The sequence below is a fragment of the Plasmodium coatneyi genome, chromosome 4 (assembly GCF_001680005.1).
Source record: "Plasmodium coatneyi strain Hackeri chromosome 4, complete sequence".
NCBI classification, from domain to species: Eukaryota; Apicomplexa; class Aconoidasida; order Haemosporida; family Plasmodiidae; genus Plasmodium; species Plasmodium coatneyi.
The window spans coordinates 677,430-748,349 of NC_033559.1; the positions used below are offsets into that span (position 1 = coordinate 677,430).

The 70,920-nt window shown below is 39.1% G+C and overlaps 15 protein-coding genes across 15 annotated transcripts; 8 read left to right on the forward strand and 7 right to left on the reverse strand.

Moving 5' to 3' along the window:
* Positions 1 to 1,231: 1,231 nt before the first annotated feature.
* On the forward strand, positions 1,232 to 1,876 carry PCOAH_00007470 (SICA antigen; the record flags this gene model as incomplete). Its single annotated transcript, XM_020057557.1, has 1 exon — positions 1,232 to 1,876. One exon carries the CDS (start codon positions 1,232 to 1,234, stop codon positions 1,874 to 1,876), a length of 645 nt encoding a protein of 214 aa, XP_019913274.1.
* Positions 1,877 to 2,599: 723 nt separating this feature from the next.
* On the reverse strand, positions 2,600 to 4,401 carry PCOAH_00007480 (KIR protein; the record flags this gene model as incomplete). The annotated part of the gene is made up of 3 exons (XM_020057558.1): positions 2,600 to 2,863; positions 3,411 to 4,268; positions 4,381 to 4,401. 3 exons carry the CDS (start codon positions 4,399 to 4,401, stop codon positions 2,600 to 2,602), a joined length of 1,143 nt encoding a protein of 380 aa, XP_019913010.1.
* Positions 4,402 to 9,592: 5,191 nt separating this feature from the next.
* PCOAH_00007490 (Uncharacterized protein) lies at positions 9,593 to 12,274 on the forward strand (the record flags this gene model as incomplete). The annotated part of the gene is made up of 4 exons (XM_020057559.1): positions 9,593 to 11,544; positions 11,703 to 11,847; positions 11,957 to 12,066; positions 12,205 to 12,274. The coding sequence occupies 4 exons, from the start codon at positions 9,593 to 9,595 to the stop codon at positions 12,272 to 12,274; spliced, it is 2,277 nt and encodes a 758-aa protein (XP_019913260.1).
* Positions 12,275 to 17,471: 5,197 nt separating this feature from the next.
* On the reverse strand, positions 17,472 to 21,311 carry PCOAH_00007500 (P-type ATPase; the record flags this gene model as incomplete). Its single annotated transcript, XM_020057560.1, has 1 exon — positions 17,472 to 21,311. The coding sequence occupies one exon, from the start codon at positions 21,309 to 21,311 to the stop codon at positions 17,472 to 17,474; it is 3,840 nt and encodes a 1,279-aa protein (XP_019913082.1).
* Positions 21,312 to 23,690: 2,379 nt separating this feature from the next.
* On the reverse strand, positions 23,691 to 24,937 carry PCOAH_00007510 (Glutathione peroxidase; the record flags this gene model as incomplete). Its single annotated transcript, XM_020057561.1, has 3 exons — positions 23,691 to 23,834; positions 24,078 to 24,248; positions 24,443 to 24,937. The coding sequence occupies 3 exons, from the start codon at positions 24,728 to 24,730 to the stop codon at positions 23,691 to 23,693; spliced, it is 603 nt and encodes a 200-aa protein (XP_019913334.1).
* An 816-nt stretch (positions 24,938 to 25,753) lies between these two features.
* On the forward strand, positions 25,754 to 27,238 carry PCOAH_00007520 (Uncharacterized protein; the record flags this gene model as incomplete). The annotated part of the gene is made up of 1 exon (XM_020057562.1): positions 25,754 to 27,238. The coding sequence occupies one exon, from the start codon at positions 25,754 to 25,756 to the stop codon at positions 27,236 to 27,238; it is 1,485 nt and encodes a 494-aa protein (XP_019913209.1).
* Positions 27,239 to 34,629: 7,391 nt separating this feature from the next.
* Positions 34,630 to 36,692, forward strand: PCOAH_00007530 (KIR-like protein; the record flags this gene model as incomplete). The annotated part of the gene is made up of 3 exons (XM_020057563.1): positions 34,630 to 35,292; positions 35,425 to 36,234; positions 36,402 to 36,692. Coding segments are annotated over 3 exons (1,764 nt in total), but the record flags the coding sequence as incomplete, so codon positions are not given.
* Positions 36,693 to 44,598: 7,906 nt separating this feature from the next.
* PCOAH_00007540 (CYIR protein) lies at positions 44,599 to 45,951 on the forward strand (the record flags this gene model as incomplete). Its single annotated transcript, XM_020057564.1, has 2 exons — positions 44,599 to 44,601; positions 45,049 to 45,951. The coding sequence occupies 2 exons, from the start codon at positions 44,599 to 44,601 to the stop codon at positions 45,949 to 45,951; spliced, it is 906 nt and encodes a 301-aa protein (XP_019913332.1).
* Positions 45,952 to 49,093: 3,142 nt separating this feature from the next.
* PCOAH_00007550 (Uncharacterized protein) lies at positions 49,094 to 51,172 on the forward strand (the record flags this gene model as incomplete). Its single annotated transcript, XM_020057565.1, has 1 exon — positions 49,094 to 51,172. One exon carries the CDS (start codon positions 49,094 to 49,096, stop codon positions 51,170 to 51,172), a length of 2,079 nt encoding a protein of 692 aa, XP_019913074.1.
* A 1,602-nt stretch (positions 51,173 to 52,774) lies between these two features.
* Positions 52,775 to 54,952, reverse strand: PCOAH_00007560 (DNAJ protein; the record flags this gene model as incomplete). Its single annotated transcript, XM_020057566.1, has 2 exons — positions 52,775 to 53,974; positions 54,492 to 54,952. The coding sequence occupies 2 exons, from the start codon at positions 54,555 to 54,557 to the stop codon at positions 52,775 to 52,777; spliced, it is 1,266 nt and encodes a 421-aa protein (XP_019913169.1).
* Positions 54,953 to 57,848: 2,896 nt separating this feature from the next.
* PCOAH_00007570 (41-2 protein antigen) lies at positions 57,849 to 58,403 on the forward strand (the record flags this gene model as incomplete). The annotated part of the gene is made up of 1 exon (XM_020057567.1): positions 57,849 to 58,403. The coding sequence occupies one exon, from the start codon at positions 57,849 to 57,851 to the stop codon at positions 58,401 to 58,403; it is 555 nt and encodes a 184-aa protein (XP_019913271.1).
* Positions 58,404 to 60,228: 1,825 nt separating this feature from the next.
* Positions 60,229 to 63,174, forward strand: PCOAH_00007580 (Acetyl CoA synthetase; the record flags this gene model as incomplete). Its single annotated transcript, XM_020057568.1, has 1 exon — positions 60,229 to 63,174. The coding sequence occupies one exon, from the start codon at positions 60,229 to 60,231 to the stop codon at positions 63,172 to 63,174; it is 2,946 nt and encodes a 981-aa protein (XP_019913123.1).
* Positions 63,175 to 63,678: 504 nt separating this feature from the next.
* Positions 63,679 to 65,394, reverse strand: PCOAH_00007590 (Uncharacterized protein; the record flags this gene model as incomplete). Its single annotated transcript, XM_020057569.1, has 1 exon — positions 63,679 to 65,394. One exon carries the CDS (start codon positions 65,392 to 65,394, stop codon positions 63,679 to 63,681), a length of 1,716 nt encoding a protein of 571 aa, XP_019913252.1.
* Positions 65,395 to 66,722: 1,328 nt separating this feature from the next.
* PCOAH_00007600 (Uncharacterized protein) lies at positions 66,723 to 67,520 on the reverse strand (the record flags this gene model as incomplete). Its single annotated transcript, XM_020057570.1, has 2 exons — positions 66,723 to 66,979; positions 67,235 to 67,520. 2 exons carry the CDS (start codon positions 67,518 to 67,520, stop codon positions 66,723 to 66,725), a joined length of 543 nt encoding a protein of 180 aa, XP_019913053.1.
* A 1,230-nt stretch (positions 67,521 to 68,750) lies between these two features.
* PCOAH_00007610 (Uncharacterized protein) lies at positions 68,751 to 70,730 on the reverse strand (the record flags this gene model as incomplete). Its single annotated transcript, XM_020057571.1, has 1 exon — positions 68,751 to 70,730. One exon carries the CDS (start codon positions 70,728 to 70,730, stop codon positions 68,751 to 68,753), a length of 1,980 nt encoding a protein of 659 aa, XP_019913307.1.
* Between the last annotated feature and the right edge of the window lie 190 nt (positions 70,731 to 70,920).

Below are 70,920 nucleotides of genomic sequence, written 5' to 3' on the forward strand. Positions count from 1 at the left end.
AAAAAAAAGGAGTGAATAAGGAAAAGAATGTATGAATGAATCAGTGCGGGGGTGTTTGTAGGATTTCGTACTTAAGATTAAAGTTGTAGGGTATAGGAACCGCAATAGGGCCTGCTACTTAGTTGCTTAAGGATGGGAAAGAAAGGAAACGAAAAGAAGAAAGGAAGAAAAAAAAAAAAAACGAGAAGGAAAAAGTGAGGGAGTGTAGGATTTCCTACTTAGGTTGTAAGGTTTCACAGTAAAGGTTAAGATTCCCGGTTATAAGGACAACAATATGGCCTGCTACTTAGCTGTTTCATGTTGTAAGGACAACAATGTGGTGGCCTCTTATTTAGCTGTTTCAGGGTGTAAGAACAGCAATATGGCCTCGTGTTTAGCTGTTTCAGGGTATAAGAACAAGAATGTGGCCTGGTATTAAGCTGTTTTAGGGATGAGTTATGCATCTAAGGTGTGTATACAAAAAAAAGAAAAAAAAAAAAAAAAAAGGAACGTGAACGTATCAGTGAGTGTGTGTGGCATTTCGCATTTAGGGTGTGAGAGTTCCGCACCTAGGATATAAGTTCCGGTTTTAGGGTGTGTGTACGATTTCGCATTTTAGGTTGTGTGTGTAGGATTTTTCATTTTAGGGGTGTATGTGCAGGATTTCGCATTTTAGGGTTGTGTGTGTAGGATTTCGCATTTTAGGGGTGTGTATGTGTAGGATTTCGCATTTTAGGGTGTGTGTGTAGGATTTCACATTTAAGGCTGTGTGTGTGTAGGATTTCACATTTAAGGCTGTGTGTGTGTGGGATTTCGCATTTTAGGGGTGTGTGTGTAGGATTTCGCATTTAAGGGGTTTATCTGTGTAGGATTTCCCATTTAGGGATATGTGTAGGATTTCGCATTTTAGGGGTGTGTATGTTGGATTTGGCATTTTAGTGTTTGAAGTAGTAATTACTGTTGGGTGTGAAGAAAAATTTTGGACCCCTATTAAGGAAAAATATTCTCCCTTTTTTTTTCTTTTTTTTTTGTTTAGTACTTTGGAATGCTTTGCAAGACAAGAAAACGTCACAGAAGAGCACATCAAGTACGTGGTCCCTCCTTAAAACAGCAGATTGTTGACCATGTGGACCAACCTGGTCCACGTGAATATACCTTAGTGAAGGAACGCAAACCTCCTTCAACGCCTATAAAAAGGAGGAAAAGACGGGGCGTTCGTCATCGTCCTGGTCGTCGTGGTGCACGTCGCCGCATGATTATTGATATTCATTTAGAAGTCTTAGACGAATATCAAAAGGGGGACACCAAACTGGTTCAGGAGGAATTCCTTGCCATTCTTGTTCAAGAATTTATGGGAAGCGTATTCATAAAAGAAGAGAAGGCTCCTAAGGAATGTGTTCCTAAGGAAGGAGTTCCTGAGGAACAGGTTCCAAGTTCAGATTCCGGGTTTAGGGAAAAAGACTCTGTTCCTGCGGAAAGTGTTCCTAAGGAACAACTTTCTGAAGTTGATGTTCCTAAGGAACAGGTTCCAAGTTTAGATTCCGGGTTTAGGGAGAAACACTTTTTTCCTAAGGAAAGTGTTCCAAAGGAAGTTGTTCGTAAGGAACAGGTTCCAAGTTCAGCTTCCGCATTTAGGGAGGAAGACTTTCTTCCTAAGGACGAAGTTCCTAAGGAACAGGTTCTAAGTTCGGATTCCGGGATTAGAGAGGAAGACTTTGTTCCTAAGGACGAAGTTCCTAAGGAACAGGTTCTAAGTTCGGATTCCGGGATTAGAGAGGAAGACTTTGTTCCTAAGGACGAAGTTCCTAAGGAACAGGTTCTAAGTTCAGATTCCTGGTTTAGGATTGATGTTCCTGAGGAACAGGTTCCATGTGCAGATTCCGGGTTTAGGGTTTAGGGTGTAAGTAAATATATTTTTTTTTTTTTTTTTCGTTTTGTGTATTAAATTGTTTACATGTTCATGTGTAATCACAGTATAAGTGGAAGTGAAAAAAAAAAATTTTCATCCGCACTTTATTTTGATTTGTTTCGTAAAATTTTTTTTTTATTGAAAGATCCAAAATGTTAAATTTTTTTGTGACAAATTTTTATATTTGTAATTTTTTTTTGTTTTTTAAAATTCATGAATATTTCTTTGAAAATATCAGCAACTTTTTCCTTTTTCCGCGCCCCTTTCTGGTAGTATTCTTTCCTTTTGATCTTATTCAAATACAGGAAAGGAAGCGAAAAGAAAAAATATGAAGAAAAGGAATAAAAAAAAAATAAAGAAAAAAAAAAAGAAGAAAAGGAAGAAAAGAAATTATAAACATAAAAATTTTTGTAACAAAATGAATAAGCATTTGAATCTTCAATAAAAAAGTTTGCAAACAGCTAACAATAAAATATTAAAAGTTTGCCAAGAGATCAAAATGAAGTGCAAAAAATTTTTTCTAATATAATTTGATTGCACATTAGAATGAATACATTAGTACAATGAAAAGAAAAAGGAAAGAAAAAGAAATAAAGGAAAACAGGAAAATGTCAAAATGTCATTTCGCTCCTTACGTTGTATAGACTGCGCAGTTATTTATATTCCTTCCGAAAGGGGGGGATAGACATTATATTCATTCAATATATTACATCACATGTTTTGATAACCTACCATTCCGTGACCCCGTGTATTATTTGTTCTTCCCTCTGTAGACTGTCTTGTAGACGGTCTTGTATATGTGGCAGTAGAGGAACGTACAGTGGAATTATCCATTAAACTTTCTGTTGCCGAACCCAATATGGAATCGTTCTCTGTTAGAGTATCAAGGTCATTCCCCACTGATCTTCTCTTTCTGGCGCTTCTTCTTCCTTCTCCATTAGAATGGTTACCAAACCAAAAAGACCATGGTTTATACTGAAGGGTTAAAAGGGGAAAGGGTTAAACGAGGTAGGGTATTAAGATGGAAGGGGTTAAAAGGAAAGAGTCTAAGGAGGAGAAAGGAAAGGATGGATCTAAGGGGGAGGAGGGAAGGAAGGTTGTTATGGGTGATAGTTTTGTTGTTGTTAGTGGTAGGTGGTTGATGGAAGGAAGGTTGTTAAGGGTGGAAGGAAGTTGGTCTTAGGGGTGGTAGGTGGAAGGAAGGTTGTTAGGGTGGTGGTAGGTGGAAGGAAGGTTGTTAGGGGTGGTAGGTGGAAGGAAGGTTGTTAGGGGTGGTAGGTGGAAGGAAGGTTGTTAGGGGTGGTAGGTGGAAGGAAGGTTGTTAGGGGTGGTATGTGGAAGGAAGGTTGTTAGGATGGTGGTAGGTAGGTTGTTAAGTGGTAGGGGTGGTTGGTGGAAGGAAGATTGTTAGGGGTGGTAGGTGGAAGGAAGGTTGTTAGGTTGTAGGGTGGAAAGAAAGGATGGAAGGAAAGAAGTGTCTAAGGAAGGAAGGAGGTCTGAAGGAAGTGTATATTAGTTATACTGTTAATAATTTAGTTCTTATTTTTTTATTGTTACTATTATTACATACTTTGTATAGGAGGAATGGTGCAACCGTTAGTCCGAGTGTGCCAAGGATGGAGGAGATGGAAGCAGTAGTTTTAGCTGCAGTTAAGTCTGCTTCTCTTATTGTGGAAGAATCGGATTTCTGTGGTGCAGGGGAACATGCCTTTTCCACTTCTTTTACTATAACTGTTGGTTCAGGTTTTGGTTCACACTTCAATTTTAATAGCTTAACCGTATCACAATATAGGTCGTACTTACTGTTGAATTCTTGACAATATTTATTATGTTCCGGTCCCTTCTCTGCTTCACAATCTTTCTCTACAGCAGTACATGCTTCATGAAATCCCTGTAGATAATCCCACCATTTTCCCGTACAACTGGTTTTACCTTTCTGCAACACCTTCGTTGCGGTTTCATAATCATAGGAAAGTTCGAATACTTTTTTCCTGTGATTGAAAATATTTTGGTCAATCTGTTCACAAAGAACTTCACATTTCTGATCCTTATACGCATCATTTATTAATGTACAGATAAATCTTACGATGCCCCTGATTTGGGCATTCATGGGACTCTTATATAATATATTTAATACCCAATTATACAGGAAAGTACAGGGTACATTATTGAGCGGATCTGTATGTCCTTCATACATTTCGTACACATAGCCCATTGCCTTTTCAATTTTATCTTTATAACTATTCATACTGTGATCTGAACCTAGAACGGTCTTTATACCTTGCGCGCAATCATTTTTGCATTTTTGTTTTTTCCCTTTTTCGTTTTCAAATTTCTCATAGTATTCCGTCCATGAGGGTAATTGCTTTAAAAGTTCCTCCTGCAAGTATGTAGTTGGCAAAAAAGTTGAATAGGTGTATGTGTAAGTTTTTTCTATATATATATGTATTTTCCTTCCTTTTCTTTCCCCCTTCTGAAATATTCCTCCTTACATCTACTGTGTCTGTTACCATGGTTCATATATATGTGCATCTATATGTGTGTATAATGTGAGTTTATATTAAACTTTTCTATATATTCGAAAAAAAGTAAGGAAGAAATATGAAGATTGTGCCAGCCTTATGCTTCTAAATACAAAATTTCTCTTATGTGAAAACCATACTACACTTTTGTTAATTCTCGAATAGTAGTAGTAGTAGTTATAGCACATTACACATACATTCATATGTGTACGTATACGTATCAGTATCACTGCATATATATATATGTACTTATATATATACCGATATATGTATATATATTTTATATATATATATGTATAATGCACATACACATATAAACAACTATATATGTTGGAATGACAAAGTACAGGCAACAAAGTGAAGTGAAAAAAGAAGTCAAAAAAAAAAAAAAAAAAAGAGGAGGAGGGAGGATGAAACATACACCTCCTTTTTTTTTTTTTTTACACACAACGTTCTTTTATTTATGTATTCACTGTACTACCATATTGTATGGTGTGTTGTTGTGCATAGTTCTTCAATGAACATGGTACCACTATTATTTACATACACCGGTTATTAACTATATATAAGAATGCAATTCTTCTCCCCTTTTATAATGAGCATTTCATCATGTGATATTAGTAAATATTTCTTTGTTATTAAGAAAAATCATTAAGAAAATTGTTAACGTAGATATATATTGTACACAGTTCATCCATATGTGCAGGCAGAGCATATTCTTTCCCCTTTCCCTTCTTCCCTCACCATATGTATACATATGCACATATATGTATTCATATGTAATAGGTAGAGTGTGTAAACTTATAGAAGTAAATAAAAATTACATAATAAAAGGAATTACGTGAGTTATTTATGTGAATAGGAAGGGAGATGTACACATACATTTCTATATAATAACACATTTTTTTACACCATACACCCATTTATTTTATTCATGACTTCTTAGTAGTAATAAAAGTTCCTTCTTCTTTTCTTTTCTTTTTTCTTTTTTTCTTTTCTTTTCTTCTTCCGTACTTAATTATGATATACAAACAGTTGATCCATATGGGGGAAGAAGATGTGCACATATTATGTATACTATTTGAGCTCCCCTTCTTCCTCTTCCGGGTGCACATTATATACTTTTTGCACATGTTAATGTGTTCCAACGCGTATGATGGACTTCTTTTTTTTTTTTTTAAGAACACTCAGTAATAATAAATTCTTTTTACTTTTTTTCTTCTTTCTCTTTTGACAAATACACCATGAACAACAACCATTTGTATGAATGAATATATGCACATTATGCACTATTTGAACTAACCTTCACTCCTCGTTCCCTTACCTTTGAATTCATGTTATACTTCTACATAGTAATGTATCCTCTGTTTTGTTTTGTTTTGTTTTGTTTTTTTCCTTTTTAACTTCACTATTCCCATACATTTATTCCTATATTTACCTTAATTAAATGTACATATAATTATCTTATATATATTTGTATAATGTATAATCATTGTTCCTTGAAAAGTTTTGAGCAGTGTGTGTGGTGTAAGGAAGAGTGAAAAATTTAATATTCCCAATTCATTTTCATAATTATAGAACGAACAGCATTCTCACATGTTTATTATGAATACATATATATATAGGAAGGAACAACACACATTTCTTATAACATAAATTCACATTATATATATATATATAACAGAAGAAAAATATACACATATAAATCATGTCAGCAGGGGTAAGGGAAGAACTTTAAGTTGTTCTTATGCCCGTTTAAAATGTTCACAAACACATTGTGTACGGCAAACTTCGATGTGCATATTATAATAAAATCATAGCTAACCACATAGGAACATGTACACTTACATATTTACCCTTTCTGCCTGCCAATAATTATTCACATTTATAGGACCCACTTTTAAAGCAATTACCCTCATGGACGGAATACTATGATAAATTCGAAAATGGGGGAGGGAGCACCACAGTAAACTGTACAACAGAAAATGGTTGCAGCACAGAAGCGGACAGTTATAAATTGGGAACGAGGAGTCTCGGGCAGTATCTGTATCCAACTCAAAAAGCATTGGCCTATATATATAAAGAATACAGGCAAAAAGAAGAAAAATCAACCCAAAATGTGGCACCAGCCGAATGTACCGCACGCCACTTCTTTTATTATTGGATAAGGGATGAATTATCTAAGAGTGCAGGGACACGTGGAGATTTCCAAGGTATGATAAGTACTATTTGCAGAGAAATAAGAAAACCCGGTAACTCAAGACAAGAGTGTGAAATTCCCTGTGAAAATCTTAAGAAAGAAAATTTCAACAGTCAGAAAATATTATTTAATTTCCTTCATGATCATTATATTATACGAATTCTGTTAGAGAATAGTGGGCGTGGGGGTATTGAGAAATGTAAAAAATACATAGAGAATGTCAAAAGAGCAAAGGAAGAAATTGAAACACGTTGTACGCACGAGGCCGAAAAAAGTAAGGATGAATTCTGTAAAAATTTTTGGAATGGTCATATAGTTGGCATTCAGGCGAAACTCTCAAAATTGCAATCTACATTAGAAACTGCACAAAATGAAATAAAGCAGGAAGCGAATCAAGCACAAGCAGCAACCTCTACAGCAGTGAACAAGGCAGTGGACGAAGCCGTTCGTTCTGCCACCACCACAGCAAGCATTTCTTCCATAATTGGCACGCTCGGATTTACTGTTGCTCCATTCCTCCTATATAAGGTATACATACAACTAAAATTATAATTAAAAGTGAAATAATATAAGTAATATTATTTCATCCCTTACAACCTTCCTTCCACCCTACATCCTAACAACCTTCCTTCCACCTACCACCACCCTAACAACTTTCCTTCCATTCTAACACCACCCTAACAACCCACCTACCACCCAACAACCCTTCCTTCCACCTAAGACCCCTAACAACCCACCTATCACCACCATAACAACCGACCTACCACCACCATAACAACCGACCTACCACCACCATAACAACCGACCTACCACCACCATAACAACCGACCTACCACCACCATAACAACCGACCTACCACCACCATAACAACCGACCTACCACCACCCTAACAACTTTCCCTTCCTTCGACTCATATCAGTCCTTCTTTCCACCCCTAACACAACCTTTCCTTCCCTTCAGTATAAACCATGGTCTTCTTGGTTTGGTAACAATTTTTCTGGAGGTGGAAGAAGAAGCACAAGAAGGAGAAGATCAGTTGGAGGTGATATTGACGGTTTAACAGAAACTTCTACTATAGGTCCAACAACAGAGGATGATTCAACAGTATATGTTGTAACATCTGCCAGAAAGGGAAGAACAAATACTCCAGGTCGCCAGAATATAGGTTATCAGAACATGTAAGACTTGGATGGGGAAGGGAATGAAAGGGGAATGTTTCTTCCCTGCGTGAACATAAATAAGTGCGATGTTCATACAATGTAAAGAAGCAAGGGGACCTTTTCTTTGTTTTTTCTTCCTTTCCTTTTTCTTTTTTTCTTTTATTTTCCTTCCTTTTATTTTTTTTTCTTTTCTTTCTTATTTTTCTTATTTCTTTTTTTTTCTTTTTTTTCTTTTTTTTTTTTTTCCTTCTTTTTTCTTCTTTTTAAATATATAAATAAGCATACGTTTTTGCAAACTGTGATTGCCCATTGCGGAACGCTTTTTTTAAGAACATCCGCCATCATGAAAACGAATAATTATGCTCCGAAATGTACACACATTGTGCAAAATTGATTGAGCATATAAATTTACACGCCCTTTTTGAGAGAAATATACACACTTGGGCGATACACCACAAGTGGAACAATTGCATGGCTGGGAAATTAGTACCCCTGGGGGAGGAAAAAGGGATTCCGTAAAGCGTTCACCTTTTACATCACTTGCACAAAAGTACGCAGAGCACTTTTACACGTTGCGTCCTTTTGCAAATAGGAAAAAATGCATTTTTCTTCTCTTCGTTCGAAACCAGCGAATAGTATGGCATAGCTATTGATTCGTTCCACCTTGTGTGTGGGGTTAATACTACATTCCCGAAGGAAAAAGAAAAAACTTAATATATAAGGACCACCGCCCCCGGCTTTTCCTTTCGTCCTTTTGCAATCCCCATTTTGTCTTCGCTTAAAAGGTGCAAATCATTTTGGAGCGTTCAAAATTTGCGCTTACGCAATAGGAAAAAAAAAAAAAAAAATTTCCGGAAAGGGTGTGCGGTATTCGCAATATGGCGATGTATTTTTCGAATTTTTTTTTCTTTATTCCCACCCCCCCTGCGCACATTCGAATTGACACATATAGGTAAGGCGCTTGTTTATACTTTTGGGTAATGAGCCATGTGGCTAAGGAAAAAAAAAAAGTGGCAATAAGTGGCACTGCAAAAAAGAATAGATTATATTGAATGAGAAGGAAGCCAATTTTGTATTATATGTGTGGAAGAGACCAATTCGAAGGAGATAGCACCATTCGTCTGTTTTTTTGGTTTTTCCTTTTATTGCATGGCACGTGAAGTATCCTTTTTGGCACTGCCACTACTGACACAGTCTAGATGCGTGCCAATCGGTTCACCGCATATTGTCCACTAGGAGAGGAGGCTTTGCATTTTCCCCACCAATCATTGGTTCGTTCCTTTTGGGAAATTCCCGCAACACGGGAGGTACCTTACTTCGGGTAGGTTAACACACTGCATGAGCTCATCCGCGCAAGGAAGATGAAAAAACTTACACACACATGAGGGGGGCACAATAAAAAAAAAAAACGCCTGAACAGTGTTCATATAAATATATTTCATTTTATTTTTTTCCCTGCAAAACGTACAGTATGCAGATCGGGGAACGACCACAGCTGCGTCGCGACAGAAGGTAAAACACTTGCATGCAGTGAGCAGTTCCCTCTCCAACGCGTTCTTCCGGAAGGTAAAAAAAATAGTCACCCAGACGTACGTATCTCAGGGGAGCCACAGGGGGCACGCTTCTTCAAGAGGGGAAAAAAGGCGCACAGGGAAATTTACAACAATTGGTGCATGTGTGAGGAAAAGAATAAATTGCACTTCCAGAAATACACGCGCACGAAAGGGCAAGATTCCAAATTGGAGGAGGAACCTGACATACCGCTTTGACTGCTTCATCCTGGAGACGAATTTTGGCACCCCCCTACACATAAGGTAGAGAAATGCTGGGAATACAGGAAGGACGGGCATTCTTCAATGCCGCAAGGAACCCCAACAGCAGACCAGAGAACAACATTCGCATTGAGGACAACCTACCCAGTCTGAACGAAGTGTACAATTATTTCCAGGACTTTCTCTCGAGGTATTCATCCAACACACTGAAAGAAGGAAACTTGAAGAGAACGCTTTTCGAAAATGTGAAAAATAATAATTTCACCCTCGATTTGAAATTGGATGATATATACAAACAACAGACGGTTTTTGAAAATAACGAAATAAGTGCAACTCCCATTTCGGAGAGGAAGATGAAAAAGCCCGAAAATTACTCTGCCATTTTGGCTAGAGCGCTTTCGGAAAGACCGCTAACATACTTGCCTACTGTTGAGCGAGTGTGCTACGAAGTGTGCGAAACGGCCAACATATTAAATGACGAAGATGAGCACTTAAATTATATTCAAATTAATTTGTTGAATACATTCATTAGGCCTACACCGATTAGAGGTCTCCTAGCAGCTACTCAGGAAAGGTTTGTGGTGGTCCCGGGAATTATTGTACAGGCAAGTAAGCCACAACATAAGATGAGGAAAATTACACTTCAGTGCAGATATTGTGATCATAAAATGTCTATTGATGTTCCGCTATGGAAAGATAAACCGCAGTTGCCACCCTATTGTAGATACTCCTCCACTATGAAGTCTTCCATGGGTGTTGCAAACCCGATGGATAATCAGTTAGGATGCAATGGAGTTTTAGAACCATATGTCATTCTGCCGAATGAGTGCACATTTGTTGACATACAATCTTTGAAGATGCAAGAATTACCAGAGGCAGTCCCAACAGGAGATATGCCAAGACATTTACAATTAAATGCAACAAGATATTTATGTGAAAAAATGATTCCTGGAGATCGAGTCTACGTTCATGGGGTTCTCACTTCATATAATCCAAACCCTAAACCTACAAGAGCAGATGGAACCAACTTTTCCTACCTACACGTTTTAGGCTTTCAAAAATATGACGACATGACAGGAAACGACTTAAACTTTGACGTAGAGGAAAGAAATGAATTAACTCTACTGGCAGCTGAACATGATATTCATGAAAAAATATTTAAGTCCATAGCACCAGAACTTTACGGAATGGACGAGGTAAAAAAAGCTTGTGCGTGTTTACTCTTTGGAGGTACTAGAAAACGAATTGGAGAGGAGACAAAAATTCGGGGAGACATCAACATGCTGATGCTTGGAGATCCCTCAGTTGCCAAGTCGCAAATTTTAAAATTCGTAAATCGATGTGCCCCTGTTTCTGTTTATACATCTGGAAAGGGTAGCAGTGCAGCAGGATTAACTGCAGCTGTTATGAGAGACAGTCAGGGGGTTTTCTCTCTAGAAGGTGGAGCCATGGTTCTGGCTGACGGAGGAGTTGTCTGTATTGATGAGTTTGATAAAATGAGAGATGATGATGTGGTGGCTATACACGAAGCTATGGAACAGCAAACCATATCCATTTCGAAAGCAGGAATTACTACCATGCTGAATAGTAGATGTTCTGTCATTGCTGCAGCCAATCCGTCCTTTGGGTCATATGATGATTCGCAAGACACCACAGATCAACACGACTTTAAGACCACCATTTTGTCCAGATTTGATATCATATTTTTATTACGTAATAAACAGGACATTGAAAAGGATACTCTCCTCTGCAACCATATTGTCGCCTTGCATGCATCAAAGCATAAGTCCCAAGAGGGGGAAATTCCTCTCTCAAAATTGACTAGATTTATTCAGTACGCCAAGAAGGAAATCGCCCCTTTGTTGTCCAAGGAGGCTAGGGACTCGTTGCGAAATTTCTACGTGCAAACAAGAGCGGAATACCGAGGCGACAGACGCTCCGTCACGAAGAAAATTCCCATCACCTTGCGTCAGCTCGAATCGCTCATTCGGTTGGCGGAGAGGTTAGACAGCATTCATGAGAGCATCCCCTGGATGCGTACTTCCCTGTGTGTTTGTTCATCCTCCATTTGCATCTTCCCCTTGATCAATGCGTGCCATATGTTGCGCGCTTCTGCTTTTTTGAGAGATGGTTCATCATAATGAACCCCCCGCCCTGCAGCTTTGCCAAAATGGAGCTTTCCCAGTTCGCCACGGAGAAGCACGTGCAGATGTCCATCGACCTCTTCTCAGCATCCACCGCCGAAACGGCGAAGCAATGCCTCATTTTCGAGACCATGTCCCCGTTGGAGCAGAAGGCCGTGAAGGTTTGCGCGAACGACCACATATGTGCCGTGCACATTTGAACGTATGCAATGTTACGAACCGTTCCCGATATCATGTGAAACAACTTTCCTTTTTCCGTACCCCTTTCAGCAAGCGGAGGATGCCATCCTGGGACGACTCGGAAAAGGGCAGAGGGCCTCACGGGTGAATTTATTCAGGGAGCTGCAGCTAAGAGGATTCGACCGATCGGCTTTATCCAAGTAATGAAAGCGGAATGGGGTTAAATGCCAAGCGATGGCATAGTCACACACATGCATATATACATATACATGTACGTACACATGAGCATCCCCCGCGGAGAAACTCCACCCCGTTACGTCCTTTTTTTAACTGCGCAGGGCCCTGGCTATCCTGATCAAGAAGGGGGAACTCCAGGAAAGAGGAGACCGTTCCGTCAGACGCTGTTAAATGAGAAAGCATTCCCCCACTTGGCAATCTACGCGCATGCCAAGGTGCCGCGCGGGTTATTTTTTCTGTTCACCTTTCGTCACGCCCACCATACATGCTACATGTTGCACATGGCACATACTGCTTACCGCACATATATGCATCGCCCCCCATGTATATATCCCCATTTTTAATTGCCATTTTGAAAAACTGAACATTTTTCTACAATCCCTTTTATACCCCCCAAGAAGTGTACACTTTTTTTGCCCTCCTTTTTGAAAAAAAAAAAAAAAATTTCCTTTTCCTCAATTGTGAATTAAGAAGGTGAAAAAAACATCACGCTGGAAGGTATACCTTTTTTCCCTGCACAACAGGGTTACACGTCAGACTTTATGTACGTTGTTCCGACTGGGCAAGTAAATGGCATGGAGGATTGTTGGTACGTAGGCTTGATTAAAATTCTGCACACGGGACGAATGAGATAACACCGCCCCATGGGGCATTTCTACCTACGAAGCTAAATTCCGGGGACGTCACTTCCCCCCCTTTGGCAGTACCTATGATGTACTTTTTGCCGGGCGAATGGAAAGGAGGCCCCGTTCCCACCATCTTATGAGGCGTGACTCCTTTTATAACGTTTTCCGTACTTTTGGCATGCACTGCGGGGCCAACTGTACGTCCTTCCATGTGCACTTACTCACGGGAGGACGCGCGCATATAAATGCTCGCTCGAATTTGCACACTTGTTTGGTCTTCACCAAATGGGTATGCAACTTTAGCGGTCGAGCTTTGTCCTCTAGGGGCTGCTAATAATGGCGCATTAAATTTTGTTATGGCCAGAGTTTGCGGCATGGCGTTTTTACTATGTATAGTAACATTTGGTGACATTACGGAGGTTATCCCCCGTGGGTAGCATTCTGAGGGGTGAGGAAGCTAAGTAAGGCACGTACAAGTATACCTACACAGATGTACGTACATGTAAAGGAACATAATATATTTACGCGTGTATGGCTGACCCACAGTTGTATTTTTAAAGTTGCGTATATGTAATGACTAGTGCACACGGACAAGCGAAGCAAACGCGTTGGCACACAAGGGGAAGAAATATGGAAGGAAAAAAAAAAAAAAAAAAGGGAAAGAGGAACAAAAGAAAGGGGAAAAAGGCAAACTCCGATTTCCACTTACGCGCGACCGCCCCATTTGCATGTTATGGGCAAAAAAAAAAGAAAAACCACAGTACGCATCCGTGCGGAAAGGATAAAATTATACAACATAAATATATACATATAATTTTTATACATGGATATATTTTATATATTGCATAATATTTTATATATATATATCTTTTTTGCATATGTATATATGCACAAATAAATATACACTACACTTCCCCATTTTGGCCCCATTGAAAATGGAAAAAAAAAAAAAAAAAAAAAAAAAAAATTGATGGAAAAGGAAAGAAGCGAAATCAACACGTGAAGAAATAAAAAAAAAAAGTACTTTCATTTTTTATACCGTTTTTTTTGCATCCATTTCGATTTCACAAAAAATTTCTTCCCCCCTTTTACTTTTTTTTTTTTTTTGTTTTTACGCTCACGTTTTAAAAACAATTTAACTTCCCCTCAAAGCAGTGAAACAGAAATAAAGAACACTTTTTTTTATACAATATATATCAGCAAACATATGTAACTGTAAAGGAAATCAATTTTAGCAAGTTAAAAAAATTTATGTTAAAATTGCAGTACTGCCAAAATTGAAAGGAAGAGGAAAACTTCAGATTGCCGTGCTTTGCGCGAACATATTGTGTTTATATACCGCTTTGTTAAAACAAATCACTTAAAGTATTTTTTTTCTTTTTCCTTCCCTGCGCGTGTTCGGGATTCCAGCACATATATATAAATATACATACGTACTGTATACATAAATATATATCCCCCAGAGCGGGCATCGCTTTCCTCAAAAAGTAAAACTTTTTTACGCCGCCGCGAGCTTCCCTCACAAACACAAGATTTCTAGGTCATTTCACCAAAATGCAGATCTTTGTGAAAACTTTAACAGGTAAGGAGGCTTGTTGACCGGCGCCGCAGGTCGGTATGCCCAATATATGCGCTTTTGCATGTGAATTGGTATGCCGATTGGCATGCATATTGGAGTGTAGTGCCTATTTCCATACATTCCTTTTGCTCATATTTCGTGAACTTGCACGTTACCTTTTTTTTTTTCCCCTCCTAATATGCTCCTACCCCTCTGCACTGTGATGCTTATCAACATGCACAGATTAAGGGCGTCGTATTAGGGAATACGTTAATGTGTGCATTTAGTGGTTGCTTTTTTCATGTGCAACATTGTGAGCATTAGTGAAAGTACTAACTGTTGCTTATCCCATTCTATGCTTACCCGTTGGGAGGGTTACCATGTGTATATGTAATGCATGCAATTGCGTATGTGCATGAAGAATGTAAACATGGAATTATTTTTTAGTCTAACTAGCCATTTTTGCGTATGTTTTTTTATTCTAACTAGCTATTTTTGCGTATGTTTTTTTATTTTAACTAGCCAATTTTGCTATTTTTTTTTATTCTAGCTAGCCATTTTTCCTATATCTTTTTTTTTTTTTTTTTTTATTTCAGGAAAAACCATCACTTTGGACGTGGAGTCATCCGACACAATTGAAAATGTGAAGGCTAAAATTCAGGACAAAGAGGGAATCCCACCTGACCAACAGAGACTTATTTTTGCTGGCAAGCAATTAGAGGATGGAAGAACCTTGTCTGACTACAACATCCAAAAGGAATCCACCTTACACTTGGTGTTACGTTTACGAGGTGGTATGCAAATTTTCGTGAAGACTCTAACGGGAAAGACTATCACTTTGGACGTGGAGTCATCCGACACGATTGAAAATGTGAAGGCCAAAATTCAGGACAAAGAGGGAATCCCACCTGACCAACAGAGACTCATTTTTGCTGGCAAACAATTGGAAGATGGAAGAACCTTGTCTGACTACAACATCCAAAAGGAATCTACATTACACTTAGTACTACGTCTCAGAGGTGGTATGCAAATTTTCGTGAAAACCCTAACGGGAAAGACTATCACTTTGGATGTGGAGTCATCTGACACAATTGAAAATGTGAAGGCTAAAATTCAGGACAAAGAGGGAATCCCCCCTGATCAGCAAAGACTCATTTTTGCTGGCAAACAATTAGAGGATGGAAGAACCTTGTCTGACTACAACATCCAAAAGGAATCCACGTTACACTTGGTCTTACGTTTACGAGGTGGTATGCAAATTTTCGTGAAGACCCTAACGGGAAAGACCATCACTTTGGACGTGGAGTCATCCGACACGATTGAAAATGTAAAAGCGAAAATTCAGGACAAAGAGGGAATCCCACCTGACCAACAGAGACTTATTTTTGCTGGCAAACAATTGGAAGATGGAAGAACCTTGTCTGACTATAACATCCAAAAGGAATCCACCTTACACTTAGTACTACGTCTGAGAGGTGGTTTTTAATTTCCTTTTTTCTTTTTTTTTACCCCATTTTACGTACATGTCCGTATGTATAACGACATATCTTGTTCTTTTTTTATTTTCCCCTTTTTTTACGTCCTATTTAACATATAAATGTAATTACACCAATTATCTAACTTAATTAAAATTTTTTTATAAAAAAAAATTACAAGGCTTGTGTTGTGTGCACATACAGTACTATGCATTCCAATTTTTTTTAGAAAAAACGCTGGCCTGTGTTTATATACATATATGTATATATATATGTATATATGTGCACTTTTTTTTGGCTCGTGTTTTTAAATTATCTATAGTTTTTCACCCCCGTCTGTTTTTACTGTTATGTAGTGCCGATAACCTTATCTTTACAATATATATCTTTTAAAGTAAATTTTGATTATATTCTTTTTTCCTTTTTTTTTTTTTTTTACCGCTTTTTTTTTTTTGATTTTAAGGAAAAGAATATGAGCCAAATGTACTTTAAACTTTAATAAGGGCGCACACGCCGCATGCATATACGTGTGTGTGTATGCACAGGTGTGTGGACGCTATTGTATGCCTTCTATGTACGTAAAGGCGTGTAAGCCTATATAAGTTACTGTTGTTAAAGCATAGTGTAAAATTTGTGCAATCCGAATTTAAAGCGATGGTATAGCTGGAGAGGTATGTGTGGTACGCCGTTGGGAATTGTCCATCGGCGAAGGGGCTACCTGGGGATGCTGTAAAACGGGAAGGACTGGGCCAACAGCTACAATTGGCGCTCCTTCCCCCCATTGACAATAATAACTTGTTAAAAGGGATTAGCAAAATTCGATGCGAGTTGGTACGGCATAGTAAGAGTGGCAGTGATCGGAACAGAAGAGGTTGGTTTTTTTTTTTTTTTTTAAAGCAAATTTTACTTCAAAAGAGGACCAGATTTTATAAGAATTACTAAGGATAAAAATTTTATACAAAATTAACAAAAAAAAAAAAAAAAAATATATGAATTTACATGAATATATGTAAAGAACTCGGAATTGTGTGTGCGTTTTTCTTTTTCTTTTTTTTTCTTCTTAAAGAGGCACGTGGTTACTAGGCGTGAAAGCCAGCTGTGTGTGCGCTCCTATACGGAAATGCACACATAGGTATTACATAAGGCGTACAAGCGACGGGCTGGATGGGTACACAGGGCGACCATGCCAGGGAAAGGATCGAATCCGCATTAAAAAAAAAAGGCATGTATACAAATGGGGGAGTAGGTACTTATGTCGTGCAAACGAGTATGGGGAGTGCGTGGTTCACGCAGTACTTACATATGCATACTATTGCACACATATTATGCATATATGAACAATGCCCAACTGAGATAGTGACATCATGCTATGGCAAGAAAGTCGTCCGCCCTGGTACGTGCACGACGGGATGCGCGCTGTGCTCCAAATGGGTGCTGCTTTGTGAGCAGGACGCATGCCCGTGCAAGTGCGCCGGGTAAAAATAAAATAAAAAATAAATATTACGCAATAACCAATTAGTAATAGGTATATAAACGGCTAAACGGTCTAACAATGCATGTATAATGAATACGAAAACTGTGCCGAACAGCGGCGCGATGTTGTTCATAACGCAAACAAATTGATAACTGGGAAAAAAAATAAAAAAAAAAAAAAATCGGCCGAGTGGTTGTTCCACCGTTGCGTCACCTGGTAACTGCCCTCTGTCACATTACTTCTTCACCGACATGTACCTCCTGCGGTAGATGACCTTCGGCACGATCTCATCCAGCAGCATGTTGAGGAGTGCCCATGAAATGCCCAAGAGGTATTGCCACCAGAGCAAGCAAGTGGTGTTCAGAACGGAGGTAATTCCCGGAATGCACGTGGACAAGAATGTCAAAGTGGCCGAAATGCTACAAGCCAGATGCATCCACATATTTCTATTAAAGACTTTGTAAAAGGGTTCCCAACTTCGAACAGTATACGCTCTCAACATTTCACACCATACGGCAGAAATAAATGCCATGGTTCTACCTCTTTTTGACCCCTTAGAAGCAACGTCTTCAAAATTCTTGCGAAACACTCCAGGGGGAAGATTGTCATCCTTTGCGTTAACAGAAATATTTTCCTTCGGTTTACACCATCCATATTCATCTGTTTCTAAATCACCTGGACAACCATTCTGCATTATGGTTCGTATATCTGGATGTATTTCTATCGATTCAGGACTTATATTCTCTACTTTCCCTTTTGCAGCTCCCCAAAAAGTAACTGTTTTTTTCTTCTCAGGGTGCCAGAAATTCACGTTGGTGATCCAACCAACATACTCTGGGGACACCCTATATTCATAGGTACTGCAAAAGTATTTGAACTCATGTTTGATGTCTGCATCTGAAGCATCTGGGAAGCTAACGGTTCGGCAGGAACTATGTATATCATTTAAGGTATAACTGCCCGTGCAGATGTAGAGAGAAAATGCTAATGACAGGAGGACACATAACGCTTCGAAAATTGTATGCGGGATGATTCCATAGAACCACCACTTTTTGGTCATTATGGGTTGCTTCTTTGGTCTGGGAGGTGTTTTCATATTATCGCGGTTGGGTGGCTCCCTCGATAGGGCTACTGCTGGACATCCATCTGTCATTAAATTCAAGAATAAGATTTGAAGTGCTTCCAATGGGAAGGGCATCTGTGCTGCGATAGCGATGGAAAGGTAAAGTATCTCTCCAATGTTCGTACCCAGCAAGAAGCAAACAAATTTCTGTATATTAGAAAAGATAGTTCTTCCTACATCTATGGCGCTAACAACTGTACAGAAATTGTCATCAATTAGAATCATTTCAGATGCACCTTTGGCTACCTCCGTTCCGTTTATTCCCATGGCGACTCCTATATCTGCTGCTTTTAAAGCTGGTGCGTCGTTCACCCCATCTCCTGTCATGGCGACTAGGTAGCCTTTTCTCTTCAGGGAATTTACGATGGTGATTTTGTCCTCCGGTTGGGCTCTTGAGTATATCAGTATTTTATCTGTGAATGCATCTAGTTGGTCATCCGGTAGTACTGGTTCGTTCGGGTTCTTGTTAATGTGCAGCTCGGAGCATTCGATGGCTTGGGCGTCTGCCTGGTCTGTTTGGTCTGTCTGCTCCTCCCCTATCAAACCGATGAGCTTTCCAATCGCAATGGCCGTCGGTTTCTGATCCCCCGTGATCATAATGACTTTCACTTGAGCATCTCTACATGTCTGGATGGCTTCCTTCACTCCGGGTCTGGGTGGGTCGAACGCGGCAACATATCCCAGAGGGATGAATCCGCTATCCTCATCGGTGGTGACAAATTTCAGTCGCTCATCAGCATCGTCCAAACTTTTCAATAAAGTTATGTGTTCAGTGGTTAACGGTTTAATGCAAACGGCGAGGACTCTCAAGGCCTTCTGCGATAGTTCCAGATTCTTTTGGGCTAATATTTCCTTCTCATTTTCGCTAATTTTGTCATTCCAACAGATTTGCGGTCCCTTGGGAGATTCCTCCAAAAGGTGCGTGCTTCTATCCAGTAGCTTATCCGGGGCACCCTTGATGAGAGCAACGTGGGTGAACATCTTCCCTGGTCTCTGCAAATGAATATACTCAAACATGTTTTCCTTCTTCAATTTATAAAAGGTGATTTTCATTTTTCTGGAGGAGTTAAAGGTAACTTCTAAATCGTCCAATCGTGTGTACTCCTTGACGTACGATTGTTGGCTGTCGTTAGTGAGGAAATTATACCCAACCTTCGCTGCAGCTACTACTATAGGTCCTTCACTCATGTTTCCATGAATTGTCCATTTAGACGTCTTAGGATCCCTCGCCAGTGTAGTATCGTACGAGTTGAGATAAGCAGCAAACATGAGAGACCTCGTTTTCTTCACATCTATGGAATCATTTTTTGGATTTCCATAATTGTACAAAATGGAATCATAAGATGTGCCTTGATTCTTCGCGATGACAATTTTTTTTTTTAATTCATTTGTTAATTTGCTAGAATCGAATAATCCACCATAAGGCTCGAACCCTTTCGTAGGATAAAAGTCAAACGTTTTCGTCAGCTTATTATTCTTATCACTTAGACTTGAGTTCTTTGCAAACGTTACGGCGTTAATGGCTGTCATTTTTCCTTCAGTGAGTGTTCCCGTTTTGTCTGAGCAGATGACGGAGCAGCATCCTAGCGTTTCTACAGCTGGTAACTTACGCACATTCGCATTCTTTCGAACCATATCCTTAGCCCCAGCAGAAAGGGTTATCGTAACAACCATTGGTAATCCTTCTGGAACGGATGAAACTGCAAAACCCACTCCAATTATAATTATTACAAGAATGGGATCCTTATCGGCATGTGCTGGATCTCTATAATTAATCAGTACAGCCAACGCTATGATAAACACCAAAACGATGATGGCAATAAGACCTATGAGTCCTCCCAGTTTGTTTAATGCTACTTGTAGGGGAGTCAATTTGCTTCCCTTACTTGACCTTTTCAACTGAGAGGCTATTTTCCCTACCTGGGTATTTAACCCCGTGGCAATAACTATCCCTTTACCTGAACCGTTCGTGACAGATGTGGTGGCGAAACATAAGTTGGTCGCAAAAGGGGTGGTGTAATCAACTGGTGTTAAGGTCTTCTTTATATCTTCCGATTCTCCTGTTAGAAGACTTTCATTTGTTTTCAGTTCGATCACTTCAGTTAATCTTAAGTCTGCTGAGATGGAGTCCCCTGTGCTGATCACGACGACGTCACCAACCACTACTTCTCTCGAGGGAATAACAATTTTATTCCCATTTCGTAAAACCGTACATTGGGGGGATGCCATTTCTGCTAACTTTGCGATAGCGTCACCTGAGGACTTTTCCATATATGTAGCTAGACAGGCATTCAGCGTAACTATACTGATGATGGCAACTCCTTCTACAATTTCATTCAGGATTAAACTGGCCAGAGCAGCAACGAGGAGTAGCATCACCACAGGGCTGTAATACTGCGATAGAAAAATCAACCATATTGGTGTTGCGTCATCCTTTTCGATGTAATTCTCTCCATATTTTTCTCTGTTTATTTTTACTTGCTCTGTTGTTAGGCCTGAATTCAGGTCCTGCAGATCGAACTCCTTGCACAGGTTTTCAATACTCTCCGTCGCGTCGTGGTTGTACCCGGCTGGGATGTTCGCTTCATCGTTCAGTTTTGTTAACTCCGTTGACTTCAACATTTCTACCTTTGGTTTTACCGCTTCTACATTTGGCTTTACCGCTTCTACAATTGGCTTTACCACTTCTACGTTTTCCTTTACCGGCTCCTCCTTTGGTTTCACCGCCTGTATCTTTGGCTTGTGCTCCCGCTTTGTCTGCTGCCCATCCTCCCCCTTCGTCTGGTCTGAACCTTTTGGACTATCCTTCTGTCCAATGGCAGCCCCCGCAGCAGGCGCGGAGGCCTTTTTGCGAGAGCTGCTCATTCCATCTTTTTCTTTTTTTTTTTGATTGTGGATTCCTTCCTTTGGCTCCGTGCTGTTTGAATCGTTTTGTGTACTCTTGGGATTCATAACTTTTTAGGAAAACACGCAAAGTGGAAAAAAAGCGGAAAAAAGAAATAAATAACCCTTAAAAATATTACTTATTATTATTTTTTATTCCCTTGAGCAAGTGTTGCCAGAACGTTGACTACAATGGGATCCCCACACACTGGTTCTTGGGTCTTCTTCACTTCCCCAATAGCACTGCGTGGGTGGTGTGAGTGTTCCAGGGGGGCAAGATTTTTTTCCACTCCTTCACACAAATTTGTTTTTCACTTTATAACGCGGACTTGTTTACAGTATAATACACTCTCCTACGCACGTTATGTAGGAATAGAGCAACAATGAGAAATGAAGAAAGGGTTACGAAGAACGTATTACTTAAGAACGTGCTATGAAGAACGTGTTAAGAAGAATGCCCTACTATATGCATACAAAATTAGTACAAATGTTGAGGGAAGTACAACTACGTTAGGATAAGCTAAATGGGTGGGAAAATATATATATAAAAAAAAAAAACACAAAAGAGTTTTTTACTTATTTTTATTCAAAGGCGTATTTTCTCCTTGCATACATGCAAAGAATATACCTCTGCTAAATATAGTGTCACGTGAAAAATTAACTAGGAGCATATAACACAAACAAGTAAATTTATATGCATACACTATTATACTCTGCTATTTTTAACATACACTCCTTTTTTAATTCCTTGGCCGGAAAAAAAAAAAAACGAACGAACAACGAATTTTTTTCTTCCTTTTTGTCGTTAAAAAAAATAAAATAATTCCAAAGGGCCATCCATATATTTAATTGCTTCATATGCACAATGTATCATATCCGCTATGCGTGGTATATACAAAATAATATGGCAAGTAGAAATAATCAAAATAAACGAGCGATAGCGAAAATGGGATGGCGGGCCATACATATTATTTAAAGCACGTGGGTATATATATATACCTCTCGTGCATTTGCGTGAATTTTATTTTTTTCTTTCCTGGAGAGGAAAAGAGGTGTTGTATCGCCGTTTGCCACTTTTCAAAAGATTGGATATTACAAATTTTTTAAAATAATGTATTCGTGCTTTGCGGCGAGTTGTAGAAAAGTCTGCTTGCAAGGAGAACTCTACGTGAGCGCCGAGAGTTAAGGCGGTGCACTAGCGGGTACGCCTAGGAGGTGAAACAAAGAAGCACACCTTGTGGGAGCTACACCAAAGTGTAACATAACGGTAGGGGCGGTTTAGCCCCGCCGTCGCCTGGGATGTTAAGCACTCATCCTTCTTGACCTCTACCGCCCACGCTGCATGCATATGCACACGTGCGGCAGGTTCCCCCCCTTTCTTATTTTGCCTAAGCTACTTAAACGGACGCAACAGTGGTGGAAGAAAAAAAAAAAAAAAAAACTACGCCCTGCTGTTCGCACTTCCCTGGGAATTTCCCCTTTACCATACCTTCCTTAGCAACTTGGCTCATCATCGCCCTTTCTTTTTGCAATAAGCTTCATTTCAAAATGGGAAGAGCAGTGTGGCAAAAGGGGAAAAGAAGTGTACGTTGCCATCCCGCGATGGGCTTACCCAGCAAATGCCATAGAAGCCCAGTTAAAAGAACCCAGTTGGTTAAAACAACGTACGGCGTAATCTCGACACAGGGAGCAGCGCGCAAGGGTGACATGTGAGGCAAAAAAAATGCATTTCTTTTTAAGGCCCGAGGTAGTAGCCAATGTATTTATAGTTTTTCTTTGCTGTGGTTAAGCGAGGTACTGAATCTTCATGCGCATGAACTCGCATGAAAATTCCGCACGCACATGCCAAGCAAGTTCACCTATGTATGCTTATATATCTATACGTTATTATGCTGGGCATTCCAATTTTTGCAGTTACCACTCCTCGTGTATGCTTAACCGAACATGGGGTCAAATACACATGTACACCATTTTTACAAAAAAAAAGAAAAAAAAAAAAAAAAAAGAGCACATGACACGAGGTTAAGCAAACGAATAGCAAAAATGTAAAAAAGAAGGATTTCATTTTTAATGGTAACACATCATATAACCGCTTGGAAGCAGCTTTTACTTACGTTCCCCGGCATAAAATTGGTTCACATTTTGCAGCTAAAAAGGAGTCCCCCCTTTTTGCGGTACATTCAATGTGTGGATGTACCATGATAAAGGGGGGCGAAGGAAAACTGTTTTTTTTTTTAAAGCGCATTTGAAAATATCGCTTATATGTATACATTAGGTGTTGGTGTGGGAGAGAATACACACCGGTAGAGGGGCAATAGTAACTTGCCTTTTCTCATTGAGGGAGCAAACAACTACCACCATCACGAGCACCAGATGGAGAAGAAAAAGGAGCCTATTCATCCATCTTGAACTACAATTAACTCTGCTACCTTTTTTTTTTTTTTTCTTTTACAATAATTCGGTTATGTTCTTCTCAATTTCAAGGGGATAAGTTCTTGGGGAAAAATAACTGACTACGTTTCCGTTCCTATTAACTAAGAATTTTCCAAAGTTCCAGCCGATGTTTTCTAGCTGTCCATTCGTGTCGTGCATCTAGTGGGGGGGATAGGTAAAAAAAAAAAAAAAGTGTACGTGCAAGTTCATATTATTGTACACATTGCATTTGCCATGTGAACCAACTGGAAAGTGTCCTATTTTTCCTGTCCGTTCGGAGAAACAAAATATGTGCAGCACGGCGCGACAAACATTTCGGGTTGACCCAGCATATAAAAATGCGATCATCATTACTGTGCGATAATTGCACGTGTGGAGGCACATTTAGTAAAAATCACCTACCGAGTCACAGTTTGCCTTCAAAAATTTGAACAGCTCATGTGTGTTTTCCCCATTGACTTCAATGGGGGCGAAGAAGTTATATTTGATCTTGTTTTTATCGTTGAATGAGGAAATGTCGCACGTGTTGGAGAATTCCTGGTATAGGAACTGGCTAGTGGGGAAGGCCAAAATCTGAAAAAAGGGGGGAGCGGCGGACAGGGATATTATAACGGAGGGGACAATAACAATGTGGGGAAAAACGACAAACTGGAAAACCCCTTCCTATAGTGAGCAGCTGCTAATTGGATAATTGCGGGCGCGTTCAAAAAGGGGGAGGTTTCACAGCAGGTGAAAAGTGGCCCCTTTCATTTGCTCCAATTGCGAACCTCTAATCCCTGCTCGTTGAATCGATCGTGCAGCTCGTTAAGCTGATCCACATGCTTCCGCGTTAAGCCGCACTTGGACGCTGAGTTAACAATCAGCAAAACCTTGTTCTTGTAAGTAGACATTGGCACAGTTGTTCCATCCAGCTTCTTCACATGGTAGTCATAAATGGAGGGACGCAAGTCCCCTTTCGAAACTGTTATTTTTTTGAAGAAGCTAAACATGCTGGCAGAGTTTCTTCGTAAAATTAGCAACACGACGAATAGCTTTAAAAATAGGAAGAGTTTCATCTTGGGAAGGAGTTCACGAAAATGCTTTTGCTTTTTTGTATGGCCGATTTTTCGTGCAGCGCAAAGTAATTTTTGTTTTGTGTTTTTTTTTTAAGGTAGCGGGGGGGGGAAGGAAGCCTTCCTCGCATGGTATTATTTTGCTCGATTATGCTGTTCAGCTTTAGAGCTATTTTGCTTCTTTACTACTGCTACTGCTATTATCATTTTTTTTTTTTTTTTTTTTTTTTTTGCTGACTTGTTGTTCATGCAAAATTTCGCAACTTATCTAACTGAAAAAAAAAAACCTTCACGGGCGTGCACAGACTGGCCGTGATTTTCTCGCCCCACGGAGAATGCCCCATGCTATACATTATGGCTCCTTTTTTTGTTCTCTCCACACAATTCGCACATACAGCGTGGAAATAAGAATTCAGGGAAATCCCGTTAATGACGCGATGTGAAAATAATGGGCGGGTTAAAGCAAAAAGAAAACAAATTGCAAGTTTAGCCACAAAACGGGGGGGGCTGCATAATTTATTTGTATTCTGCAAATAAGCAACCTTTTTTGGGAGATTGTTCTTAAGAGGGCAGAGACTCAGTCGTTCTTCGTGCTTATTATCCTATCAGAAAGACTTTTTTCTTTTTCTCTTTTTTTTGGGAAGCAAAACGCCGATTTTTTTTTTTTTTCCTCAGTTTGCCCCACAAAGGGGAAAAGATAAACGATCAAATGAGCCTCTACACTCAGGAACCACCAATTTGTGGATGCCTCACGATGAAAAAATTATAAACGAGAATTAAGTTTACTTGATATGTGAATTTAATTGAGTTAGCCCTCTGTTTGTTCTTCCGATCCGGTCCACCTCCGCGGAAGGGAAGGAAGGAGTTTCACACGCACGGTGTATAGGTGTATGGCTATACCGTTTTATAATCATATTAACTCACACACATGTCATCACGTGCAATCGCACCCCTCTCCCCACAAGCCAAGCCAAGTTAAAACAAAGCAGAACAGAAAAGAACACCAAATGAGCGCGCACACATAACATGCTATTTTTAATTAAGAACTTGTTTGGATGGATACTTCTCCTGTTCGTGCTGAATACACATCTTAATGAGAAGTCGCACAAATGGTTGAAAGGGCTAAAGGGCGGCAGAGTCCTCAAGGGAATAGAGACCCACAGTTGTGTCCACCGGAAAGGAAATAAGTGGCCATATAACGGGAACAGATATTGCAAGCCAAAAAGTTACCTGTACATTCAGAATAAAAGAAGGAGACACCAGTTTTACAGGCTCAACAGGTATAAGGTCTGCTCGATTTTTTCAATCTTTGATAAGAGCAATGAGGAGAAAAAGAAGAAAGTGCGGGGGGAGCCAACCACTGCAGGAGTGCCACATAAGGGGATGCCACCAACCGAAGGAATCTTACAAGAAGGGAAACCATCCACTGGAAGAATAGTACCAGGGGAGGTGACCCCTCCCGTGGAACCCCCCCCGCTGAACATCCCCAACAGCAGCGAATCGGAGGGATGCATCGAGCTTAGCAACCTGGAGAACAACCCCAAAGCGGCGCTCAAAAACGTGGTCCAGTACAAAAAGCATTTAGAAAACTTCAAAGGCAAAGTTATTTTATCGCTTCAAACGATCTTCTGTTCATATACAAAAGGCATAGATAAGCAGGATAACTTGAGAAAGTTTGTCCTCAACATATTAAGCGATTTTGAGGTAAAGTACCACAAGTATACACACCTAGCCGATGTGCAAAATATGCGCAACGAGAAAGTGAAGGAAGAATATCTACAGAGCAATTACAATTGCTTCCTCGATATTGTTAAGACCATTGAGGAAAATCTGTACAACCTTTTATTGTATAAAATTCAGTCCATCAAGTTGAAGGCATTGGACGACATTAAAGAAACGGTCCTCTCGCACAAGGAAAGCAACGCGGATTACATTTCCTACGTTAATCATGTTAATAAAACATTCGAAGCGTACGAAAAGAAGCTACAAAATTTATTCCCCTCAAGTTTTAAATTTTCCTTGTACAATAAAATGAGCAAAAACAGCGACGCTGAACAGCAGCAACCCTCCAGTATGTCCAATTTTGTGTACAATTTTCCAATAGAAAAATATGAACAGTTAATAAAAAAAAATATAAATTATGTAAAAAAATTATCACACGATTTGACAAAAAAAAAAAAAAAAAAACTCATTAAAGAAATTGAACGAAGTAAAAATTATCAAAATATTTTACACATCATAGACAATCAGCAGAAGCAAATTGAGATTTTACAGGAGCAACTCGAAGCAAACGTGGAAGGTTTCCCTGGGAAGTACTCCCCCTTTCACTGCGCAGTTGCCTATAGGATCCCCGACACGAACTTGAACGTTTCAACTCAATACGTTAAGGGGAAATTTAATGTTAAGTTGAATTGTATTCCAGATGACTCTTTGCATTTGTTAGGGTCATATGGATTTGTAAAAGCCCTTCCGTTTGGTAACTTGGGGCTGTCCTTTTCCCTGAACTTTTGATTCGGGTGGCTAGTGTGTCTCGAATTGCCCAAGTGGTTTTTCTCCTTCACAAAGGCGACGCGCAAAGCGAGATGATTTTGAGAAAAAAATAAAATGACAATTTTTTTTTTTTTTTTTTTTTTTTTTTACAATTTTGCACATGCAGGGGGGCTATTCCCCATGGGGGGTGAACCAAATAAGTGACTTTTTTTTTTTTTTTTTTTTTTTTTTTTTTAATCTACGTTTAAGTTGTTCAAAAAGTGTTGCGAAGTATACAAATTAAAAAAGGTGAGTTATGATGCGCGTGGCGCGGGGTGGACATTATGAGAAGGCAAATAAAATGACGAAGTTTTCTCATCGCGTGACTCTGATAATACACGCGGGAGGACGCATACACGTATCAAACAGAACGCAGCACACATCACACAAGTGTGTATTTGTTCATTCATTCATTTCTTTTTTTTTTTTTTTTTTTTGTGCACAATGAGTGAGGCATGTTTGCTGAGCCACAAAGTGGTTTAAGGATAAATAAAAAGACAAAAGCAAGTAAAAGAAAAAATGAAAAAAGAAGTGAGGAAATAGAAGGGTCCCCCCTTGAGAACGCGCACAGCCTGCGCAGACAACCGCCCAACTTAAAAAGGGAAGCCAAGCTCACTAGGAACAAAATTTTCCTTCTTTTAAGATACTTTTTGGCCATGGAAACCTGCTATATTTCTCTCACCCTGAACGGGCGGAGCGAGAGCGGAAAACAAATCAAGATTTTAAAAAAAAAAAAAAAAAGGAAAAACTTACACAAGCTGCACAGCACTCACACTCGCATAGGGAAGGAAAAGAAGAACAAAAAAATAAATAAACTCAATGGTTATATATTAGCCAACCTGGAAAAAAGGAAAAAAAGAGGAAAAGAAGAGGAAAAAAAAGAAGGGACACCAACCATTTTGAGCTTGTTGGAGAACACACATTCGTAAATAGTGAACTTTCTTTTTTTTCTTTTTCTTTAATTTTTTTTTTTCATTTTTCTCTTTTCCTTAACATTTTTCTATTTCTCCTTTCCTTCCTCCTTAGACCCTTTCCTTCCCTCCTTAGAACCTTCCTTCTTTCCTTTATTCCTTCCTTAGATCCTCCTTCCTTCCTTAGAACCTTTCCTTTCCTTCCTCCCTTAAGACCCTTCCTTCTTCCTTAGACCCTCTCCTTCCTGCCTTAGATCCTCCTTCCTTCCTTAGACCTTCCTTCCACCAACCAACCCAAACAACCCACCTACCACCATCACCACACTAGCATCTTTCCATTCCACCCTACCACCGTAACAATCTTCATTCTAACACACTTAGACCCTCCTTCCCTTCCTTCCCTCCTTAGAACCTTCCTTCTTAGACCCTCTTCCAAAAGTGGAATGTGCTGGGCTTGGCATTTCGTCTCTCGCTGATCAGTTCTATGGAGGTTTCCTATTTTAACTTTCCCTTTTTTTTTTTTTTTGTGCAATTTTTTTTTGACTAATATTGAATTTTAATTCGAATAAACACACAAGGAATGAGACGCAGCTTTCTTCCTCTGTTTTATGTAAACATCGTTATTCCCACTTCATATGTGAATTGTACATCTAAAAAATGTGTATAACATAACAGAAGGGGGGGAGCGAATCACTGCGGACCTCCTCCGCCAGAACCTTCGCGAAAACCTTCGCGCACAATTTGGAGGAGCACTTTTTTCAAATATATCCATAATTGGACCTTACAAAGAAGATGGAAAATGAATTATAAAGATAAAAAAAATTAGTATGTTAAAATAAAAAAAAAATTTGTGAAGTCAAAATTTTTGTAACAAAATAAATACGCGCTTTACATCTTCACTAATAAAAATTTACCCAAACAGGTCAAAATAAAGTGAAGGAGGAAAATTTTTTTCCTTCTTCGAACTTATATTGCTTACACATTAAAGTGAACAGCTTAGTACAACACAAATTTAAAAAAAAAGAATAAAAGGAAAGAAGGAAATGGCATTCTGTTCTTTTCACACTGTATGAGCTGTGCCCGGTTACTTATACCTCCCTCCGTGGAAGGATTCATGCAATGATGCATTACATTCTACCATAACTAAGATTTCTTCTCTGTCTATTATTATTTGCCCCTCTTCTTCCAAATGCTGACCCACTATATACGGTAAATTCATCTGTAGAACCTATCGTCGAACCAAGTGTAGAGTATTCCGTTGAACTATCTGTTGTTAAGGTGTCTTCTGTTAGAGTGTCGTCGAAGGCGCTTTCAATTGTTGTTCTTTTTTTTCTGTTGCTTCCTCCAGAAAAAGAATTACGCAATCCAGAAAATAATGAAGTATGCTGAAAGAATAGAAGGAATGAAGGTGTTAGAAAGGGAAGGGTAGTGTATATTATAATCAACATAGTTCATGCGTTAACATTTATTTTTTTAAATAAAAAAAAAAGTTTAAATATGGAAAGAAAACACTATTATTTATGCTTCCAAATATAGTGGTAATATTTTACCTTATATAGAAAAAAAAAAACTGTTGGTATTCCTATTGCGGCAAGTCCACCAGCAGCAGACACAGCAGGTGCCACGGCACTGCTAGCAGCACTACCTCCGGGAGTGGCTGTTGCATGTGCTGCTGTACATCTGAGTTCTGATAGTTTACTATTGCAATAATCTTTATACTTATCATTGAAATCCGCACAATATGGGTCACTGTCTTTTCCACTTCCATTGCAGTGTACAATTACAGCAGAACATGCTGAGGCAACATTTTTCACGCGATCGGCATATATTTTATCACATGATTCTCCACTACTCTGTAAATGTGTTTGCATAGTATTGTGGTCATTCGTGTAATCAAATATTGCTTTCATTTGCAAGAACTCCTCTTTACTAATGTTACGATGCATATTAGTACATTCATTATTAATTCCTAATTTCCCCAATTCCCCGTAGACTTCATTCATTGCGCTCGAAAAATTATTAGGATTACTTAGCCCGCTCAATAATATATTCCCAACCCAGTAATATAGAAAATTACAGCGCTGCTCACTCCGTAAAGCGTCGTTATTTATTTTGGGTGCGTGACACCAGCCTTCTACTATCTGTTCAGCATATATTTGAGTATTGGGATTTCTCCCCAGATTACTTTTCACGCTGTTCGTGGAACCATTACTACATTCATAATCGGCTTCATTCAACTCACAGTATACCCTTGCTGATGGTAGCTTATCCGAGCATATTATCTATAAATGTAATTAAGGGGAATATATATATGTACTCATTCCTTATCCACTACGGTATGTATAGAGCATTATAGGTGTATTACTAAATAATCTACTCTGAACAAGAGGGAAAGCAAAATAATTATTGTCTCCGTCCTTACCGTTCGTGTAGGTTTTGCGGGTTCCATTGAATTATACATTGCATCATACAGATCCTGGGGAGTATTTTCCCTATATCCTTTACTAACTTCCCCACAATTCTCATTACTTCCGGGGTTGCCACAACTTGCCTGTACAGCCTTATATGCGTCAGCAATTCCCTGCAAATACTTCTTATACTTCTCACAATTAACCTTTCTTGAATTTCCCTGCCTGTCCCACACCATCCCAGGTTCTAAAGTATAACTTCCCAGCTTTCGCATTTCAGGGAATAACATTGCTCCACTCTTATTTTCTTCTATTCTACATCTTGGCATATTGAACAATGGTCCCAATAATAGGGATAATGTACTTATAATGCGCCCCAATTCACCTTCATCCTGGATTTTATCATATATTATGGCTCCCACTAAGTAGTATAGGAGATCACATCGTGCTTGCTGACCAAGTTCCGGTTCGTACACGTCAGATACACAACATGAAGCACATAGAATATCATCTATGAAAAATTTATCATTACGGCTGCCGTCCTTAAATGTTGCCTCTACCATACCTTCATATCTATCTAAAGTACCCCCTGTCTTACTGCAATAAAGTCCTCTTTTTTCCGCCATGATTTCTGCTCATATTTTCTCTAAAGGTGAATTATATTCCCAAAAAAATTTGCACTTTGTAAACATATAATTCCAGGGGAAATTATATATATATATGTATGCATCCATACATCCACTTCTAATACAATATGGATGAAACATTATGTGTACAGTACATATATGTATGTACATATACATATATATGTAGTTACATATTTATATGTATGTATAGATGTATGCTACTTTTTAATGTAGGAAAAGTAGTAGTCCCTTTTGAGTAGTTCCTTAGGGACTGGTTTCCTTATAATTGTTTGTTATTCTTCTTTTATTATTATTATAATATATTATTATTTATTATTGTTGCTGCTGTATATATGTATATATGTATGTATATGTGTGAATGTTATGTATGTATGTTACTTTGAATGTAGGAAAGGTAGTAGTCCCTATTCGAGCTTCCATTATTCTTACTCCCTATGCATAGCGTTTATATTATAAATTTACGCGCGCATTATGCATTCATTTATGCACAGGAAATATGTGTGCATTATGAATAATACATTCCTGCTTGTAAACTTCCCCCTTATTGTAGATATAATGTAGTGAAATTTTTTCCCAAAGAAACATTTTGTTTGTACTGTTAATTTTTTTCTTTCTGTTACATAAAGGTGGCTGATTAAAAAATTTTAAAATTTGTTCCTACTTGCACAACTTATATATAGGAAGTGTTCTTTTCCTTTCTTCCTCTTCTCATATATGCACATTGACCTATATCCAGTAAAATGTGTGTGCACATTTATGTAAATATAGAGAAGAGGGATATAATATAAAAAATTACATTCGGTATATTGAAAAGAAAATGTAAACATTTATATAACAGAACATCCTATATCATATGTACATTCTTCTTTATTTATGGTCACCTACTAATACAAATGCTCAACCATACCGTTCTTCCACTTCTCACAATAAGTATATTATAACTCATTTATTCTAAAAGCACACACCATTTAATGTATGCTACTCCTTCCTCCATTAGTGAATATCACATTTTACATATAAATGTGTAATTCCGCCATCCCCTTCCCTCCACGTTATATATGATTAAAAAGTGTAGGAACCTTAAAGAACTGGAAAAAATTTGCAAACTGGGATTGGCTGCCTCTTAATTATATTTCCACTGCTTCTGCATATCTAATTTTTAAAGCTTAAAAAGTGTTCCAAAATATTCTGAACAATTCAGGCTTCAGAGTTTAGACTTCAGCGTTTACGGTTTAGTGTTCACGGCTTCGTTTAGTGTTCACGGCTTCGTTTAGTGTTCACGGCTTCGTTTAGTGTTCACGGCTTCGTTTAGTGTTCACGGCTTGCCTTAGTGTTCACCGCTTGGCTTAGTGTTCACGGCTTCGTTTAGTGTTCACAGCTTCGTTTAGGGTTTAGGGTTCAGGGTTCAGGGTTCAGGGTTTTAGAGTTAGGCTTTAGGGTTCAGTGTTTAAGACTTAGGTTTAGGGTTCAGGGTTTAGGGTTCGGGCTTTAGGTTGTGAAGGTTTAAGTTATTAGTTATAGCGTTTAGGCTTTAGAATTCTGGGTTTGAGTTTCATGTTTTAGGTTTTATGTTATACGGTTCACGGTTTAGGATTTATGCTTTAGGTTTTAGCGTTCAAGGATTAGGATTTTAAGTTTCAAGGTTTTGGCTTTAGTGTTCAGGCATTGCGTATTTAGGATTCAGGATATAGTGTTTGAGATTCATAGTTTAGGTTTTAGGATTCAGAGTTGGGGATTTAGGGTTTAAGGTCAGGGTCTAGGATTCAGGATATTTGCATTTACGGTTAAGAATGTTGAGAAACAGAGTTCAGGGTTTATGGCTTAGGGGTTTAGGGTTTACTCATTATGAGTGACGCTTCAAGGATTAAAAGTGTAGTGTCCAGTTATCTCGGACTATATGTAAAATTTCTGGGGAAACGTTTCCTAGGTGAAGGATTCTTCAGGCAAATTCGCGCATTTCCCGAAGCCCAACACCTGAACGCTAGAGCCTAAATTCTAAATAGTGAACCCGAAACACTAAATACTAAACCATAAGCACTAAACCCTCAAATCTAAAATCTAAAACCTGAAACCTAAAACATGAGCCATAAAACCTGAAACCAAAAACCTGAACACTAAAAACTGAACCCTATAACCTGAACCCTAAAGACTAAATCTTAAACCCTGAACCCTGAACCCTGAACCCTAAACTCTAAACCCTGAAGCCTAAAAGCTGAACCCTAAACCTAAACCCTAAACCCTAAGGCCTAAACCTTAAACCCTAAACCCTGAACCCTAAATCCAAAAACCCTGAACTCTAAACACTAGACCATAAACACTGAACGCTAAACCCTAAAAATTGAAGCCTGTACTCTAAAACTCTAAACCCTAAACCCTAAACCCTCATCCCTGAAACCTTATCCCTGAACCCTTATCGCTGAACCCTGAACCCTGAACCCCGAACCCTAAAACCCGAACGCCCTAAACCGAGAACCGTGAACGATGAGCTTTTCCTATGTTCTTTGGATTGCTGTAATTAAGAATGATATCGACAGGATCGTAATTTATGAAGCTCTCTAATGTTTTGTACTTCCGTAACCCTTTGAACCTCTTAATCATTGTGAAGTTGACTAACCTCCTGAACTTTCATGACTTTTTGTAATTATATTTAGAAAAGGAAAAGGAAAAAAAAATAAATGAAGAACGTTTGAATGTATGTGTACGTCGTGTGTACTAGTAAATGGGGAAGGAGTTCATATAATATAGTGTGTATTCCTTAACATATAAAGGAAATGTTGGGTAGCTGTGGGATAAAATGGAAAAAAGGAGGAGCAGGGAATTGCCACCATTGCGTGAGTGTGGGTGGTGAAGATGAATGTAATCCTCAATATTGTTATGGGTGTGAGCAAATTTTGCTTCTTAAAATATAATGGATGCAATATCCTGCGTTATGCTCTCTCTATTTATTCTATAAATGCATGTTTTTTACTTTGGTTACATGAGTGTGAACATGGCCGAAAAGGAAATTACGGTGTAAATAAATTATATGTGTTATGTAATTCTCACAAGCGTACTAATTGAAGGAAAAACACGAATTAGGAATGAATACTGGGAGTTTTTATTCAGGGAAGTGTGTTGTATCCTTGTGTATGTAATAATGTGAGAACAGGAATAATAATATAATATTATTAATAATCACATACAATTCAGTAATGGATTACATATACAAGGAATCCATAAAAAATTTGTATTTACCCTACCCCTTGTTCCTTTTTTTTTTTTTTTTTTATTTCATTACTTCCTTGATAAATGGTTTTCCAATTTTGCCTTAATTGTACACATAATATTCCCTGAACGGCACAGGAAGAATAGGAATGCATATATGCACTTTTTCCTAAGTGCATCTATAGGATTAAATTTTGAATAGTTCACCTTCAAGAAATATGAGTGAAAGTAATGGAAACAAGGGGCTTTATTGTAATAGTCCTCAGGGACTTCTGGACAGTTGGAAACAACAAGTAGAAGAAAAAATAAGGGAACAATTCCCAAAGGAGAAGAACTCAGCGGATGATGTTCCACCTGTCTGGTGTTGCTTATCTAGCATATTTGACAGAAGCAGAGATGAGCATGGGCCCTGCCATCTTATATATTATACAGTAGGAAGCATAATATATCCTAAATTAAAGGAAAAAGTTTCATTCGATAAAATTATGAAGGAAGTACACGATATATTGGGGAAGGCTTTAAGTAATCAGAAGTGTAAAGGAGTGCCTGGTGGCACTGTGGAAAAGTTATTTGAATTAATGAAAAATCGGTTTCCCTATACCTTTACCCCCGGAGAAATATGGAAGACAAGTGGGAATTCTAAGGAAGTCCATTGTGAAGGATGTACTAATTACTTAAGGAAGCTTGCCGAAGCATGTAAGAAGGTAGAAAAATATTGTGATAATCTGATGAATAGTGGGGAGTGTAATGGAATTGCAAGAGGGCAGGATCAAGGCAGCCCTGAGTATTTATTGCAATTGATAGAAAGCTTAGTTCTGGAACCACAGTCCGCAGAAATTACAAAGAATGAGCAACAAATACTGAAGGTTCGTTGTTATCCGCTTAGAGTGAATTATTTAATTATGTGTATACAGTATTTTATGTAGAATGTAATAAATGCAGAAATAGAAACACATGGAAATATATGTATATGTGTACTCCACTATTTGCACTTTTAGGAAGCTGATTTAAGGAAATTACCTTCAAGTAAAGAATTCTATAATAAATTCATGGAACGAACCGATTATTGTAATGATAGGACTTCTGCCTTAGGAGTAAAAAGTGAACTGAAGAATAATGAGAACATAGAGAACTCCGTTGAATATATTGTAGAACCCTTATGTTACATAGCTAAAATGGAGTACACCCATCCATTATATACGGAGCGCTGTAACTTCCTATATTTCTGGATAGGAAGTTTATTACCTGACAATTTTCAGGGCAGTTTATTCTTAAATCTTATAAATAATATTTACATCGCATTACAAGGGCTGAATGTCACAGATCGGTGTGGACTTATGTACGACAATAATATTAGCAGAAGTCTCTTTAAGCAAAGGAGGAAAATACATGATTTTACCCATGACTACGAAGCAATACGAGCCCAGTTACAGAGAAGCGGACGCCGCTGTGATGAAACATATAAAAAGCATCTAGAAGATATTAAATCAGCTTATAAGGCGGTACATGAAGATTGCAAGGATAAGCCTAATGATGAGTACTGTGTGAAATTTACAAGTAAATATGGAGAGTACAGTAAACAAAGGGAGCTGAAATTTGAGTCTAAGTCGGAATGCATATCACCTTCCACATCAGGTATAAGGGGCGAGAGTTGCTCTTTAGGAAAAGAAACTCCAAAAGGAACTCAAATATACAAAGATGTCCTCCTGGAATTTACTCCCATATCGACAGCACACCAAGGATCTTATACTAATACATCCACCATGGAAGAAAATATCATAACTACTACGATATCATCGCTACTTGGGGTGATGGGAATACCAGCACTTGGATATTTTTTATACAAAGTAAAAATTATTATCACTGTGTGTATATACACATATGTATTATATATATATATATTTGTATAAACATGTATGTATATATATATGTATATAATACATATTCCACCTCCCACTTTCCTTCCGCTTTTCAGTATACGCCTCTATCTTCTTGGGTAAGGAACTCTTCCAGGAGCAGAAAAAAAAGAACAATCAATTACGAGTTCGACACACTAACAACAGAAGACCACGACACATTAACAGAATACTCCCAAGACAATTCTTCAACCATAGGTTTTACGGAAGATAATTCTACTATATATAGTGAACCTTCGGCACGACCACATCCAATAGGAAGACAATCACCATCTTCCACCAGACGTGGAAGAGCAAATAATAATAAAAACCAACAAAGAAGGAAGAATATTAGTTATCAAAACATGTAATGTACCACATCGTAATGTAACACCTAAAGGGGGAAGGAGAAAGGGGAAGGGGAAGGGAAGGGGGGAATATTCCCCTTCCCTTTCTCCTTCCCCACTCGTCCTCCATACTCACTTTAACAGTATTGTGTGTGGCCCCAATTATTCACGTATGTGCTCCAACATTATAACCTAATTATTCCATATATGTGCTCATTCATTGATTTTTATTAAGGGTTTTAGTGTGTACTCATATTAACATGCACATACATATATGTATGTACTTACACATATATATGTACCAGTGCATTGTCATTCACATACACACTCATAATACTTTCATACATTCATAACACTTTCGTCATACAATAAAAACCTGTATGTGTGTGTGTACACATACCATTCAATTTTAACATAAAATATTATTGAATATCACATTAAACTCTTCAAATGAACATTTACGTTGAGCATTCCACAACAATGTTCTGCTAATATAGCAGAAGATGTCGACAATACCAATTATGGGTTTTTGTTAAGTTCACTGTGCCATTCGGCTCATGCTCAGGTTCTTTCTTATTATTCATATACGAAATGGTAAAAATGTGAAGTTCCAAGATTATTTCTTTCCTTCTCAAAATAAGGAACACATTTATATTATTCCCCCTTAATTCGAAATGTGCCTTATGTATTTCATATTAATCGTACGAACCATCCTATTTAAATTACATATTATTTAAAATAAGCAAATTTTTCATAAGCAAGAAGGAAAAAAAAGAAAGTTCACTATTTACGAATGTGTGTTCTCCAACAAGCTCAAAATGGTTGGTGTCCCTTCTTTTTTTTCCTCTTCTTTTCCTCTTTTTTTCCTTTTTTCCAGGTTGGCTAATATATAACCATTGAGTTTATTTATTTTTTTGTTCTTCTTTTCCTTCCCTATGCGAATGTGAGTGCTGTGCAGCTTGTGTAAGTTTTTCCTTTTTTTTTTTTTTTTCTTTTTTTTTTTCTTTTTTTTTTTCTTTTTTTTTTTCTTTTTACTCCTTTAATACATTTTCTTCTTTTTTTGCATGCACGCCTTAGATGTATGCCCTCCCATAAGCAGCTAAATACCAGGTAATATTGTTCTACTCATACCCTGAAACAGCTAAACGTCAGGTCACATCGTTGTCCTTACACCCTAAAACAGCAAAAGTAACAGGCCACATTGTTGTTCTTATACCCTGAAACAGCTAAATAGCAGGCAACGTGCTTGTCCTCACGCCCTGAAACAGTTAAACACCAGGCCAGATCGTTATTCTTATAGCCTTGAACCTTAAATTAAAGTGCGAAATCCTACATACACAACCTAGAATGTGATATCCTACATACACACACTCTGAGTGCGAAATCTTACGAACATCCAAATACGAAATATTATACACCCCTAAAATGCGAATTCCAATACACCCTATGTGTGAAACCTTATACTCCTTTACTCATTCACATATTCATTCCTTCCTTTTTTTTTTTTTTTTCTCCATTTTTTCATTTTATATAAAAAATAATTATATGAATAATTATATGAATAATTATATAAATAATTATATGAATAATTATGATATGTGTTCCACATTCGACACACACAACAATATGTATTGTTGTTACACATTCCACATAGAATGTGTGTTATATTGTTTACACATTCCAATCAATGTGTGTGTTGTGTTAAATTCCACACAGAATGTGTGTTACATTCCATACATAATGTATGTGTGTTGTGTTGTTGTTACAGTCCAATCAATGTGTGTGTTGTGTTGTTTACACATTCCAACAAATGTGTATGTTGTGTTGTATTCGTTACATACGTTGATAACTAATATTTTTCCTGTTTCCTTCTCTTCTACGTGGCTCATTATATATGATAGAAACATCCGTCGAATCTGCTGCTGTTAAATTTGACGAAGAACCCACTGTTGTGGAATTATATTCAGTAGAGGAGTCGTCGTCGCTTGAGAATGTGTTTAATTCATGTTGGATGGTTGATCTTTTTCTTCTATTCTTTCCGAAGGAGTTTTGTATCCCACGGAATACAGAAGTGTACTGAAAGGGAAGAGGGAAGGGAAGGGGCGTGTGCAAAATACATATAATATACACAGCATAGTTCAGTTAATTTGTGCGTATACACACTTTTAAATAGAAGACCAAAAAAATAGTAGTGAATGTTATTATTTATACTTTTAAGTGTGCATTTGTAATTACGCTTTGTAATTATAAGTGTAATTGCAATGGATAATTGTAATGGTGATTGTTCACTGTAATTTAAAGTAATAATTAGGTACTTACCTTATATAGAAGAAAAAGAACTGCAGGCAGTCCTACTACTGCTAATGCACCAGACACACCAGGTACAACACCAGAACTACCATCAACAGCAGCTTCTTCCCCATCTTCTTCGATTTCGTCTTCGTCTTCTTCCTCCTCTTCCTCTTCTTCTTCTTCTTCTTCTTCTTCCTCTTCGCCCTCCTCCTCTTCTGAATCCAGAGAAAAAACAAGGACAGGTGGTTCTAGTGTAGTGTTTTCTTTTTTCTTCTTTTATTCCTTTTTTCCATTTCTCTCATTCTTCCTCTTTAGATCTCCCTTTCCTTCCCTTTCCTTAGACAATCCTTTCCTTCCTCCTCCTCCTTAGACCTCTTCCTTCCTTAGACGTCGTTTCCTTCTTTCCTTCCACCTAACAACCCACCTACCACCATCACCACACTAGCATCTTTCCATTCCAACCTACCACCGTAACAATCTTCATTCTAACACACTTAGACCCTCCTTTCCTTCCCTCCTTAGAACCTTCCTTCTTTCCTCCTTATTCCTTCCATTTCTTTTCTTTCTTTATTTTTTTTTGGGGTGAAGGTTGTCCCCCGTGAAACGACACTTCCCACATAACGAAATCCTTTACTCTTTTTTACTTTTGTTTTACTTTTTTTTACTTTTCTACTTGTTATAGGTTGTGGGTTGGAAATATAATTTGCTCTGCTTACCTGTTCTTACATCTTCACGAGTTTCTTCGGCACGAGTAAGATCCTGAGGGCATATCAATTCCTGTGGTGTCTGAAATTCGTCCTCTTTCCTTTCATTTGTTGCAGTAAACTTCTGACAGTACGAATTCATGCTATGTCTACCACAAATATCATCTATGCTTGAATGTGCACTTGAAGCACTGTTTAATTTATCTTTCAATTTCTTACAAATAGCAGGGTCACAACTTTCTCCCTGTGTCTTCAGGATTTTATAATTGTAGTTGTAATCAAAGAGTTCCTTCGCATGTTTGAAGAGGTTTTGGCTTATACCAGGGTATTTATTAGTACATGTAGTTCTACCTTCTCCCACGGGCAACTTATTGCAAATTGTCTTCATTACTTCTGCAAAGTTTACATCCCCCCAACTTTCCTTTACCCTGGTACCTAATTAATAATAAAAGAAGTCCCAGAGGTAATTGTCGTATCTTTCCCCCTTCCTCCACATTTCAAATGCACTGCACCATCCCCTTGCAATTCTACCTTCCCCGCGCCTCCGCCTAAACTTGCTTTCCTGTAATCCAATTCTCAACGTCCTTTCCAAATTTTTCCCGTATTCAGGTTTGTCTGCATATCTCTTACACGCATACTGGATTTCGAATTTAGGGTATATTACCTCTGAAGGTAATTTAACAGAATTCAAACCCTGCAAGTATGGAATTCGCAAAGCATATGTATGTATTCTTACTTTCTTAAATTCACTAAATTATGTATAGAATGTTATATACATAATACATAATTGCCTATGTTTTAGAAGCAAGTAAAGGAACATATCCCTTTAGTGTTATTCCTTACCCTTCCACTCATGGTTTTATGTATACATTCCTTATGTATATAATAAATTTCTATGGAAGTTGCTTTCCTTTGCTTCCTTCCGCTCTCTCCTTACTTCTACTTATTTATTTACTTCATAAGGAGGGTTATATATATATATGTGTAAGATTTGTGTGAGATTGTTCACTTTATATATTCAAAGTTGGGGAGTTCCTCAGTGGGATATGTATATATATATCAAAAGTATTACTTCTTTCTTAATTTTGTGCATTATTTCACTTTCCAATTATGATGATACACACTATATACGTACGTGTTAAATCATTAGGAACATTTAGTTGAGGTAAGAATAAGAACAAAAATATATATGCTGGAATAATAAAATAAGGAAGAATAAGAAGTGGATTTTTGCTTGACGCACTGCATATCATTCATTGTATTATATTATTGTGTATTGTGTACGATTATGCAGTGTATTATATTATTATTTATATTCTTCCGCTATTACATACATGAGAGTGAAATTTTCCTGCCTGAACATAAAATTTCGGCACGTACTACGTACTTATGCTTTATTATGATTTAAGGGAGCATTATTGGAAACAGTTTATATATATTTTATAACTCATATAAGGGGCACATTCCATCCGGAAATGTGCCTATACATTTATATTGAGTGGAGAAATATGTGTATACTCACAATACAAATAGAGAAAAGAGTGTAATGCAATGGTAGATATGCTCACATATTTTTTCTGTTCAAAAGAGAGAGTGAAAATTCGGTTTCTGCTTGTGTCTACGCACACCCATCTTTGTAGCACCACATTCCCTTTTGTAGCACCACATTCCCTTTTGTAGCACCACATTCCTCTAGTAGTAGTTTGTCGTGGAAGTAAAGCAGACCTTCCCTCTCTCATCCTTCCTCCTCTTCCCCCCCATGTATTATTTTCTCCTTTATTTGCACAAATGTTGGCTTAATGCAAAAAAAAAACTTTCAATTAGGTATTATTAATGTTCCTTCCTTTACTTATCCTTCCTCTTTCCTTGAATATACAATAAATATTTCAATTACAATATTAGATCCCCACTGTCCTCATTCTGCTACACTTCATTCTTATTACACCTTACATAGTAATTTCTTTTCTCTCTTTTTACCTTTCTTCATTCCTCCCTATTTTCCTTCCCTTTCTTTCTTTTTTTTTTCCTTTCCTTCTTTCTCTTTCTCCTTTCCTCTCCTTCCCTTTTTCTTTTTTTTCTCTTTTAATGAATCTACTACAGATAACACACATCCCTGAGACCTTAGCATTCCACGTTTACAGTTGTTGGTTTAGGTTTCACGTCTTAAGATTTATGATTAGGCTTCAGGGTATAGGGTTCCAGGATTTAGTGTTTAGGGTTTAGGATTTAGGCTTTAGTGTTCAGTGTTTGGGCTTCAGGCTTTAGGTTTAGGGTTCAAGGTCCAGGGTTTAGGGTTCATGCTTTCGTATTCAGGTTTTATATTTTAGTGTTTAGGGCTTAATGTTTATGTTTTAGAGATCAGGGCTCAGGGGTCAATGCTCAGAGTTCAGAGTTCAGAGTTCAGAGTTCAGGGTTCAGTTTTTAGGGTTCAGGATTTAGGGTTCAGGTTTTAGGGCTCAGGTTTTAGATTTCAGGTTTTAGGGTTCAGGTTTTAGATTTTAGGTTTCAGGGTTTAGTGCTTATGGGTTAGTATTTATTTTTTCGGGTTCACTATTTAGAATTTAGGGTCTAGCGTTCAGGCGTTGGGCCTCGGGGTATGCGCGAATTTGCCTGATGAATCCTTCACCTAGGAAATGTTTCCCCAGAAATTTTACATATACTCCCAGATAACTGGACACTACACTTTTAATCCTTGCAGCGTCACTCATAATGAGTAAACCCTAAACTCCTAAACCATAAACCCTGAACACTAAACCCCAAACCCTAAGGCCTGAACCATAAGCTCTAAACCCTAAACACTAAATCTTAAACACTGAATGCTAAGCCCTAAACAATGAACCTGTACTCTAAAACCCTGAACCCTAAACCCTGAACACTAAGCCCTAAACCCTAAAACCCTGAACCCTGAAACCCTGAACCCTAAAGCCTGAACCCTGAACCCTAAACCCTGAACCCTAAACCCTGAACCCTGAACTCTAGAACCCTGAAATCTATAACCCTGAACTCTGTTTCTCAACATTCTTAACCGTAAATGCAAATATCCTGAATACTAGACCCTGACCTTAAACCCTAAATCCCCAACACTGAATCCTAAAACCTAAACTATGAATCTCAAACACTATATCCTGAATCCTAAATACACAATGCCTGAACACTAAAGCCAAAACCTTGAAACTTAAAATCTTAGTCCTTCAACCCTAAAGCCTAAAGCATAAATCCTAAACCGTGAACCGTATAACATAAAACGTAAACCATGAAACTCAAACCCCGAATCCTAAAGCGTAAATCCTATAACTAAAACCTTAAATACTCAAACCTTAAAGCCCGAACCCTAAACCCTTAACCCTAAACCTAAGTCTTAAACACTGAACCCTAAAGCCTAACTCTAAAACCCTGAATCCTGAACCCTGAACCCTGAACCCTGAACCCTAAACCTTAATACTTGTACGCTTAAACCTGAACACTAAACACTGAAACCTAAATCCTGACCCTAAATCCCGAACGCTAAACACTAAACCCTCGACCATAAACACTGAACGCTAAACCTTAAATGCTAAACCCTAAACCATAGACACTGAACCCTAAATCACAAACGCTTAAGCCTAAACCCTAAACCCTGAACCCTAAAACCCTAAACCCTGAACCGTAAACCCTAAACCCTGAATCCTATAACCCTGAATGTACTGATAGGAGAAAGGGAAAGAACGTGAAGGAGTAATATAATGTCTAGCATGTAATATGAATAAAATAGAAAAAGGCAAGCTTAGATTTAGGAATATATATATTTTGTGTGTGTGTGTGTTAAAATGTTGGTGATAAAAAGTGTAAAAGGAGTAAGAGAGGAAACTACTATTACTACTGTAACATAAATGAAAAAAGGGGGAATGTGTGTACTCTAAGGGGTACTGTTATAGGAAGGGGGAACTTTTTTTTTTTCCAATACAATTGTAACAACATTTTTTTTGTATTCCATCCCCTTGTTGTTAATTTTATATAGGGCAGTACCTTAATAAATGTATATGAATGTAAACATGTATAGTGAAAGGAAGAGATGGGAAAATAAGCGCTCTCGGTACACATGTGACCTACACTATATGTGTATGCTTTCTTTTTTTTTTTTTTTTTGGTTATATATTTCTCTTTCGTTCATTCACATTTCCATTCCTTCCCTTAACTATTTAATTTAAGCACATACCCCTTCATTAGATATTGATCATCATGCACATGTTAAAAATGAGAAAGAGGAGTGCTCTGTGTACATATATGAGAACTACGCAATACGTGGACTTGGAACTATTAATAATCCTTTTTTTTTGAAATAACAAAACAAAACATAAAAATAACACCCACCATATATAAATAACATGCATAATATAACACCCACCCATCACACATATAGATCGATAAAAATAACACCCGCCACATATAAATAACATATATAATATAACACCCACCCACCACATATAGATATATAAAAATAACACCCACATACAAAACAACACAAATAACATAGATAAAATAACCCACATAAATAACACCCACCACACATATAGATAGATATAAAAATAACACCCACATAGATAAATATAACACCTACCACAGCAACAGATAAAATAACACCCACCCACCACATATGGATATGAAATAATCCACATATAATTAACGCAGATAAAATAACACCCACATATAAATTAACCGCTCGAATGAAAATGTAAGCTGTAGCAAAAACTCACGCTTCCTCATTAAATATATATATGTACAACATGTGTTGAAACAAAGGTAGGGGAGGAACTAGGAAAAAAGGATGCTCCCCGTACATATAAGCTATACAGAATATATATGCAAGAAATATGTTAACAAAAATGTTAACCAAAATGTTAGCAAAAATTTTAAACAAAATTTTTTTTTTTAAAGTAACAACAAAGCTGGAAACAATGGTAGATAGATGTTAAAATTTCTACCTCCGGAAAAATTTTGCACTCTTTTGAACAAAATAATTATGGCAGCTGAATAATATTATAATGTTATAAATAATCACGTATAATGGATTAGTGTAGTACATGGATATAGGAACAATATGAAAACGTTTAATACTTCCTTTTCTGAATACATGAATAACAATTTTAATAGAACTCTGCTATATACACACAGAAGGATATATGTACACATACATAAAAAATGACACCTGGGGAAGAAAAGAAACTGACGGTTCGTTACATAACCGTTCCTTCCTTTTGCTTATTCAACAATGGATATATGAGCATATGTTATACACACATATATAATAGTACTCTCTTCGTGTGTGTGTAGTTTAAATGTAAAAGTACACATAGAAATATCTATTTATATATATTCTGCCTTCCTCCTGCTAATTGCACTTGCAGGATCAACATTTAAGCAATTTACCCTCAAGAGGGAAATATGCTCAATTTAACACAGGATGGGGGAGTTCTTATAGCGGATTCTGTACATCGTTTGTAGATGTGAAACCTAAAATAGAGGGTGTATTATCCACGTACAGCGGTTATGCTCAATATGTGGATAAAATTGTCAATGCCTGGTGCTATGCATCCACCATGGATGGTAACAATTCCTATGGTACATATTGTACTTACTTCTATTATTGGTTAAGGGATATATTATCCAAACACTTAAGAGTTCCATCCCCTTTGGGCCGTATGAGAGAGATTTACGGGAAATTCGACGATGTTCCTAATCAAAAGGGGTGTAAAAATATAAACGAAAATATAACTGACGAAGATATTTTGCCCCAAGTAAAAATACATTTCGACTACTCCCAAGACTATGATACTATAATGCAGCACTTAGGGAATGATGATGGTGGTGGTACAAAGACTTGTGATACAACCTATCACGATCACTTAGATGCCATTACTAAAGCATGTGCTGCTATAGAAGCAGATTGCAAAAAAGACGGGGGGCCACAGAAGAGTGGTAGGTATTGTGACCCTCTTCGAGCGGCGGAGAAGGCGAACGGAGCAGCTGGAAAATACTGTAAAAATGAGATTCTTCAGAAATTGAAGTGTACTGTTCCTGTTTCAGCAGTCAAACCTGCCACCGCAGCAAAACCGGTTGCTGCCAAACCAGCAGCAGTACGACCTCCCGCTGCACGAGCAAGTGCTGATTCTGTTAGCAGCATCGTCCCTGGTGCTGTGTCTGGTGGACTTGTAACGATAGGATTACCAACACTCACTTTTTTTTTATATAAAGTAAGTAAAGTAACAATTACACAATTGTCCATTGTAATTACCTCACTATACAATTAAGGAGTACAAATAATAACATATTCATTACTTACTATATTTTTCCTTTTTTTTGTTGTTGTGTTTTTTTGTTTGTTTGTTTGTGTTCTCTATTTGAAAAAGTGTATGTATACATACAAATACAATATATACACACACACATACATATTAATTGAACTGTGCTGTGTGTTGTATATATATATGTGGGGAATACATATAACACATATTCTGACCCCTCACCATTGCTCTTTTTTTTCCCTATTCTTTTTTTCTGTACAGTACACTTCATTATTCTCTGGGATAAAAAACTCCTCTGGAAAAAATAGAAAAAAAAGATCCGCCCAGCACAACTTCGATACTCTAACAGACAATGCCTCAACAGTAGCTTCAACAGCATTGGACTCAATGGACACTTCTACACGTTATTCAACAGAATCAGTAGACAATTCTACAATGTATGATGAATCTCCTAGAAGAAAAAACACACGGGGAAAGAGAAATATTAGTTACCATAGCTTAAATCATTGAATGTAGTGCCCTTGGGAGGGAACATGAATGAGCGCGGAGTTTATATACAGTGTGTATAGAACAGAATGACATCTTCTCTTTGTTCCTTTATTTTTTTTTTTTGCTTTTTTTTTTTTTTTTTTGGAAGAAACACTCTCTTTTTTTTTTTCGGAGTAGGAGGAGAAGCGTGTGTTGTGATACATGTGATGTACTCGTGGGGGGTAGAAATCGACTCTTTGCGAAAAAAAAAAAAAAAAATTGTCCAAAAAAATTGTCCTAAAAAAAAAAGAAGCCCTAATATAAATTCGTCACAGAAAAAAAAGGAAAAAAAAAAAAAGAAAAAATAAAGGTGAATGAATCAATGGGGGGAGGTGTGTGTAATATTTCGCATTTTAGGGTGTATGTGTAGGATTTCATACCTGTGGTTCAGGGTTTCAGGTTGTAAGAACAACAATATGGCCTGTTGTTTAATAATTTAGGGGTGTATGTGCACCCGGAAGGGTGCATAAAAAGAAAAAAAAAAAACATTGTCAAAAAAATTGTCCAAAAAAAGAAAAAAAAATTGCCCTAATATAAATTTTGTCACAGACAAAAAATTGCACCGAAAAAAAAAAAATTGTCAAAAAAAAATGCCCTAATATATAAATTTGTTACAGAGAAAAAATTGCACCAAAAAAGAAGAAATGCCGTAATATAAATTTGTCCCAATAAATTTGTTACACAGAAAAAATTGCCCCCAAAATAAAAAAATTGTAAGGGAAATTGTCCAAAAAAAATTGCCCTAATATAAATTGGTCAAAGAAAATTTGTTAAAAAAAAAAAAAGAATTGCCCTAATATAAATTTGTCACAGAGAATTGTGAAAAAGTTGCAAGAAAAAAAAATAATGCACTAATATAAAATTTGTCACTGAAAAAATTGCAAAGAAGTAATTGTCCAAAAAAGGAGGGGATACTTTTTTTTTCCGTTTATTTCATAAAATGAATACGTACAACACAGCGCAAAGTATATGACACCCACTCTTGTGTTAACACCTTTTAGATGCACAGTTCATATAATGTGCAAAATGACCATGTCTTCAAAATAAAAAAGGGGCCTTGGCTTACTGCTAAATAAAGGGGGTCTTTTACTGCTTTCTTTTTTGCGCAAAGAGTCCATTTCTAACCCACCAGCATCACATGCGCTCCTCCTCCGCAAAAAAGTGTCTTAAAAAGAAGAATTGTACAAATTTTAACATGTCCCATGTGTGTGAATGGAAAAAAATAAAATGATAAGGACAAACTGGCAGAACAAAAAAAAAAAAAAATTAAATTGAATTAATTGATAATATTAGAAAAAAAAAAAAAAAAAGGAGAGAAGTGAATGAATGAGTAAAGGAGTGTAAATTTTCACATTTTAGGGTGTGTATGTAGGATTTCTCATTTTAGGGGTGTATGTATGTAGGAATTCGCATTTTAGGGGTGTGTTTGTGTAGGAATTCGCATTTTAGGCTGTGTGTATGTAGGATTTCGCATTTTAGGCTGTGTGTATGTAGGATTTCGCATTTTAGGCTGTGTGTGTGTAGGATTTCGCATTGTAGCGTATGTGTGCAGGATTTCGCATTTTAGAGGTGAGTGTACGATTTCACACTTAAGATTACAGTTTTAGGGTATAAGGACAATGATGTGGCCTGGTATTTAGTCTTTTTAAGGGTATGAGAATAGCCATATGGTCTGGTGTTTATCTGTTTTGAGGTATAAGAACAACAATATAGTCTGGTGTTTAAAGTAATGAAGGGTATTTTCAGAGGAAAATCTCCTCGCAGACAAAAGAATCAACCATTGCTTTAGAAGGGGCGTCGAGCGCTCCTTAGGGAGGGTGAAAACTCCTCGAATGTCGGTCAAGCGACAAGGATAAAAATCTAACAAGGATGCACCCGCAGGGTTCACGCAAAAAAAGGAAGAAAGGAGATGGTGAAGGATGAAGGGGAAAATGGGAAAGATGTAAGGAAGAAAAAAGGAAAAACGAAAAAAGTAAAAGAGAAAAAAAAGAGCAGAAAGGAGGAAGGAAAAGAATAATAGAAGAAAAAAAAAAAGAAATAAAAGAAAGAAATGCCACAGCATACCATATAGCATAAGGCAAGGCGACGCAAAGCAAAACAGCATAGGGTGCAGAATTAACATAATCGTTTAGAAAGAGAATAAATAAATGAATAAATAAAAAAAAAAAAAAAAAATATAATAATTTCGCAACTTCTGCTACTCCCCCCCTTATCTTCTAAACTCTTCTACTTGTTACAGTTTTTTTTTTTTTTTTTTTTTCCTTTTCGCGCTTCGGTTGGAGTTTCTCCTTCCTCTAAAATTTGGAAGAACAAAGAATTCAAAGGTTTATCACCGTCCCTCTTAAACGGGGATAAAAAAGGAGGGGAGAAAGGCTACGAACATTGCCTGGGAAGGCGTTCCTACATCACGGAGAACGTGTTGCGCAGCCTATTGGTAGATTACCGGCAGTCCACTAACAACGCCGCAAACAAATCCGCTAAGAAGCTCTTCATAGCTTCCGTGGAGGGGACTTTCCTTGCGCAAAGCCGGGGAGCGGAACCGTCCACTGGATTGTCTGCACGCGCGGTGAGAACCATAGCCGAAAAATCCGGCTGGAATAACTACTACATCTCCAACACAATGAAATCAACAGAAGCGAGTAATAGTAACAACAATCTGTTCTTCCTTGCGGTGAGCAAAAACAAAGCAACAATTTATGAATACGATGTTCGCTTCAGCGGCCGCATAGTTGATGATATAGAAGAGCAGATCAAGCGAAGCGAAGAAAATGGTGTGCCACTGCCCAGCGAAAGTGCCAAACGCGAATGCGTTAAAGGTGAATGCACAGATGGGAAGCAAACAACCAAAAACAATGGAACGGTACAACCCCCAACACAAGTAAAAAAAACGGGAAACAACAAATTCAACAATGATTTTGTAATTAATCGAGGTATTCGCATTTATAAAGAATTTGATGATGTGGAAGTCGCCACTTGCACAAATGATTATAAAAAAATTATTCTGGTGAAGAAGTCCAACTTGAACGTGGCAGAAATGATCGACCTACTACACGGGGATGATGACACGAATAGGGGAGAGGCATCCTCCTCATTCCAAATCAGGGCAAAGACGCCCATAAAGGCAATTTGTAGCAGCCCCAAGGATAGCCACCTGGTGTTGTACTGCCAATATAAACCGGAGGTATCACCACATAATTTGTTCGTGTATAGAATTGGCAAAGCAGCTGGAAAGAAGAATAAAAAAAAGAAATGTGATGGGGCCGTCGGGGATGGTAGCCACTGCGCGGATGAAAAAACACCCAATGAAAAGTACAGCAAATTCCCCAAAAAAACGCCGAACACAGATGGGAAGCAAATGTCCGTGCATGGCAACAACACAGAGGATAACAGCAACAATGAGTATGGTGATAGTTTTCAGCGGGATGATAACCCTGATGAGAAGATTCCCGTGCGTGTGGACACGCTCAAAAGTTACAGCAGCAAGATGTGGCCCTTTTACAAATGGATCGAGAGTGAATCTATTTGTGCCATTCGCATCAACAACACTATTTATGTATATAAGGAGAACAACTTTTCATCGTACGTGAGTAAACTGACCCTAGAGAATTTGGAATTTTTTGATGTGTCCCCTGAGCAAAGTAATAAAAAAGGAGGAGGAGAAGCGTTCATCGCGACGTACGAAAGGGGCAGTAAAGGTAAGCCTTCCGTTTTTAAGCTTTTCAAATCGTCTGATTTAGGTAACCATGTTTATTCGAAGAGTTTTTTCAACTCCGATGAGATGAAGCTTAAATGGAACAAAAATGCCACTGCGGTGTTGTTAAATGTACACACACAGGTGGATAAGGAGAAGCAGTATTACTATGGATTGAGCAATTTATTTTTTATCGACACGACTAAATTTAGCGAGGTGAACATAATGACCGATCGTGGACAAATCTATGACTGCATTTGGTCCTACAATCAAAATAAATTTTATGTTTGCAAAGGAGACATTCCTGCAGAAATTGTTCTGTATGACAAATGTGCTAACGTAGCGCATTCCTTTGGAAGGCATAAATTTAACACCTTAAGGTTGAATTGTTCAGAAAAGTTGCTTCTAACAGGTGGGTTTGGGAACTTAAGTGGAGACATCACTTTGTGGAACACCTCCACAAAAAAGGAAGTCACCAAAACGAAAGCATCCTGTGCAGTCCTATGTGAATTCTTTAACGATGGGAAACATTTCCTCACAGCAACTACCCACCCAAGACTTCGAGTGGATAATCATTTGAAAATATTCACCCACGATGGTTTCATCGTTAGTAGAATTAACTTTGAAGAATTATACAATGTTACTATTCTCCCTTTTAATAAGATTAATTTTTGCGAATCAGATGCCTCGTTGGGAATTTACATGGAAAATTCGAATAAGCAACTATACATCCATAAGCAGCTAGGTATCGATTCGAAGAAAACTGGCGTTTACCGTGCTCCTGGAACATCCGCCACTGCGAGCGCAATTTTAAGTGGGTTCATGAATGCTAAGAAGCCAACACAAAAACTAAGCAAACCCAAACCACCGGGTGCCAACTTCGTGCAGGAGAAGGAAAAGAAGACGACGACGTCGAAGAAGAAGAACAAAAAGAAGAAGAATACACAAACGGAGGACAGCGCCCCACCGGGGGAGGCAGAAGAGAACGCCGAGGGGGACGAACCGTAGCAATATTACCCCACCAAAATAGGGGAGAACCCTACCATGTGTATTGCAATTTGCATCTGTTAAGTAGCTTCCCACAAACAAAGGTGGGGGCGTTTCTGGAAGCCCCGGCCTCATCGCGCGGCAAAATACCCCACCGTGTAAAATATGTTCTCAAATCGTGTACCATCCTAATGCATCCCTTTTTTTCCTCTTTGGAAAAACGTAGCAAATAGAAACACCTTTTGACTTTACCTCAACGATGAAATTTTCTCCCTTCCGTCAAATCAACTAAATTGATCTTACTATTTGGGGAAGGGACGAATATATGAGAATTTGCCGCTGCATCCATCGTGTTGGTATCATTCACGTTGGGGGTCTGCTCAGAGGGGGTATAGCTATGTTTTGTAATCACCCTTAAGAGTGACCAACCTAAAATTAACGTAACGGGGAATGGATCCTCCCCAATATAAAAAAAAACTTTCACAAAATTGTGAAGGGGGCAAAACTGCCATTCGCTCATGTTCGGTCCACCCATATCCCAAACAAACCACACGTTCTGCGGCAAAAGCAGGGGGATATAGCTCCATCTCGCCGCATATTTTTTCCATTTCAATACTAATTATATGATATGAAGCTCCTTTAAAATTTGAGGTAAATATTTATATATGCGTGATTATAAAGGATGCGAAAATGAGAAAAGCGCTGTTCTTATATGTACGTGTATGGAGTGTACACATTTATGCATAAGCACACATGGACACACGCACATGTGAAGGCGCATGTGCAGATGCTTATATATAAGCGTTTTTCACACGTGCATTCGTGCACGCGTGGGGTCATATACAATTTGGATGGGAAAAAAAAAAAATAATAATAAATAAAAAAAATAAAATAATTTAATTTAGCCTTCCAGCCACAAAAGTTAAACCAGTTATGCAAAAAACCAAAAAAAAGAAAATATGCGATGAATATTTAACTGTTCTTCCTCCGGGCACAAATACGCACTGTTCCCTTCAATCGAATCGCTTCGTCGCTCTCGCAGTTGCTGCTCATGTGTGGGTGTAATTCCGGCTTCGTTTTACATTTCTACGTGCGCGCCTATATGTGCATAGGTACAAAAATGCATGCCCACGTTCCTGAGAACGTACACATACACGGCACAACACATGCGTGACGCCAAAAATTGGGCAAGGGAAAAAGGTGAGCACACTTCGTTACAACTGCAAATCCTTCCTCAGAGTTCTACCGAAGGGGAGGTATCTCAAACACACGCTGCATTTAAAATAGAGTTGTGGCGCCTCTTCTGCATGGTTAGCGAAAAAGTGGAGCAATGCGACGAAGTACGCATCTGTTTCGCTTTTCACTTCCTGCACGTAAATTGTCTTAGTTAAAATTGGGCATCTGCTCGTGTGGTGATGGCCTCTGCTTTCCCCTTTCTAGGGTTTACTAAATTCAGTATAAAAAGGTCACTCTTTGCTTTGACCTGATTCGTTTGATTAATTCTGCTGGGCCACTTTTATTTTTCTTCTCCCTTTTATAAAATTGTGCCATAGTTATGTATCCCTCTTGATGAGGAATGTTCCACGCAGTTTGCGCTAACCGCGATGCTTTGGGGAAGCCCTCTCATTGCTGCGCGCAGGCGACTCTCTGACCCTCCATCTCGGGTTGATGATCTTCGTCATCGTAGGCTTCCTGCTGTTGCTGCTTGCTCAGTCTCTGTTTCAGATATTCCTTGTCGACCGTCTGGCATGTGACAACTTCACATTCGCTATTTTCCAAATCGTATTTCTTTTCAATTTCATTTTGTTTTTTTAAAATTTTCAAAATTTCCTTCTCCTTATTTGTTATGATTAAATCCATGGGGTACTCCACCTCGAAGGTAATGTATAGGTTTCCCTTTTTAAATGGATCCTTATACGTTGGCATTCCTTCTTCCGCTATTTCCCTAATATCTCCATGTCTCACAAATCCAGAGTTTGTACAGTCGACTAAAATTTTCCTCTCATCCAAGTGCACAATCTCTGCAACAAAACCGGTTAACGATTCGTACAAGGAGATTTTATGTGAGATAAACAAATCGACTCCTTCTCTTCTGAATAGCTGATGTGGCTTCTCATTCAGTATGACCACAAGATTTCCTGTAATTACATTTGGTTTTTCGTCTGCCTCCCCATTGAATACAATTTTATGTTTATTTGGGGCTCCCTTTGGAATATACACTTCGATAATTTTTCTTGTCTTTAAAACGCATCCTCCTTTACAATTTGCACACTTATCCTTTTCGTTAAATATTTTTCCCTTTCCTCTACATCCATTGCAGGTTACTTCCGTCTGGTGTAATACACTGGAGTGATACCTCATGTAGGTCTTAGTTCCTCTTCCGTTGCATTGCTTGCAGTCCACTTTGGCATCCTTTGGTCCACCATGACCTTCACAATTGGCACATATAACATCTTTACTTATGGCTAATTTTTTGGTCGCTCCGTTGTATAGTTGCTCCAGAGTTACCTTCACTTCGCTCACAATATCTTCTCCTCTCTTTTTCTTTCCCTTTCCTGCATTCAGTATGAAGTCAAACAGATCGGTTGCTTCGGTTGGCTGTTCTCCATTTTCGAGACCTTCCTCTCCGTACTCGTCGTACAATTTCCTTTTTTCCTCATCAGACAGAACTTCGTATGCCCTCGAGATTTCTTTAAATTTCTCTGGATCTCCTCCCTTATCTGGGTGATGTATTATGGCTAATTTTCTGTACGCTTTTTTTACTTCATCTGTGGTGCAGTTTTTTTTTAAATTCAAAACTTCGTAATATTTTGAATTGTTCACCTGAACGGAGGGGCGAAAATAATAAAAAAAAAAGCAATTTTGTATGAACTGTTCAGGCGTTTTATTTTATTTTATTTTTTTTTTTTTTTTCAGCTAGCTATTCCTTCGTTCCACTGCAGTGCGGTGTTTTCCATTCGTTGTGTGCACAAAAAAAAGGGAGCTCGTTCTTAAATGCGGAAAAGAACAAATCGGCAGCGCAGCAATGTGGCAGATCCGTGTTGGCATAGGCACATTTAACTTTTCCACATGCACAGTCTTAAGGGCGAGCTCGCCACACAACGTGTTGTTTCCCCCTCTGTTCGTGCACAGCATGGCACATGTTAGCGAAACTTGTGCGCGCGGGCTGCGGCGCAGCTGGACGTGTGGTTACATGTCTGTACATGTTTTCATATACGAAGGGGTGTGGGTAACTTGGTAAAAGGAAACATGTTTCCAAGTATGTACAAAGGCGTGCTTCCATATCCCCCACTGGGCGCCTTCACAGCTCCTCTCTGCCACTCATTCCGCTCTTGCTTACTTCTCTTTTCCTACGGGTTTGTTGCCCGCCCATAGAATCAAAGGGGAAACCAGAAGAGAAAAACATTTTTCACTTTCTTAAATGTAGGGGATGTGAACTGTAGTTTTTGTAAAATTATCAGCTTTGGGAAACTCTACAAATGATAACTCTCTGAGTTATGTGGCACTCAATTCGTATGGCCGTATTTTTCAGGAGAAGATGTTAACGCAATTTTTTTTTTTTTTTTTCGTAGGATGCATGGATGTACGTTTTTCTTCTTCTTCCTTCTTTTAAGGGTTTCTTTTTGGTCGCGCGTTTTTTTCTCCTTTTTTTTTAATTTAGCTCTGCTCACATATGGTACGTGTTCGCGTTTGTGTTCGTATACAAATAAGCATGTAACGCATGTACACTTGAAATGTATGTATGTACCCTTATGTATTTATGTTCGTTCACGTAAGCTTATGTATGTGCTATTTACGCATGTGGAGGGGTTCCCTTGCTAATAATAACATTGTACGTATGTATATATATGCACGTGCTACATATGCGTAATATGCTAAATGATGTGGGCGCTGGTAGGCTGGCATCAACAATGGCTTATGCAGTATACGTGAACATTTTTACTCTTTAATTTTTTCCCCTCCTTTGGTTTTTCCTTTTCTTGCTTTAATTATTTATTTTTTTATTTTTTTTTATTTTTTTTTCTTACCATTTAAGGTTCATGGCTATTTCGAAAAAAGTGCATGTTGCAGCTGCATCGGTGGCCATTTATTTTTTTTTTTAAAAGCCCCTCTCCCCCCCTGGCGTTTTCGCCCATGTAGTAGTAGCATTTAGTAGTAAGTAGTAGGCTTGTTATAAATGGCAAGAGACGTTTGCACGTGCATAGAAACACAGAAATAAAGTAAAGTATGCCCGCGGCGGGGTGGATAGGTTGACGAAGGAACATTAGTGGATATATATGTACCATTCCATACACTTATGTATGCTTCAACTAGGAAAAACACATGGGCTTATTTATTTTTTTTTTTTTTTTTTGGCCACTTCATATTATGCTACATATTTATAGCGCCCCTTATGCTGATGCAACTCTGTAAGTATGTATATGTACATTTCGAATGCGTGTATTATGTAAAAGTCACGGTGGATTCTTTTAAAAGCGCTGAGGAAGGAAGCTACGCGTGGACCTTCATTCTTTTGACGACAACTTGTGTGCATAAAGCAGGCACAATAGCAAGAGCCACGCAATCAAATGGGCAAATATGAATACATATGTATTCATCTCGTGTATGTGTTAATAGCGCGCTCGCGTGCCTGTATATGAGCGCATGGTTAATTGCCCTTGTACCAACTTCTTTTATTTTTCTGTTCGCCACTTCGTACGCTGGAAAAAAAAATTTGCAGTTGCATGGGCCCGCCCCCTTGTGATCAAGTCCCAATTGGGGAGTTTTGTATGTCACTGAAAAAAGCACCCCTTTGATGGAAATAGACCTCTTTTTCCGTGTCACCAGGCAACATATGCTGCGTCGTCCGTGGTCATGTTTGCCACCACGTTAGCAGCTTTGTTCACACCATATGTTCTCTGAGGCATGCGAAAGGTTACCTTCCTTCAGCACTTTTCCGATCAAAAAGTTCCAATTTTTCTGTATTAAGCGGCACTACTGCACGTACGTATGCACAACTTGTGTATGATAAAAAAAAAAAAAAGAAAAAAAAAGGTTTAGCGAAAGGGAAGGTAGTCACATATGTGTGCATTTCTTTTACTCGAAAAAGAAACGAATGGTAAAAGTAGCACCCCGGGTGTAGGCACGCGTATCCCCGTACTTTGTTCATCACAAGTGGTGACTTCCTACTTATCGGGGGTGCATTCCATGGGTTACACCCTTGTGAAGGGTACACAAGAGACGGATAGGGGCATACCTCCATACGTATAGTTAAATACAAAGTGGCGAGGGCACCAAGTGGGAACCGCTTTGGAGTAACGTCCAAATTTGTTCAGTGCACTTAAACGACTCTCTTTTACACACCTGTTCTGTTCCGCAACCACCCCCATAAGTGGATGGCACATTTCGACTGTGCTCCTGGTCGAAAAAAGAAAAATTCTACTCATTACCGTGTTCTTCCCAAATGAACAGACATATAGATGATGTCCATTCAACCTCCCTATCCGAGTTGTACACCACGTTGGTAAAAAAAAAGTGGTGAATTTTTTCTTTTTTTTATTCCAACCTCTTATCATTCACGTAACAAAATTGAATAAGCGGACATGGGTACCGTCCAACTTTTGTGCTTTATAAATGCCACCTTACACATTTGCTCAATTCTATACGCAATAAAAGTTGGTCAGTTAAAGGGGGAAGGCAGACGGACCATGCGGAAGGCGCTCCGCTTGAGTGGAAAACCTCTCAGCTATTTCTCCATAGAATAACCATCATGCTGAGATTTAATCCGTCGTGCATTTTTCCCTAATTTGGAAGGTGCATGTGTTCTTATACGTGTCTCCAACAATAGGGCACACGCAGAAGTGATACAGTGGCGCAGGTTAGCTCTTTTACCAACTGCGAAGCAGCCAATTTGCGGAATGGAAAAGGCTAATTCTGGTGTGCTGGCATTTCGTTAGGCTGCCTTGTAGTGACGCTATTATTAGAGGCGTCGCCGTCTTGATAATTTAGCCTAACTTGTTCAGGCGAAAAAGAAAACTATTTTTAAAAGTGTTCAAAAAGTGATTACATACAGGTTAACAGATTGTGTGTGTAAGTAAGGAATCCTCGGCCCCCCTCTGTCAATCGCTGTGACTATTTTTTTTTTTTTCCCTCCCCAGAAATGCGCCAAATTGTTTCCATAACGAGTGGGGGGAAGGAAAAAAAATTAGATCGCTGAAGTGTACGGATGGGGCAGCGTGAGGAGGGCCCACATTAATAAACTCTCCACCCATGGTGCAGTTAAGGCATAGTGTGAAAAAAAATGCACCCTGGGGAGAAGCCCGCCTGATGGATTACACGCTCAGGGAGGCAAGAATAAGTTAGAATTTCTTTTTTTTTTCACTTTTGCAAATTTATGTTGAAAAGGGCACACAAGTTGCGTGCCAACGGAGTCGTTGTTTTTTGTTCACGCGAAGGAGAGATGCTTCCCGATTAGCCGCCCTTCGTTCTGCCCTTCGTTAGGTTATCCCCATATAGTAAGGGCAGAGGGGGCTGCACTGTTTTTGTGTCCAGGAAGGGAAACATCGCGCCTGAACATTGCGTAGCAAATATAAACAACATAGAGGGAAGAAAGAAGCCCGGTTGGGGTGATACATAATCACAGGGACACACTTGGAAAGAGCCCCCTCGAAGGAGTGTCACCATAATATTTTTGCTACACACAATCCGTTATCGCAAAATGGAGAAAGGGAAAAACGCAGTGGAACTAGAACTTAACAGAGCCCCCCAAGAAGTCAGTCTGAGCGCATTCAGCATTCTGTTCAGCGAAATCGTGCAGTATTGTTTATGGAAGAGTAAGCGGGGCTATCGAATTGAAGACTCCCTACATGAGATGGGCTTAAGAGTTGGTTATAAGCTAAACGAATACCTACCATATAAGAATAAAACGAAGAGGTGTGTAAGCATTATAAGCATTCTAACCTTCCTGTCTAAGCACTTGTGGAAGTACCTATTTCAACATTCCTCAGATTTGCTGAAATCTCAAGATAGCATTTATGAGTACATGCTTTGTGACAAAAATATTTTACTAAATAGATTTATTAGCGTGCCCAAGGATTATGGAAATATAAACTGCGCTTCCTTCGCAGCTGGCATCGTGGAGGGGATGCTCTGCAGTTCGGAGTTCCAAGCAGAGGTGACGGCACACACGGTGTATGAGGATGACAAGAATTTTAACACCACCATTTTTATCAAGTTCTATCCGGAGGTTGTGGACAGGGAGAAGAGTCACTAATGTGACAGGGGGAGGAGTTTACATAAAAAAAAAAACTTATTTTTTATTTTGTTAAGGGGCTCCCATATCACCTTCTCCACTTCGCTACATTTGCTTTGCTTTGCTTTTTTTTTTTTTTTTTTTGATGAAATTTCCAAATGGGTATTTTCATACCAGCGGAAATTCACTCCAGCCGCTCTGAGTAAATTCTCGGCGCGCAGCGTTGTACCCGCATGGTTAGCGATGTTACCCAGTGTAACTTCCCCCCCCTTTTGTGACACCCATTTACACAAGTAGCAGCAGAACATAACCTACATAGGAGTACCCACCCGAGGGACAACCCCTTTTCCTTTCCATGCACAAAAACTTGTATACCCAGTTTTGGGAAACAAACTCCCTTTCACGAGGAGAACACATGATTCTGTCTTTTATTCTGCGTGGTTAAAAAACTTTTCGATTCGTTCCCTATATGTGTATGAACATTCCCGCTGTTGGGGAATAAATCGGGGAGAGCGAGCGAAGGGGTGAAGCCCTGTTGGGGGGACGTACACACGGGGTGGTTCCAAAAATTTACACCCACCTGGAAAAAAGGAAAAAAAAAAAAACCCATAATTTCCCCCTCTCCTTTTTGCGAAAATCTTATTTTCCACTCGTTACACAATTTTCTCTTTTCCAAAACGAATGAAAAAATTATGCCACTTCACAGTTAGCCCGTGCGCACTGCTCTGGTACATTTCCCCATAGAATAATTCGCTAAGGATGAAATTCTTCCACCCCGGCCTAACTTTGGAATTTTCCATTTGCCTTAACATGTATCTTACTTCCGCCACCAAACTGAGGGTAAAGGATGCATAATTAAAAAAAAAAAAAAATCACATACGTATGAAAATAAATACGAGCACACATACTTATGTGCGTATATGTATGCCTAATGCAGCTTCGGCGGGCTCCGGAGAGGACCCGCCAGGTTGCCGAGGCTGGTTTAAATTAGATCAGCTCCCGTTTCCGGAAATGGATATTCCGCAACTGTTAATTTGCGTGCATGGTGCATTATAAAGCTATGAGTCTTTCGCCGGGGATGCACCTGCTCGTTAGGCAATTCATATCCGCTTATATCTGGGCATTCTCCTCACCATTGGTAAAAAAAAAAAAAAAAAAAAAAGAGAAAGGAATGAGAAAAAAAAAAAACCTACGGAGAAAATTCCCATACAGCGTATATTGCCAAATGGACCCATTTTTCTCTTTCACGTAAAAATTATGAGCACCAAAATAAATCATCGGATAAATTTTCCTTTTCCTGTTCGTTTTACTTAAGACGAAGTGACCCCCCTTACCCCCAAGTGGGCTCTCTCATGAGCTAATCGCGCAAGTGGGCATAACCATCTGCTCAGTTTTGTGCTGCCATTTAAGGGAGATTGCGTGTTTTCCATTTTGCATACTCTTTTCAATTTTGTATACCTTTTCTTTTTTCCGCCGGCCATTCGGTACACAGTGCACTTTTTTTTTCTCTCCTTCTGGGAGGCAAAACGGAGAATGCCTCTTGCACACGCATTGTGCACGTTGGCATACACATGAGAGTTAAGAAGGGCTGCTCCACCCATTCGGAGGAGAAGTTCAGATCAGTACACGTGCTGAGGTGTGTCACCACGAACTTGTTCGTTACGCATAGCTGGTTTTTGCTTCTTTCCCCTCTCAACAGTGTTTGCGCTTGCGAAGCTGTATTTTCCGCCCCGCCACTTTCTTCTATCACCTTTACACTGTCACACCTGGTGATTTCCAAAGCTGCTCGCTTTGGAGGTGACATCGTACTGTCCCACTTTTTCTGCTGCCCCCCCCCGTGCGTAAAATGTTTCTAAGCAAGCGCAGCAATAAACTGGCAGCGCTGCGGAACTACTACAGCGTGTGGGTGGGGTACAACCAAAATGTGCAGCAGGTAGGGAACTTCAAGAACAGCCTAAATTACCTGTTCAAGCCGAAGAGTATCGGTGTGATCGGAGCGACGGAGAGGGCCGGCTCTGTGGGAAACTCCATCGTAAAGAATCTGATGCAGGGAGAAGAAACTTACAAGTTATACTTTGTTAACAGTAAGGGAAGCAAGGTGTACAACCGAGATAGTTACAAAACGATTGGAGATGTTCCGGAGGAAAATATCGACTTGGCAGTCATAGCCGTTCCAAGGAACCACGTCCTAGGTGTTATGAAAGATTTGAATAGTAAAAATGTAAAAGGGGTAGTAATCGTAACTGCTGGGTTTAAGGAAACGGGTTCAGAAGGAATAAAGCTAGAACAGCAAATCATAGATGTAGCAAAAAATAATGGGATCAGAATTATAGGCCCAAACTGTTTAGGTATTATCCACTCGTATCACAATATGAATGCTTCCTTTGCTGACAATAAAATATTAAAAGGGAATTTTTCACTATTATCCCAAAGTGGTGCAATCTGTTCAGCTGCTTTAGATCTATCTCTACAACATAATATCGGATTTTCGCACTTCATTTCGGTGGGTTCTATGTGCGACGTGCAGTTTTACGAACTAGTGGAGTACCTCTTTTATGATGAGAATACGAAGTATATCCTGCTCTATGTAGAATCCATCGGAGACATGAATAAATTTATGGCTGTCTGTAAGAAGGTCTGTTTGTACAAACCCATTATCCTCTTAAAGAGCGGAAAAACAGCCAAAGCGGCAGAAGCAGCAATTTCACACACCGGTTCTATGGTCGGAAATTACGAAATATTCTACGCATCTATGAAAAAATTAGGGGTTCTGGTTGTAGATAATTTTGAAGAACTTTTTAACATGTGTAAAATACTTAACCTTTCCAATTATCCAGAGACAAATGAAGTTTGCGTAGTGACCAATGCAGGAGGTCCAGGGGTTCTTCTCGTAGATAACATAACAAAGAATGATGGAAATTTATCCAAACTGAATGACGATTTGAAGAAAAAGCTAGATGCATTTTTACCCCCTTCATGGAGTAAAGCCAACCCAGTGGATATCCTTGGAGATGCTTCCCCAGTGTTGTATAAAAAAACAATCGAAGCGCTACTAAAGGATGAACAGTTTAAAAATATCATAATTTTGTTGTCTCCTCAAAGTGTTACTGAACCCATGAATACTGCAAAGGAAATCATCAGCGTGAAGGATGATATGGCCAACAAGGGAAAACTCCTCCTCTGCAACTACCTTGGGGGAGTATCCCTGGAAGAATCCACCAACTTTCTAAATCAGAACAACATACCCACATTTATTCATCCGGAACATTCGGCACAGAATTTGCTGAAGCTGTATAAAAATATCATCCACATTCAGAACCTGTATGAGGAAATCCCCGCCTTCTTGGCAGATGCAGAACAGAACCATTACGTCAATGGGATCATTTATAAACACCACTTCGGGGAAACAATGAAGATGGGTTCCTCACAAGTGGGAGAGAAAGAATCAACCATTAAGCAGCAAAGCGGCAGTGGTACCCCAGAGGAAATAATCCAAAACGCGCTGAAAAATAAAAACTACATTTTAAACGAATTTGACTCGAAAAAAATTCTCCAAAGTTATGGAATACCAACGGTTCAAACGGAAGTTTTCTACACCTTAGAAGAAGTACAAAATAATGCTGCCAAGGTAATCTTCCCCTGTGCGATGAAAATTTACTCAGACACGATTACACATAAGAAGGACATCGGGGGAGTCATCCTTAACATAAAGAATAAGGAAGAACTGATTCAGTCGTATAAAACAATTCACGAGAACGTAAAAAAACACAACTTAGAAAGTGAATTCAAAGGAGTTACCATCCAGACTATGATAAACACCAACGATGGAATTGAATTAATTTTAGGATACTATTTTGATCAGAACTTTGGACCTGTTTTAATGTTCGGCTCTGGTGGATCCTACGTAGAAATATTCAAAGACAATGTTCTGTTGATTCCGCCGCTGAGTTATTCCTACACTCATCACATGATGAAGGAGACAAAAATTTATCATGCCTTGTTGGGAAAATCTTCCAGGTTTAAAAAATGTGATATGCCAGTGCTCATAAACAAGATTATCAACTTTTCTGACCTCATTTTAGATCTCCTTCCTTACATAAACGAATGTGATATTAATCCTTTATTCGTTTCCGGAAGTGACATTGTTGCATTGGACGCTAGATTCACTCTCCGTAAAAATGTAAACGCGGAAACGTTCCACTCTGCCAAGGAGAACTCCCTATACAGCAACTTTGCGAAGAAGTACCCAGTCGACATGGTCTTCTTCGACGGGGATGCCTCCGGGCAAAAGAACCAAAACGGCGAAGCTACCCCACCAGTGAACGCATCCAATCAGTTCGCTTCCATCACCAGGAGCATCCACCCCTACGATGTCAAACTTATGCACGCCTTTCTTCAGAACAATGCGAAAGAGTTACACCAGAGTACCTTTTTCTTCACCACGGAGGACAGCATCAAAACGAAGCTGTTCGCCTTCGAGCTGTGCAATGCGGACTACGACCTTTACAACGTTATTCTCCACATGCAAAACAACAAAGTTACTGGTTTGGTAAAAACAGAAAAGAGACAAGACGCCAACCACTGCTATACTTATGCGACCGATGTAACTACTTTTACGCACCTCATTCAGAAGCTACATGCTTTTTCGAACAAGCAAAATTGCACCTCCAACTTTGTCTACCTGAAGAAAGACTCCCCCTTTGCAGAGCAACTCAAGTCCATGTCCTACACGATGGACTACGAGCAGGGGGATATAGTCTGTTACGTCGGCGCTACAAAAACGGGCGTCTAATGCGAAAGCGTAATTACACCGTTAAGTGGCTACACAATTACGCACCTATGTAGCACGTAAAACCGCGTCAGCGCATGTTCGTTCCTGCATTTGGGACACACACCCCATCCCTAGCCAACAAAAAAGACACAGAATAGTGTAAGTGGGACACGTCCTCCTTGTCAAAAAAACTGCACACATTTTCAACTTTACCCATTTTAAAGTAAAAAAGTTACGCAAACTGTTCCCTGTTGGGGGGTTATAACAGGATGTTCGCCCCCACGCTTGCTAAGTTACATTAAATTATGTCCATTTGGCTAATCGGACTCACTTTGGATGGTTCCATCCATCTGGCCGTGGAAAAAAAATGCGCAGGGGGAACCAAATCGATGTAACAAAAAAAAGTACATGCCAAAAAGTGACCCCTATATGACGAAGCCCAACTTGGGTCATCCCGTTCTGGGTTCAGGGGCTGCGTGATTGTGTTGGTACTTCCCCCTATGGTGGTTACCCATTCGATGTGAATCAACTGTCAGTTGCTCCCCCAGGGTAGACCATTTGCACAGTGTGGGCCCCCCCGTATTGCTTGTGCAAAATATTCGCGCGTAATTTCACGCTAAGCAGCAACTCATCATAGCTGCTTACATCGGAGGAAAAAAAATCATTCCGGTTGAGGTAAAAATGAATCCTATGGTTAGTCTTCTCCTGCAAGTAAGACGAACTACCACATCTGATGATTTTTAAATTTTCAAAATTTAAATTATCATAAGAGGATGGTAAAAGGGACAGACACTCACTGTGCAACAGCTCATCGTGTAACTTCACCAACTTGGGATTTTTTTCAACAGCCTTTTGGTGATATAAAAAACAGTCATACAATATTTTCATCTCGTTGATGGTGGCATTTTTATACACATACTGAAGGGATAGGAAAATATCCTGTGCAATTTGTTCCAGCTCAGCTGAGTGTGCGCCTTTATTTATCTCTTCCCCCTCCATGGCCAGGAGTGTGCACACATAGAGAAGCTTAATTAAACACGATGTATCATACAAATGTAGGTAATCCAGGACGCACACGTTTAGCAGATGCTTGAGTGTACTTTTCTCCCCATAATTTAGCAGCGTCAGTAGGAGCAGGTGGAAGGGCAAGAAGTGAAGAATGTACGGGTTGTAAGTATTACGTGGGGTGTACTTCCTTTGTGCGTTTTCACCACCGCACTTCTCCCCCTGTGGAACGACATACAAATTTTTCTCCTCCAAGGATGATTGTTCATTTTTGCTGTTCACGAAATTTTCTATATTGATGATGACCAAATCGAATAATCCTTCATGTCTTACTTTGGATGACAATAATAGGAGGAGCACATAGGAGATATTCTCTGGGGGCAACAATTTGATGTGATTAATTTTTTTCTCAAACTGGTCATGTATATATGTGTTCTCCTTTAACCCTAGCCTTTTATATGCACTTAGAAATTTTACAAAATCTTTGAAGGTGCAACTGCTTCCATTGGTGTGCAATTGCTTCACCTTCCTGTTTACCAAATCGATCAGTACCTCCTGCGGGTTATCCAACCTGCTGCATGCCTCAAGTATCGTGAACCCATCTTTATCGTAATAATCGTAGTTGGTTAAAATTCTGTTTATAATATTGGCACAGGTATCTGCATCTACGTACAGATAGGACACATTTTTAACTATAGACACCAACTCATTTTTGTAATCATTTATGTTGCTATTCAGTTGACACATAAGTGGTGATTTGACAACAGGGTGGTGCAGATTTAATTGCTTGTAAATGTTGATCATTATTTTTACCCTTAGACAAGACCTAATGTTAACTAGGTCGTTTACTCTGTTGCAGACAACTCCAAGTAAGGTTTCATTTGAGTATTTTAACTTTGCGTAAATTTCTAATATTTTAACCAACTGAGGGGGGAAGAAGTCTTCACAAAAATCGTACACATGGTTGGTGATCGTCTTCACCACTTCCGCATCGCATCTCCTCTCCCTATTTATGTTACTTAATAGTTTTATCACCTGTTCCGGGGTTTTGCTTCCTATGTTGAGAAGGTGATCATACTGCCTGTATACGTCACTCTCCCTGTGTGTGTGTTGCAGATTCACGGCGTGCCGCTGGTGTGCGTCCCCCTTGCTGCACGAGCTCAAGCTACGCGAGTTGGGGAACTGCCCTCTTCGGATTTTCAGGCTCCTCCCCACTCTGCCCGGAAGGGTGGCCATCGGGGTGGAGAAGCGACACAGAAGGGGCAATATAGCGTTGTTGCGATATAGAGAAGTACGCTTGTAACAGCGTTAACTACCCTTCGGAGGGTCCCTCGCAACGGAAAGGAAGAATGCGCCGTAGGATTAGCGCTATACCCACTGTTCACCTCTTTGTGCTAACCCCAGATCATACTTATTACCCCGTGGCTCCTTTAAAAACCCCACGTGTTAGCACCACGGGGGATAATTTCGTATGACCAAATGAGAACACCATATCATTATATTTAAATAATCGAAGGAGAAAAATTGCACAGCGTACACGCATGCTAATTTGCCACTTTAACCGTTTCGTGACTTCTATGCTGGCGGTCCTGCTCTACCGCCTTTTCCTCCCCTTACCCAATAATGCACATATTTCCGTATGCACCAGGGGCGAGCTCGCGTGAGAAACCCCCCCGACTTGTTATTTTCTTATACATTCATATAATGCATTCCATGTGAAATTTTGATAATCCCTTTCGCCCTGCAAAACGGCGTGAATGCCAATGTACCTCAGTGTGTAGTGAAGTTTTTTTGTCATCCTTGGATCTTCAGTGTGGACGCAGCTTTACTCAGCTAGCTATTTTTGTGGGATTTTTTTTTTTTTTTTTTTTTTTTTTTTGTGCAGGTAAAAATGGCACACGTGTGTAAATTATAGAAATGGCGAATTAGCTATTCATAACCTCCTTCCACGGCTAGCCCGCAACTGACCCAAGGGCGTACACCACCGGGTGGAAAACAATAACACCGTTAATCCACTAATTATAATTTGTTGAGGTTGTTGAAAAAGTTCCACTCGTTTTCGTAAAATGCACACAAACATACGATGACAACATGTGCACGGGAGAAAAAACAGGTGAGGAAGAGAAGCCACCCCGCGATGTTGCAAAGTAAGCGCAGTGACGAGGGGCCACTCTGTGTACTTCTTCCCACCATTTTTTCTACACTCGACATGCACCATTTTAGGCGCACTGACGATCTGTTGAAGGGTAAGGTGGCTGACATGCGCACACATGCGCGTGAGGACGTATGCACATTCGAGCACACAACAAATCTTCAAATTACATTAAAACGAATGGGGCTGAACAGTGCGGCAGAAACAACACAAGGGAAATCCCTTCGCCGCGCATTTGTCGAATCGGCGCGACAGCATAAAAGTGAAAAGCAGTGACGAATACGAGACACAGAAAAAAAGGCAAATGAGAGGTGTGGCTGCAAAATTATGCAAACATGCCACGGGCAGAATGGCAAAATATGCCAATGTAAGGGGGCATTGCCAAGGGGAAGCAGCTAAAAGTGCAAACACATCAGGCCACACCGGTTACGTAATTGATGTAATCGAACCACGTGGCCAGGGTGAAGAGCGAACTGCCCGTGACGTACATGTAACAAGCTGAATTGTACCAAGTGGGGTAAAAAAAAAGAATGCTGGCAATCGTAAACAAAAGTCCCCCAATTAAGTTGGACACATAAACAATGAAAACCTTATAATCCACGCTTTTTATCTTGCCAAAATCTATAGCAATAATAAAAAAGGCGGCTCCAATGAGGAAGAAAATACTACCTACAACGAAGGTCATAATTGCAAAAAAGTCTTCCTTAAAACAGCAATAAATTGAGCCTATTATAAAAATAACACACCCAATTACGTAACACATATAGCCAATGTATTCATTTTTCTTTTCCCAGCCAACGTTCATCGCACCGATTACATTGCTATAAACACACATGACACATGCTATGGCAAAAATGATACAGCCAGCTACGTATAACTTGGGGTAAAGAAAAAATGTGCTGCCTATTATAAATAAAATCATACTCACAAAATTGGTATGAAATTCCCATGGGCAGTTTAAAATGTCTGTAATTTTTACATTATTTTTTGCATTTTTCTGATTGTCTTTGTCTGGTGCCATTTTTCCCGTTCCAAGAAATGAGCTTTCGTTGTCTGTAAAAAAGCCATAAGACTTTATTTTATTTTTTTTTCCATAATTAAATTCCTTCTTTCCAATGTTCCCTTCTTCAATGTCCATCGTCCTCGATTCCGTGGTGGAATTACCATCATATTCTTCTGTATGACTCGTTATACTTTTCAATTCATACATATCTGCTTGTGCCATCGATTTATGTGTTTTTCTTTTTTTTTTTTAAATTTTCTCGATTTTGTTTTTTCACCTTGAAATAAATGGAGCGCATTTTTCCCCGGTCCAGGGTCTTTCGTTCTTTGCCGCGGGCTCCTGTTGTGCGTACTTACACCTGCTGGGGGAAGGGCGTGCATATGAAGTGAGCAGCACACGTGTGCATATCTACACGTAGACGTTTAACGTATGTACAACCGCCTTCGCCTTCACGCACACGAAAATAGCTGTTCGATGAACACGCGCGGCGGAGGGGAACTTACTGTTGTGGTGTTTTTGCTTCTCTCCTGTGCGTTTCTCCTTTTATTTTTTTCCTTTTTTCCTCCTTTTATTTCTCCTTTTTTTATGTTTTAATGCGTCCAACCGGATGCAAAATGTTTATACATATATACTCGTTTGGGGGGATGCCTGCTTGTTCCCGATGAAGTCTCTCGGAATTGTTTATATTATTTTCTCTTTTTGCATTTTTCTGCGTGGTCGCACGATTTTTCGATTTTGGCGCAGTGCGGAACAAATCACCACAGTAATTTAATTTCCCATGTTCACACGTGTGCGTTGGAAAAGAGGTGCCGTGGGGGGCGCGCCGAGGAAAATTCGACGCGGAACGGTGAAGGAAAAAGGAAAGAAATTGCTGTGCCAATCATCGCAGACAAGAACTTTAAACTGTGCAACGCGGGAACTCTCACGGAAAACAATAACCTAGGAAGGACGCCAAAACAAATCACCAAAAAAACTGCAACATGAAGGGAACGCTGCGTTTGCACCTGTTTTTCCAGCAACTCTCATTTTATACCGTTATTTTGCTTTGCAAACCGTTGCGAAGGAAATGGGCAAGTGAAAATGTTAAAATAAAATAAAATAAAACAAATCAACGTATATTGCAACGGCTGCAGGAAAAATAGGGAATTTCCCCCAGCGGTTCAGTCCCCACAAAATGGCAAAAATGTGTCGCGCTGAAATGTTCCAAAATAATTGAGATAAAAAAGTCAGAAGGATGTGATTGAACTAAAATTTATCCCATTCAGCTGCTCGACAATTGGTGCAAAATATAGCTTGACCTGTCCAGGCAGTTTTTCTTTTTTTTTTGATAAAATTGGGTTAACGCGATTTTGCGTGAAATTTCGGAAAAAACGCCCGAATGTGTACAAAACATGCGCCGATGCAAAGAAGGAAAAAAGGGCAAAAAGACAGGGCAGATTAACAACGCAGACGCTGCAAGCGCTGAAGGCACTGCAGGGCGCTGCCAAAGCTACTCATGTACGAAGAGAGAGTACAAAAATGGAGCTGCTGCACATTATGGTACATAAAATTTACAATCACTTTCATGAGACCCACGCAGGTCGAATGGTCCAGGAGGTAGCCCGAAAAAAAAACGTTCTTAACGTTGTATACTTGGCTGTGAATGTAGGCCTGTTGGGCTGCGTTAAAAATTACGATCGAAAGTAACGACTTGGATAGGTCACATTCGTATTTATTGGGTTTTTCCTCTTCCCCCTGAACGTTCATCTGAACGTTTTGGTAATTATTCTCATTGTTGCTGTTCAGATCGGATTGGTCAATCTGGCCAGGGTTACCTTCCACACAGTCATTTCGATTGATCACATTTTCCCGCCTGACTTGTTCATAACATTTTGAGTATTTTTTTTCCTTCCCACTGTTTTTTCTGCGAAAATTTCCACCGTATTGAAGATGCTCAATTGTTTTGCGACCTTCACGGCAGCCTACTTCTGAGTAGACGTTTGGCTCCATTTCGGGGTCACTTTGGCATTTCCTGTTCACCATGAGGATATTTTTTTTTCTGCAATTTTTTATTTTCCGCTTGGTTAGGCCTCCCTCGTGGAGAACATCCGTATCGCTGTGAGAGTGGAAGAGGGGGGGACTGACAGCCGTGCGTGTCTTCTGCGCTGTGTCCGGGTAGGCACAGTCACATTCACAATCGAGGTCACTATCGAAGGAGTCAGAGTCCACGCCCCCGCCCAAGGCACCCCCCTGCACCAGCGAACGTCCAAACAATCCCTTCACATCAGCTATGTGCTGTGCGTTGCCAAAGAACGAGGCAGTCAAATCACTGCTCAACCCGGCATTGCCGTAAGAGGTACCATAAATGTCCCCAACGGACATGTCGAACGTTTTTCTGTCCCCACGTTTCGCTAGCTCACAGATTCTTTCTATGGGGAAAAGCTTCCCCGTTATTAAATAGAACAAGCCGACAACACTTTTGTAAGAAATGAAACATGAGCCAACGCGCGTAACAACATTGTTTGTGTTGACCAAGTGGTAAGTGATCCCTCTCTTTACACTGACGAGGAGATAAGGATACATATCATGAGCTTCTCCTATTCGGCTCAGGAATTTTTCTCGTAGCAAATTCTTATTTTCTTCCTCCCTCTTTTTGGTACCTTCCCTATGTGTATTATCCTCCCGCACAAATTTGTACAAACTGCCCGGATAATATTTTGCCAAAAAAACAACTGCGCTGTTGATGCACTTTACTTCTTCGTGACAGGACAGGTGGTTCATTTTTTTTAACTTAAAAAATTTTCTCCTAAGGTAGGCACTCCTCTTCCCGGTGAAATTTATTACCGTGTTTGCGATTGTCTTGTGTGGACACTTGCCCAGAGCTTCATCCAAGCTGCTCACCTTTATGGTGAAGAAATAAATCTGCATAATTTGTTCATCCAGCAGTGGGTCTTTCTTGTTGTTCTTTTCCGCTTCCCCCGATTGGGCCTCCTTGAAATGATGATACGCATAGAATGGTTCCTCCATGTTGGTACTCATTTTTGATGGCACAATTTGGAGGTGTTCGTTTTTTTCTCCATCCTGACATAATACGACCAGATGCAGATGACCCACAATGAGGTGTCGTATGGTTAGCAGGTAAGCATATATATCCTTCTGCATTTGGAGGTACTCTCCATTTGGGGTGGGTGGGTCCGATTTGCATTGGGACCCTTCACCGGAGATGCAATTATGACCCGTTTTGTTAGAAATAATTGGTTCCTTCGTTCCCACCTGAGGCTGCGTGTCCTCACCCGAGTGGGAAATCTCTCGACACGCGTCTACACCAATTCCACCGTTTGTTGTCCCTTCGTGGTTATTCCTCATTTTCCCCTTCACCAGAATGCTCGTCACGCGGACGTGGTTATAGGAGCATTCAACGCCCAATGTGTTCCCCATTGTTTATGTGCAGGATTTCATCGAACCGGGGAGGGGTGAAACGGTAATAAAAATAAAATCAAAAGTTGGATGGAAAAAGTCCAAAAGGAAAAACCAAGTTGAATTATACGGGTAGGTTGCCCTGTGCCTGCGCCCCTTGTCGAGGCAAACACAATTTTCTATGATCAACCTGCAGGAGGAATCACCTTTG